Source organism: Miscanthus floridulus, chromosome 18, assembly GCF_019320115.1.
Source record: "Miscanthus floridulus cultivar M001 chromosome 18, ASM1932011v1, whole genome shotgun sequence".
Lineage (NCBI taxonomy): Eukaryota > Viridiplantae > Streptophyta > Magnoliopsida > Poales > Poaceae > Miscanthus > Miscanthus floridulus.
The window spans coordinates 14,570,675-14,641,946 of record NC_089597.1 but is presented as its reverse complement, the minus strand read 5'-3'; the positions used below and the strand labels follow the sequence as shown (position 1 = coordinate 14,641,946).

The 71,272-nt window shown below is 43.9% G+C and overlaps 5 protein-coding genes and 1 long non-coding RNA gene across 7 annotated transcripts; 2 read left to right on the top strand and 4 right to left on the bottom strand.

The window, feature by feature from the left end:
- Nucleotides 1-6,315: 6,315 nt before the first annotated feature.
- LOC136519771 (uncharacterized) lies at nt 6,316-8,082 on the bottom strand. The gene is made up of 4 exons (XR_010775047.1): nt 7,976-8,082; nt 7,680-7,739; nt 7,546-7,597; nt 6,316-6,410 (listed from the first exon to the last, which is right to left on the bottom strand). It is a non-coding gene; the product is annotated as an uncharacterized lncRNA (long non-coding RNA).
- An 11,930-nt stretch (nt 8,083-20,012) lies between these two features.
- LOC136523332 (uncharacterized) lies at nt 20,013-25,527 on the bottom strand. The gene is made up of 2 exons (XM_066517050.1): nt 25,288-25,527; nt 20,013-20,975 (listed from the first exon to the last, which is right to left on the bottom strand). The coding sequence occupies exons 1-2, from the start codon at nt 25,525-25,527 to the stop codon at nt 20,013-20,015; spliced, it is 1,203 nt and encodes a 400-aa protein (XP_066373147.1).
- Nucleotides 25,528-32,904: 7,377 nt separating this feature from the next.
- LOC136520383 (uncharacterized) lies at nt 32,905-37,398 on the bottom strand. The gene is made up of 8 exons (XM_066513886.1): nt 36,908-37,398; nt 35,945-36,806; nt 35,794-35,858; nt 35,638-35,693; nt 35,024-35,127; nt 34,839-34,911; nt 34,550-34,730; nt 32,905-33,277 (listed from the first exon to the last, which is right to left on the bottom strand). Exons 1-8 carry the CDS (start codon nt 37,143-37,145, stop codon nt 33,192-33,194), a joined length of 1,665 nt encoding a protein of 554 aa, XP_066369983.1. The 5' UTR covers nt 37,146-37,398; the 3' UTR covers nt 32,905-33,191.
- A 1,765-nt stretch (nt 37,399-39,163) lies between these two features.
- On the top strand, nt 39,164-41,199 carry LOC136521427 (uncharacterized protein At4g22758-like). Its single transcript, XM_066515165.1, has 2 exons — nt 39,164-40,096; nt 40,208-41,199. The coding sequence occupies exons 1-2, from the start codon at nt 39,742-39,744 to the stop codon at nt 40,288-40,290; spliced, it is 438 nt and encodes a 145-aa protein (XP_066371262.1). The 5' UTR covers nt 39,164-39,741; the 3' UTR covers nt 40,291-41,199.
- Nucleotides 41,200-42,426: 1,227 nt separating this feature from the next.
- On the bottom strand, nt 42,427-45,321 carry LOC136523331 (uncharacterized). Its single transcript, XM_066517049.1, has one exon. It carries the CDS (start codon nt 45,319-45,321, stop codon nt 42,427-42,429), a length of 2,895 nt encoding a protein of 964 aa, XP_066373146.1.
- A 3,258-nt stretch (nt 45,322-48,579) lies between these two features.
- On the top strand, nt 48,580-53,456 carry LOC136522516 (uncharacterized). Of its 2 annotated transcripts, none has more exons than XM_066516330.1 (5): nt 48,580-48,875; nt 50,548-50,652; nt 50,785-50,851; nt 52,232-52,380; nt 52,470-53,456. In XM_066516330.1, the coding sequence occupies exons 2-5, from the start codon at nt 50,629-50,631 to the stop codon at nt 52,881-52,883; spliced, it is 654 nt and encodes a 217-aa protein (XP_066372427.1). In that variant the 5' UTR covers nt 48,580-48,875; nt 50,548-50,628; the 3' UTR covers nt 52,884-53,456. The 2 variants fall into 2 exon arrangements, with proteins under 2 accessions (XP_066372427.1, XP_066372428.1); XM_066516331.1 differs by having other exon boundaries at nt 50,545-50,652.
- Nucleotides 53,457-71,272: the final 17,816 nt, after the last annotated feature.

Below are 71,272 nucleotides of genomic sequence, written 5' to 3'. Positions count from 1 at the left end.
CCGCTAGGTAGCCGGCCACCCACCCAACCCCACCGCGCTGCTGGTACCACTGCACAGTGCCTCAATTCCAAATCGCCGCTCTGCCGGGTCCTTAAGACCGGACGGGTGCACGCCAAGGGCAAGCCACCTATTCATAGCACCCCATGGTGATTCATTGCACCACCGGCCTAGTCTTCCCCTCCTGAGCACCCTGCGCACCTCGGCCATAGCTTTACCGTAGCCTACCATTCCCTAACACGGCCGGGCCATCGCCGTGCGCCGCCGCACCACCTCGCGCACATGCGGTCAGCTCGGCTCGGGCCATCTCCAGCTGAATCGACACCTCGACGGTCTCCGTGGGTAGTTCCTTGAGCTCGCTAGCTAACTTGTTTGCTCCGTTTTCGCTGTCGCTCACGGGAACACATCTGCCGTCGTAGGGAAAGGACCATTGCCGGGGACGAAGCTCGGGACAGCACCCCTATTCGCCGTATCGCCTCTAGTCGCTGCGCATTGTTGTCAAGGTGACCATCGGCCCCTTAGATAGGAAATGGAGAGTCGGGTGGGGCCAGCGTAGCCGCTCGGTGCCCGCGCCGTCGCGCCGGTGCGCGCACGGGTGCCGAGGGATGTCACCGCGGCAAAGAAGAGAAAGTAGAGGGTGGTAGGTGTAAAAACTATGACTCGGTGTAATAGTGCTCAGGTTAGTTGTGCAAATAGGGGAAATAGCTGGGGCTTCTTCGCGATTGCGCCAGATGCGCGCGGCTCTGCTGTGGGCCGCCTGCGTTGGGCCGCGTCGTGTGATACTGTGTGGGCCGCGCCGGTGGCTGCATGTGCGCGCAGGCGGGAAACCGGATTGGGCCGAGCCGATGTCCCCGTGGGCCGCGAAATAGAAAGCGGTTTCATCCTTCTAGTGAATTTATTAATACTTATTCAATTTAGTTTTCAAGCTGAACTTTGATAATTTGTAGTAAATTGTGTAGTGATCCAAAAATAGTGAGACTAATTTTGTTAGGTTCACAAAAATACCATCTACTTATTAGTACAGTTAGATTGTAGTTAGCTGTGGCAAGTATTGGGTCATAAATTCAAAACTAGAGAGCTAATATTATGTAGATTAATATTTGTAGGAATATTGGTGGACAATTGGTGATAGCTATCGACATAAAAAATTTATAGTAGGTTCCCTAGGTCATTATGTACTTGCTGTAAGTTTTGGAGCCTTGGAATGAGTTGCTAGATAGAGTAGCTATTACCCTTACTTTATCGTATATAGCATAAAATTAGCATTAAGGGTAAGAACACCTGTAGTTGCTATAGTAATAACGAATGTCATATTTCAAACTTATCGGTAACAATAGATAGCTTAGCACCATGGTCGGTATCACTGGCTTAGTAGTTAAATCGATGTACTTTTATTTTAAGAGTTGCTGTTGTCATATTATTAAACTTTGCATCGTCATTTCATGTCGATCGCGAGCTGGTAGAATTCGTGCCCGTCGACGAACAGGAGTACAACAAGGTGATTGAGGACTACGAGGAGGAGGTCCTCGTGTAGGAGGGAGCTCCGGAGCCTGTTGGTGCTGACCTTACTGACCCATCGCCTGCCCAAGGCAAGCCCCGGTGCATAACCCCTATTTTAATGATCACTGAATATATATATGTGATGTGCATTTATGTTATAGGAATTTTGTGGAAACTACATGCATAAATATATCCACCCATGAGTCCTACTAGTACAGGGCGAGTAGCTGCTATGCTCAGGATATCGGTAGCGTGAGTAACCTGCCGTTACTCGCAAGTAGGTGATAAACATGATCACTCGTGATAAAATGATAAAGGTAAATGGTGACTGGGCAGGGATATGGTTTGGGTATTGGTGGGTGTAAGGGGTTGTCATGCGGCCAATAGAGCATAGCTTGGTTACACTTTTTCCATGTCTGTGTCGATTAAGGACCGGTCGTTGCATATGACTCTAGGCAAGTCATAGATTTATTGTCCTGAGCGCATACTTGGGTATGGGCGTAGGGAAGACTTGTTGCTTACTTGTCGCGGATCTGGTTCTTTCCGGACTGACTGATTGGAGGCGGAGATGGTATAGGTCCTTGCACCACACTAAGTCCGGGACTCAGGAGTGGGGGCTTGGTGTCCAAGTTTGGACGGGGACCTAGACACCCGAGACAGAAGAGTAATGGGTTAGTCCTGCTTGTGCCTGGTATACAAGCGGGGCGTGTGTTTTTGGGGCACCCAGCTAGGCACATTGATTCATGAATCGTCGGGTGATCCGGTACGACTTGTCTGTGGTTTAGCACCGTAGTAAGAATTGAAAGTTAAAAGGAGAAGAAATGGAACTGATTGCTCAACTCTTGCTTGAAAATAGAACAGGTGCTTATCTAGACTGGCTAGATGATAACTTAATACGGCTAATAATAAAACATGAATAAGGACTCACTATTAGTGTTGCTTTCTGCTAAAGAAAAACCAGCAAACCATAAAGCCTATCATATTCCTTGAAGTCGGGAAATTATTCCCACTAGTCGGATAAGTCTTGCGAGTACATAGTGTACTCAGGGTTTATTTACCCCTGTTGCATGTGATGCTTGAGGAGTACCTTTGTGTGGAGGATTCTTCTGGTGGGCTCAGACAGATCCTCGTCCCTTATCGCTAGATGTTACTTTTAAATTCCGTTGTTTATCATTCCGCACTCTAGTATTTGGTATTGTAATAATGTACTTTTTAAGAAACTCTGGTGTATGAAATGGACTGGTATTGTAACTCGTTCTCATTATTGAATCCTTGGGAAAAATGTGGATCTTTCGAGTTCTCCCTTGGGGTGTGCCCGACGGATACCACCGATGTAGCTTGCTTTCGAGGTGCTTAGTGTCTGGTGGAAGACGAGCGTCTTCGTAAGTGTGCTATTTCGGGCGGTTCTGCCACATGTAACATCATGAACGGCGAGCGATGGAGGACGGGCGACGTTAATCGGTCTACATATGCGAAGACGATGGCTCGGGTGCACGACTCAGGTGGCGTCAAGGTATCGGTGCGGTAGCCGAGGACAACGGCTCGGGTGCATGGCACGGGCGAACGGCGAGGACTACGGCGCGAACGTCGTGGATGCGGCGGTGTTTCCAGGTGCACGATGCGGGTGAACGGCGAGGACGACGGCGCGACATCGTGGAGGCGGCAGTGTACGTGGCGCATGGGGAGGATGACGGCGTGGGCGCACAGACCAGACGATGGAGCAGGTCGTGGAGGGGAGATCGCACGGGGAAGGGAGATCGCACGGGGAGGTGATCTTGCGGCGACCTTGCGGCGATCGATGATGTAGCCATAGGTGCATCCACTGGTAGGCAGACGGTGAATGATCCATTGCTATTGCTTCTCCACTACACGACGAGAAAGAAGTAGGGGCGGCTCGATCGTGCAGGGGCTTGAGGAATGGGGCGCGCGACGATCGTCTCCGTGCAGCGACTAGTGACGCGCTTGAGTCCTACCAAGAAGACGCGTTCGATCGTGCAGCGACGAGCGACGATGGTCTTCCGTGTTTGTAGCGCATGCAAATCAGGGTCATAAATTTAATATTTGTGACACGAGGGCGGTATGATCGAGCATGAGGCGTGGGTGATCGCTTTCATTGTTTGAGGCAATTAGGGTCAAGAGTTTCCGTGTTTGTAGCGCATGCAAATCAGGGTCAAGACTTTCCATATTTGTAGCGCATGCAAATCAGGGTCAAGACTTTTCGTGTTTTCTTCGCACCAAAGGACGCAGCATGCGGGAGATGTCGCGGGATCGTAGGCGTGGGCAGACGGACGAACCAAAATAAATGTCACACCAAAAAATGTCTACACTTTATTCTTTTTAGTTATAGAAGATTTGAGCATCTCCAAAAGTTCCCTAAATCTTCTCCTAATCTTAATTTTTTAGAAAGATTCGTAAAAAAATTCATCTCCAACAACTCCTAATACAATCTCTTATGAGTTGGAAAAAATCCCCAAAATCCGCGTAACTTTACGCGCGCGCGCCAGGCGACTCCCATTTGCTACCCTACATGCAGGACCGATCCATGGCCAGGGGCGGTGCCTGTGGCTCGCGCGTAGAATGGGCTCTCGGAGGCGGAGCTGATGAGCCTCGGCGGGGTCGCCGTGCTGGAGTCCACGGATAGAGGGGAGGAGGTAGAGGAGGAGGCGGAGGCTCTCTGCCCGATCTGCCTCGACCCCATGATGCCCGGGCGCGCTATGCGCGTGCTCCCCCGGCTGCAACCGCGCCTTCCACAAGGACTGCGTCGACCAGTGGCTCGCCATCTCGCCCCGCTGCCCTGTCTGCAATGTCTGGGCTACGCCGCCGTCTTCACCTGCGACCTTGCCGCTGGCGCCCAAGACCGGTTGGGATTCTTGACGTCGGGGCACGGCGCGTCATCTCTGGCGCCTGGCAGGTCAGTTCTTGGTCCTTTACGAGTTCTTTGGTTGGGTTCTGATCATCGATCAAGAAGCCTTCTCGATTGAATCTCGTCGGCTTCGTACTTCTGGAGAGCGACTATTGATGAATTCTTCGCGGCTACTTGATTCTGTGAAGGATTCTTGGACGGGATTGCGTGTACATCGACTCAATCCTCGAATTCTTACTCAAAATCAGTAGGTTTTGCAGGTTTTAGTCATTGTTCTCAGGGTTCAAAATTTCGGCAAAATTTCGCGAAATACGGTAATTTCGGTGGTGGCCGAAAGAAAATTCCGAAATTTTGTAATACACTAATACATGTGTTATATAACTTTAGACTCAATTTTTTATTGTTTATATTGCATATTTTTGTATTCAATAGATGTGTAGCCATAAATCATACTAATATTTGTTTAGATTTAAATGTTTTTTTTAGAAAAAGCATACTTCATGTGCTAGTCTCTAAAAAAAATTCGCCGAAATTTTGGCCAAATTTTGCAAAATTCGGTAGTTTCGGTGGTGGCCGAAATTTTTGCAATACCGAAATTGAAAACCTATTGTTCTTGTAACAGACACGCCCATTCGAGGAGCATCAGGCAGCTGCCGGGAACCAGCTGGGCCGGGAAGCGCAGGAGCAGACGATGTCGATGGCGACAAGCCGACCGTATCGGAGTCGGAGCATACAAGGGGCGCGCCCTGTAGTTTTCCGTGATGGAAAAGAAAAAAAGCCACAACATAATTCACGTTGCCCCAAATTTGATTTTTTAGATGTTATTTATTAGAAATTTTTGGAGATAACCTTCTTTTTTTTCTCTCCAAATCTTTTTAGGAGTTGCCAAACTATAAGTTTTTAGGAGAAAAAAATAGGAAACTTTAGAGATGCTCTAAGAGAGCACCGGCAAATCTCCATCGCTCTCCGGTGCATGAGAAATGAACCTGCGTGGTTAAAACAGGGTAGAACTACAACTACATAGGGCTCAGGTTGAGGGAATTGCAAAGTTGCAACGTGCAATGCAATTCTCTCTCAAAACGGAACGGAAGTCTGCGTTGTATGTGTAATTTCAACCTTAAAAAAACAGTGCATGCCTTGTTTAGAATGGTGGAACCATATACTACTAGGTCGTCAGTGGATTTGGTTGTTCCTGGTACCTTTTGGATTACGAGAGGAACACCTACGCTACAGTTCCACTTTTGACAGGTAATAATAACTTAGAATTTCTTCCTATCAAAGCAGGGAGGTTTGGCCGTTCCTCAGGCCGTCCACGTCACTTCCAAATGCCTCAGCCGTCCGATTCGGAGATCAACGGTTCAGCCTCCCTCCACTGAAATAGCTTCTCTCCCTCACGCTCCACATATAAAACTTAGAATGGTGTAATGAACTTTAAATCGAACGCTCTACGTAATAAATAGGTAGGTAAATAGTCTGAACGCAATCGTAGAGTCAAGTCAAGGACAGCATACAACACTAGTGCCTCTGAAGTTTGGTCAAACTTCTCTAGTTCTCCAGATTATACCACATATTATGTCATATATGGCATTAGCGGCACCAAGAAAAAAACAAAAACAAATGTTCATAATATTCCTAAACAAATTTGGATCTTCACCGCGACCCGTCGGTGCGTGCCAGTACGAGCCTGCTACCTGCGGCTGACATATAAGGCAGACACGGCACAGCGAAGGACATCTAGGCGGACACGGCACAGCGAAGCGCTCGATGTGCCGGGGCCATGTGGATAAGCAAGAGATGATAAGCACAACGGTATGAAAACACCGAAAATAGTCGGAAACAGGAAAAGCAACAGCAGCGATAATGCAGCAGCAAGAAGCAAGCAAACAAGAAACACCTCAGTTTTCACATACCGAAGCACCAAACGACCTTAGAGCCTGCCAGAGGGCCCGGGGGCAAGCATAAAACACGGCAACCAGGATTTTTGCGACTACCAATCCATTATTATCCAGCACAAGCATCGAAGACGATGGATAGCCTTACAGTAACCTTACTGTAATACAAACTTTTTCAGAACACAATTGGAAAGTTCACTCAAAACATGTTCTTAGACTCAAAAGGGACATGCAGATTCCTTATCACGCAGCTCCATTCTGCTACTCTGCTTTACTTGTGCTTTGGATCAAATACTTCAACTGCATTATTACAAAACAAATGTGTCAGTCCTTCAATACATGGTCAAAAAAGAAAATTTTAACATCACAACAAGTCTACACCACAAATTATGGGCTTATGGCACAGGAACTATTCATTCACTGCAATAAGGCTGTATCAACTTAACCACAAGCGCAGTGAAATATAAAAACATTTTTAGGAGTTCTCTAATACTCCCTCTGTACCGAAGATGTTTTGGTTTTATTAGATTCAACTTAGATATACACTATGTTTAGATGCATAGTAAAAGCAATGTATCTAGAAAAGCCAAAACGTCTTATAATTTAGAACGAGATATTTAAATCAATTTTCAATGGAGATATACACTCCCAAGGTTAGTTCTTCTAATATTCAGGGTACTGTGAAACCAATTTTCATCAAGACAAGGGGATAAATGAGGGGAAACAGCACTTCAAACTTAAAACAGCTTTTGTTAAATTATCCATGACAACAATAGTGCTGTAGTTAACTAATACAGCAATAAGTGTGAACAACACAAACAATACTTGCAAAGCAATAATTCAATGTCACTAAAGTACAAACAACTTATGTGAACAGTGAACTGGACAAAAGCTGATTTAACTACCAGGGGCGTGTTACTGAACATTTGCCCATACATTTCAAGAAAAAAGGGAGGTTAGAAAACAAGTCAAACAGACTGTGTTACCACTTAGTAGGACAATAAAATGTGGGTATTAGTGATACTAGAGATATTTGGGATTTAATCAAATCTCAGAACACTGTCGTCCACTAATATTGACAAAGCGGACCACCTACACACAAGCAAATTGAACTCACAAACCACATCACCACATTGTCATTACAAATATATACTCTTTCACATATTCCACCACATCAAAATTTCAAGCAACGAGCACAAGGCCCTGTTGCATGTTAACAGGGTACCCTTTTCTAGTTTAGCTCAACTTATAAAAGAACTACAAAATTCATGTTAAGTTTGGTAACAAATGTACCTTGGGATATCAGTACATCCAGCAAAGTCTAATCATCAAGGGAAGAATCCACCTATATGCATGAAAAGAATGATTGTAATCTATTGCAAACAGAAGAGTTGTATCAAAGTAAGGACAACACATGAAACACATACCATATCAGTACAGGGCAAGCGATTCAATGAAATCAGAAACTGGGGAATTTATCTCAATTTCTGCAAAGAAATAACAAAATTAAATACATTCTTATTTTAAGGTACAATTACATAATAAACTCGTTATAAACAATGACAAAAACAATTTATAGCCCATTGTGTAACAAATCAATGGAGCTCAGCCTCTAGCTGCCTTGCAGGCAACCAAGAATCGAACGCATAGTATTTTACAGAAAGATAAAAACATGTGAACCATCATTCAAGAGGGAACCAGTGATACATATCAGCATAAATACCTGTACTGTTGTCATTGAGATATTTTGAGAAACAACTTGGATAGTAGGCTGTCATGAAACCAAGGGTGCTCACTGCAGAAAACCTGGCAACAGATTCCAACTTCTTCGATTTTGTGTCAACAGCAAGCACCCAACCCTTGCTGTGCCAAAACATGAGCTTGCGCATCAAGTACATAACGCTGTTAAACTCACACAAAGTTGGGAGGCCCACCGGCATTTTCTTCAAGTTTGGTTTGCCATTGACACATAGCTTATCAGGCAACAGATCAGACCACCCATGAAAATCTTCAGAGGCTGTTACTGTTAGATTGATCTCTAATCCTAAACTGGGTCCAACGGCCCAGTTGAGCCTTTGATCCGCGCCCTGATCGGGGACGCCCAGCCCACTATGGCTGGAGGGCCCCTGTCACACTGTGCAATAAATAGAGGTGGGGGCCGGCGGCTCTGAGCACGAGGTTTGCCTGAGCTACAGTTTCCTGCCGAAATCCCTAATCCGATCTAGAGGGGCGCAGCCAGTAACGGGAAGCCACCAGCATCTGCATCTACACCGAGGGGTTGCTACGTCGCTGGGCTGCCCTGCAACCGCTACTGCACCGCCGCCCTTCGACTCGACACCGCCACTGGGTTATCGCCAAGCACTGCGATGGCGAGCCCATCTTCATCCAAGGCGGTTGAAGGTTTGCACCCTTCACCCCTCTCTTTCTCTTGTTCTATCTACTGCTACTGCACTAGTAGATGTTCTATGACTCATGGTTTTTTTCAATAGCAAATAGACATGCTAGTTCTATGCCTAGAGATCCTGCTTAAGGTCTAACAATTGTACCAGAGCCTAACTAGGTGTAGATCTAGCCTATCAGAACCCTCTGTCTAGATGTAGATCATGTCAGAGGTAAGGAAGAGATAAGATCCGTCCAGATCTGGGAAGACAAGAGGGTCACCGAACCCTAACCCTAATCGGGTGAAGAACAAAGAAAAGAAAGGGTCTCGGCACGCGAAGCCGAACCCTAACCCACGAATTCATCTCGGGGAAGAAGAACAGTGAACGAAACCCTAACCCTAACCAAACCCTAATCTCAATCCTAACCCCATCCCGAACCCTAAATCGGATAGACCCGAGAAGAGAAGAAAGAAAAATCAAAGAAAGAAAAGGGGAAGGGAAAGAGCCCTACCTCGCCGTGCACCGTGTTGCCGCCTCGTCGACGCGCGAGAAGAAGCCGCCGCTGCCTCTAGGGCACGGCACCCACCGACACGCCTGCTGCGAGGCCTCTGGCATAGGGTGCCGTGGCCAGGCCACTCGACGGCGGCGCACTCACCCGCTGGGGAGCACGCACACCGGCGAGGGGGCCGACGATGGTGCCATGGCTCGGCCATTATCGCTCGCTCTCGCTCGGTGTCGACGCGGTGCTGAGAGAGCGAAGAGAGAGAGGCAAAGAGTGAAGAATGAGATTAGGGTTTGGGGGAGCGGCGTCGACCGGTGTTTTGTTCCGCCGAAACGGCCGGACAACCGTTCGATGCAGATGAGCAGCCGAGATCGACCGGACTGAAGGTCGACCCAGGCGGGCACGCGTGGCCACGTAGCTTTGCCGGCCTAGGCCTAGGTTGTGGCCTGGGTGAGGGCAGCGTGCGTGCAAGGGAGCTGGGTTGGGCCGATTTTTTGGTCGGGTCGAAGGAATAGTAAAGAAATGAGTCAGTTTTTCTTTTTTTTCTAGTAAATGTTTATTTCCTAGAAAATGGATAAATGGCTTAAAGTAAATAGAAAAGAGAATTATCCTATGGGTAAAATTGATTAAATTAAATTATTTTCTCTGCTGCAATGTTAAAGTTAATGATCTTCTAATTAAATTCGAACCAACGGGAAAATTTAATTTGAAGAGTAGTCAATTTTAATCAGTAAATTATAATATTGTTATTTTTCTGATCAACGTTGATAATAGCAATATTATAAGGTTTAATCATAAGTTTTCCATGCATTAATTCCATTTCTACCCAACGATGATGTAGAATTAGTGTATAAGAACAGTTGTATGTTTTAATTTTGACCAACGTTGGAATCAAGGCATCAATTGTTGTAATTATTTATGTTCTCACTCTATATAAATTGTGTTTTTAGGCGGATACAACTTGATGGGTTGTATCAAAGAGATCCCCACTCTCAAAGGTGACAACTACATGGAGTGGAAGAAAAAGATTGACCTGGCCTTCATCTTGGCTGAGGTGGATTGGCTAGTCACCTCGCCATGTCCCACTGAGCCTGTGGCACCGATGAGGGAGACAAACGAGGCTGATGCCGCTTGGGCAACTAGAGAGGGATTTTGCATCTCAAAAGATGTCCTATGACCTTGAGCATAGGAAGTGGGTCACTGCTAACAAGAAATGTTTGTCTGTGATAAAGAACACGATTGAACCTGCAATTGTGGGCTCAATCCCAGAGTGTGACACGACCACCGAGTATCTCGATAGAATAAAGAGTTAGTTCACTGGCTCTTCAAAGACATATGCTACCCAGCTGATAAAGCAGCCGGTGACATAGAGGTACTCTAGAAATGGTGGCATAAGAGAGCACATACTAAGGATGAGCAATTTGGCATCAAAGCTAAAACCAATAGATTTGGCTCTTAAGGAAGAGTTCCTTATCCATCTGATTTTTGCTTCCTTGCCAAAGAAATTTGACACTTTTATTGTCAACTACAACATACAACCCGAGGAGTGGGACTTAGAGAGGCTCATGGCTATGTGTGTGCAAGGGGAGGAGAGAATGAAAGCTGCCAATGGTGGCACTATCAATTATGTGAAAGACAACAAGAAAAAGAATAATAATGCTAACTCCTCCTCAAAGTCAAAGGGAAAGGGTCACATGCTGCATCAGTCTCAGCAAAACAAGTTTACAGTAGAGAAAGACTAGTGTCTCTATTGAAAAAAGACAGGACATTATAAGAAAGATTGTCCCAATTACTTAAAGATGATCATGGCAAAGAAAGGTGAAAACATTATTACGTTCATAAATAAATCCCTGTATGTACAATATTTGAAATCTACTTGGTGGATTGACTCAGGTGCAACTGTTCATATTACTAATTCCTTACAGGGATTCCATTCGACGAGGACTACGCAAAGAAGAGAAAGACACATTAAAATTGCAAATGGAGTCCGAGCAGATGTTGAAGCCGTTGGCGATCTTTCTCTAGAGCTTGCTGATGGCTTCACACTTTTACTTAGAGATGTACTTTATGTTCCCTCTTTATAGAGAAACTTGATTAGTGTTTCATGCTTGGACAATGATGGATATGATTGCCATTTTAGAAATGGCAAATGTAAGATAACATTTAATAATACATGTGTTGGACTTGCTATCTTATAAAATGAGCTTTATTTGTTATCACTGCATGATGATGTGAATGTTGTATGCGATGATGGAAACGTTGCGTGCGACAATGAGAATGTGTCATCGTCTGTGGATATAAACAAAAAACGAAAGAGAGCTCACGATGCCTCGTCAAAATTATGGCACTGTCGTTTAGGCCATATTTCTAGGGGAGAATAGAAAGACTAGTTAAGAATGATATTCTTCTTCCATTAGAGTTCTCATATTTAGAACAATGTAGAGAATGCATAAAAGGAAAGTATGTAAAGAAAATTAAGAAAGATGTCAAACGAAGCGTAGGAATTTTACAGATTATTCACGCAGACATCTGTGGTCTGTTTCTTATAAAGAGTGGATGGTTATGATTCGTTCATAACATTCATAGATGATTACTCCCGTTATGGCTTCATTTATCCAATCAAATAAAGAACAGAAGCATCGGATAAATTTAAGATATTTAAGGCAGAAGTTGAAAACCAACACAACTTAAAGATTAAGATAGTCAGATCCGACCATGGGGGGAGTACTACGGTCGACATACCCCATATGGCCAAGTTCCTGGACCTTTTGCAAGGTTCATACAGGAAAATGGCATAGTAGTCTAGTATTCTACACCGAGCGAACCTTAGCAGAATGGAGTAGCTGTAAGACACAATCGTACCCTGATGGATATGGTGCACGGTATGATAAGTTACTCCACCTTACCGTTGAGCATGTGGATAGAGGCGTTAAAAACCGCCATTCATATTCTCAATAGACTACCAAGTAAGTCGGTGCCCAAAACACCGTATGAGTTGTGGACTGGAAGAGTAACCTTACTAAACCACTTACGTATGTGGGGGAGTCCTGGTGAGGCTAAAGTATTTAACCCAAATATTGGGAAGCTAGATCCCAAAATAGTAAGTTGTCATTTCATTGGCTACCCAAAAAAGTCAAAAGGTTTTCATTGCTACTGTTTAGACAGACATACAAAGTTTGTGGAAACGAGACACGTTGTCTTCCTAGAGGATAAAATGATGAGGGGGAGCATGGTAGCTCGAGAAATTAACCTTGAAGAGAAGTGGGTGTATGCGCCCACTCCGATGACTCATGAGCCATTTTTCTCACTACCTGCTGTCGCTGCACAGACAGTGCAAGATACTGTCACTACACCACAGCCCCAGAATGGCGACGTACCGTTGGTCGCTATAGGTGGATACAGCGACGCACCATCGGTCGGTATAGATCTATGCCGACACTTAACTGCTGCTGCTGAAAGTGGCGTCGGGATAGGGTTATTGCGACCGACATACTTTTAGCGACCGATAGTCTGACGAAATACTAAAGCAATACCGACCAACAGGCTGATGACATATAGTAGTTTTACCGTCCAACAGTTCAAGGTTAATGGGATTTATTACAACCAACAATCCAACGCATAAATCACATGACACATAAATACATTATTAATCTCACATTAACCAAATTATAGTATTCTTTTAGACATGAAACATACAAGGTCACATTCAACATGAGACACAAAATCGAGTCACAATGACATAGCTTAGATTTCATTCATGCCAATTGGTACATGTAACAGTCATGATGGGTACAATGTTCTTCACAACACACAAGTCTGGTTTGCACACCTCATAGCTAACATGCCCAAGGAGTTCTTTACAAAATGTTACTTCATTCAAAGCAACTAGCATCCATCCCCAAGCAGTTTGCAAAATGCTATATCATCCAAAGCAACTAGCACCCATCGATGTTTCATCTCCATCTCACAAAATGTTTAATTTGCTTGCTGACACAATAATCACGTTACATCTAGCGCCTTCCATCTGAAAAATCAAAACATATTTTCAACTCCAACTACTAGTGTGTGCTGCCTTATTTTCAGCTCATGTATTATCTGAAATGCAACACAAAGCTGCCCATGCACCACATATACTTATATGCACATATGCAATTGAACAAGCAACTTAACATCTCAAAGATGTGTACACTAACCCCAGTTCCAGCCCCTTCAATGAGTTTTTGGTGCACACCTCTCCTCCCCAGCTGTAAGACCAACATAGCACATATTAGTAAGGTCAAAAGAGTATGTAAGTTTGTGACCATAACTAGTATAAAAAAAGACAAGTCCAGTAACTGAGAACACAAATCTATTCTAGATTAAATTTATAGTTTCCTTTCAGTACATCATCAAGATAATATTTTCCTAACTATTTATTTTCTGTTATGAACAGCAGATTTGCACAGATTTTCTAATCTATCTACTGCTATTATGAATTAGGCAACATCCATCATCTAACTCCTATCCCCAAGTAAGCAACAGCTACAACAGCAAATCCCACCCCCACCCGCAGTGGATCAGATCAGGTAAAGAAGGTTTTGTACCTAGATTTCATCTCAGTTTGATCTTAACAAGACAACCAGTCCAGAGGGAAACAATTCTTATCAGCTAGTAACCATTTCCCAGATTCACCAAAAAAAGGGTTAAGTTAGGCTAACTGGGCTGGGACACAGGTTTTTTTATCCATAAATACAGCAGGGGAAGCCCCCACTGTCCACTGTTAGTATATAAATTTAAATAAAGTGAACTCTACAAAGAGAAAGAGAGAACTACATGGCTGTACACTCAGCAAGGGGGAGTCAGCCTTCGAGACAGGGTTGGGACACAGGTAACGTTTATGGTTACTGAAGCATCACAAATAGCAGTTTGATGAATGTAAAGTTCAGGAAAAAAACAGCCCAACAGATACATTTAGATGGTAATGAATAAGAACTAGCAGTACCAAATTCTTTTGATAGTGTGTTGTATGCATAGCAGGGTGTGTTCAGCATCACAAATTGCAGCTTGGTAAAAGTAAAATTCAGAAAAAATACATACCTATAGTAGACTTGGATGAATGTGATGCCTTGCTGACGTTCAACTATTACAAATATCATTAATTAGAAACTTTATTCACTTATCACATATATGAATAAAAGAAACAAAGGCAAGTCTAGTTTATTACTATTTGTCTGAAGAAATTTCAAATGTTAGGTTATGATAGTATTAGAGAAATCCGTCGAAATTATCATGAAAAGAGAGGGCATCTTTCTTCTGCTAGCCTGCTACCTTACTCTGATTCACATGCCACCGGTCTTCAAAAAATTGCAACACAATGGATGCAGATATTTTATACTAATCCATTTGTTGCTTTTATAATGTGTTCTGTTAATTCACAAGAGTACATGATGTCATGATCCAAAAGAATAGCAAATGCAGTTGTCGATCATCAGTCAGAGAGTAGTGAAAGCTCCTACAAATATTGCCTCAAAGGGAGAAGGTCCCAAACACTGAGTATTAACTGTACTATCACTGTACCATGGATCAGTGTTTAGTGCCACAAATGTACATGCTGATGCAGTGAGAATAGAACCCAACTTTAGATCCAAATCTCCACATACCACACACCATAGTTTCAAGAAGAAATGGTGTAAAAACTCACATCAGTCCTTAGCTTGAATGGCCTGGTAATGGTGTTTTTTCTGCACTTTCCTGGTTGTCCTGTTTCAGCATTTCAGCTACCTGCATTCGATCAATAGGTGAGATTTCAGTATTTCTTCAAGTACCTTCAGTATCTGTGAGCTACAGATAACAACGGTGCTTTCATTACCTTTCAAGTACTGAACTAGAAAACCAGGCGCGGCTTTGCCGCGCCCTTCTTGGAGTGACCAGACAATGAGGACAATGAAATGGTTTAAGTTTGAGTTCTCCTTTGATGTGTCTTTGCGATCGATCTGGACTAAGAGACATGAGCTCCAAAATTTTTGACATATAGGAGCTACAAAGTAACCATATATGTGGCTGCTGATGTAGAAATGTGCTAAAATATGTAATGTAATTCCTACTTAGTTGACATGTTTTTATCAAGCGCAAGATCGGCTACTAACAAGCTGAGATGAGTCATATCGCATATATGATCGAATTTAACTGAAGATTGTCCGATAGTGTTTTATCTGTGAACCATGCTTCAGAAATAATCTTGGTGAAATAAAATAGATGTCACTTAGATCTCTTATACAGCTAAATATATTGTAAAGCAAAGGATGCTACAAAGGGCTTCCATAATTGGAGGTTAGAATTAAATCAGGAGTATAGTTAAATCCATAATTACAGTTCAAGTTGCCTGTCAGTGTACGAAGATAACACCAGGACACAATGCAACGATCATTGTCATGGCGTGGCACATCGGCAGGACGCAGATGAAATGTCATTGAAGGTTTACCAAGTCAGATTCTAAACAACACATATAAAGTAGTTCTGTACAAGTTATTTTCAATCGCACGGACAAAAATGCATTTATTCAACAAATGAGATTTGAATCATCTATACATCTTACTGATATAAATGGAGAAAGCTATGATCTGTCCAAAGCTATGTTTAAAAGCAAGCTCAGAGACAAGGGGACCAGCAAGGAGATATCGTAAATTTTATGCCTTAAACATGGATAGGTTCTCGAATAAACTTATTAGCCTGCAACTCCAATAAAATCTAAGATTATGAAAGCACTTTAGAAGTTAAAGGATGAGGAATGTGAAACATGATATAAGTGATGAAAAAATATGCAGACAAATAGATATGTAGAATGCTGCAATATATGTCTCTGTGTGCTTGAATCTTTTTGCACTCAAAATTCACTCAAAGTATACCATATTCGGCAAAGAAAACTTGATCAAGGAATCTCATAGTTTGTGTAGTATTATGTGATAAATTTCTGAATACGCTACCAATGTAAATTGGGCGGTCACATGGCAACATTACATTTTAGATTAAGTATGTCCATATTCAAAATGAGGAGAAACTTTACCGGCAGATCATGGTATTAGTAAAATTCAGGCATGGAGGTTAAGATCACAGAATTGCGCCAAAATTTCTATATCATAAATCATAAAATTGCTAAAATGCAGAAATGAAAGTTTAGGATTTCAGATCATGCAATGCCAAATTTCAGAAATAGAACTTTTATGACATTTACCTAGAATGAAAAATGTTAAGTGCTTGCAAAATAGATGCAGAGAACAAAAGATTAATATAACAAAACAGGGAACAGATAAATATGCAAAAACAACATGAGACAATCCCCTAACATTTTTCGTCCATGCACTCTTTCTTCCTACCTATTTGGTTTTTCTATGACTGATCCTGGTTGTATCATGCGGTAGCATTGTGCCTCTTTGGAAATTATAAAAATGCTCTGGAAAGAAATATGAAGGTTAAACTCCTACCTGAACACGAGCATGCAGGGGCATGATCTCAAGGACGCATCACGCCATAGATCCCAGCTGTTGGAGCCGTACTCGAGCCGGCCGCCGCTGTATGACACCGGTGCCATCGTCGCAGGCCAAATCGTCGATAGAGCGCAGTGGAGCACGACGGGCTCGATGCCCCCATCCAGCAGGCTGGACCCCACGCTGCCTTTGGCCGGCCCTCGCCGTCCTAGGTCCGGATCGAAGCCGAGCACGTAGCTCTCCTCCGGTCGCTCTAGGCCTGGATCGAAGCTGAACAGCTCTCCTCCGGCCACCCTAGGCCTGGAACGAGGCCGAGCAGCTGCCACCGGCCACCCTTAGCCGGATCTGGGCCACGTGCGGGGATGCCATTGTCGGGGCTGCGCGCCGGAGCCAATGAGGACGGAAGAGGGGCGGAGGGGAGCCAGCGAAGAGGGAGGCGAGGCGGCGGTGGGTGGTGTCTGAGTGCGCGGGGCAGTGGCGGCGGTCTTGGGCGGCGGCGGCAGGGTTGGGCGCCGAAGGAGGAGGAGGAGGGTGGTGGAGGTAGTGGAGGTGGGCTGGCGGGCGCCACAACGGAGATGGGGCGGGCGGGCGCAGAGAGAGGAGGCGGCGGGGATAAGAGCTGAGGGAGACCGACGAAAATGTTAGGATTTGCAGTATTTGGGCCATTTTTTCTCGTTTTCAGTTTCCCGCGATGGACCTTTTGATTATTTTCGGTTCCCGCGGACGACCCTTAAGCGTGCGCAAAAGGCAGGCCCTATATACCGACTAATAGTTCGTCCTTTATTGAATCTGTCGCGACCAATTATTTGATTGCACAGCTAGATATCTATACCGACCGACAGTCCAACACAAAAGGTACATTTACCGACACTTGATCTGTGGGCAAGCTATACCGACCGATGGTTCAACGGTATTAGTATATTTATAACGACACACATGTGACGCTATATTAGTGTTGTGGTGTAGTGTGTGGTGCCAGCACCTATTGTTATTCCGCCTGTGGCAACAATGAATGATGATGAAGAACATATTCTTTAGGATCCTATAGAACCTATTGCCACACAAGAGGGGGAGCAACAACAGCCTCAAACAGATGATGTGCCAAATGTGGAGGCCCCTAAAAGGTCTCAAAGAGTTAGAAAATCAGCTATTCCTACTGACTATGAAATATACAACACTGAGGAATTTTAAATGGAGAATGATCCCACCTCATTTGAAGAAGCCATGAGAATTGATCATTCATCAAAGTGGCTTGAGGCCATGGAAGATGAAATAAAATCTATGAATGCCAATAAAGTTTGGAACTTGGAAATAATTTCTAAAGGAGCCAAAATAGTAGGCTGTAAATGGTCTACAAAACAAAACTTGACTCTCAAGGGAATATAGAGAGATATAATACGTGACTTGCGGCAAAAAGCTTTACGCAAAGAGAAGGGATTGATTACAATGAGACCTTTTCTCCAGTCTCATGTAATGATTCCTTTAAAATCATAATGGCATTAGTGGCATATTACGATTTAGAATTACATTAGATGGATGTAAAGACGACATTTCTCAATGGGGACTTAGAGGAAAATGTTTACATGGCACAACCGAAAGGTTTTGTCATGGAAGGAAAAGAACGAATGGGATGTCGTCTAAAGGAATCCATTTATGGATTAAAATAAGCTTCAATACAGTGGTACTTGAAGTTTGATCAGACAATAAGGAATTTTGGGTTTAAAGAGAATGTAGAGGATAATTGTGTCTATGCAAAGTTTAAGAATGGAAAGTTTATCTTACTTGTCCTGTATGTGGATGATATCTTACTTGCTAGTAGTGATGTCAGTCTGCTATTGGAGACAAAGAAGTTTTAGTCCTCAAAATTTGATATGAAAGATCTTGGTGAAGCTTCGTTCGTTCTAGGAATCGAGATTCACCGAGATAGAAATAAAGGGGTATTAGGACTGTCACAAAAGGCATACATAGAAAAGATCTTAAAGAAATTCAATATGTACAAATGTAGTCCCTCACCTGCTCCTATAGTCAAGGGTGACAGATATGGAGATTTTCAATGCCCCAGGAATCAGTATGAGATCGATCAAATGAAAACGGTTCCATATGCTTCAGCTGTCGGAAGCTTGCAATATGCTCAAGTATGTACGTGTCCTAACTTGGCATTTGTTACCAGGTTACTTGGTAGATTCTAGAGCAATCCTGGAACATAATACTGGAAATTAGTAAAGAAAGTCTTGTGCTATTTGCAAGGAACGAAAAGCCTCATGATGACGTATAGAAGATCAGATTCACTCCATATAGTGGGATATTCAGATTCTGATTATGCGGGAGATGATAGAAAATCCACGTCTAGATATATATTCACTCTCGCAGGGGGGGCTATTTTATGGAAAAAGCTCAAAGCAAACCGTCACTACATCGTCCACAATGTATGCCAAGTTTGTAGCGTGTTATGAGGAAACATGGTAGATGAACTGGCTAAAGAAGTTCATACCCGGTTTGAAGGTGGTTGATGACATCTATAAACCACTTAAGTTATACTACGATAATAATTCGGCAGTACAGTATGCTCACAACAATAAGTCAAGTGGTGCTGCCAAACACATTGACATAAAGTATTAGGTTGTGAAAGATAAAGTTCGGGATCATGTCATAAGTCTTGAGCATATAAGTACCGAAAAGATGCTCGCGGATCCGCTTATAAAAGGCTTACCACCCAACGTGTTTAGAGAACATGTAGCTGGCGTGGGTTTAAGGGAGAGCCTATAATTCCTGGACAAAAGAAGGTCCAAAGTTAAGTATCTATTTCAGAATAGAGTAGTATGTTGTAGTTGTTAAATCTATCGGCAATTGACCGTGACGATGAAACATGCTCTATGTGCTAATCTGTAATGGAATGAACAAAAGTAAATGATATGAAATTAAAAGATGGTAGGAGATCAAGGGGGAGATTGTTAGATTGATCTCTAATCCCAAACTGGGCCCAACAGCTCAGTTGGGCCTTTGATCAACGCCCTGATCGGGGGCGCCCAGCCCACTATAACTGGAGGGCCCCTGTCACATTGCACAATAAATAGAGGTGGGGGCCGGCGGCTCTGAGTACGAGGTTCGCCTGAGCTACAGTTCTCCATCGAAATCCCTAATCCGATCTAGAGGGGCGCAACTAGTGACGGGAAGCCACCAGTCGCGCGCGCCACCGCATCTGCATCTACACCGAGAGGCTGCTACGTCGTCGGGCTGCCCTGCAACCGCTACTGCACCGCCGCCCTTTGACTCGACACCGCCGCTGGGTTATCGCCGAGCACTGCGATGGCGAGCCCATCTTCATCCAAGGCAGCCGAAGGTTTGCACCCTTCACCTCTCTCTTTCTATCTACTGCTACTACACTAGTAGATGTTTTACCACTCATGGTTTTATTCAATAGCAAATAGACATGCTAGTTTTATGCATAGAGATCCTGCTTAAGTTCTTAACAGTTACATCCTCACTGCTGACCTCGTGTGCCCTTCCCCACTCCGCCGAATCAAGCTTCCTGCTCCTTGTCACAGCAATCCATTTGTAGACAAGTTCATCCTCATCGTCGTCATCATCGGCATCATACTCCACCTCAACAAATTTGATCACCTCACCACAGCCAATGACATCCCTGAAGAATGCTGAGTCACCTTTATGTTGAAGATTGCCCGGCATCGGTTCAGGCATTGGGATATAGTGAAGCCTGGGGTCATCAGAAAGGATATCGCAGAACATGATGCCTCCCCACAAATCGGCCCAGCCCAAGAGTGAACCTTTCAGCGGGATCACCTTGGTTGGTTTGAAGCCTAGAACGTTGAGGTGGTTCTTAGTAACCCATTCAGATGGCTCCACCGGCGCCACCCTCGTTGTCCACGCCCCAGTCCTGGAGGAGAAGACAGTCAAATTGAACATCCCGGAGTCCCAGTAGAGAGCAACCACGGCGAAGTGGTCGGCGCCGCAGCGCACTATCCCGGTGTTGCAGAGGCCCGAGCTGCAGGGCTCGTCGGGATCCGGGATCAGGAGGAGCGAAGGGTGCCTCGGGTGGGCGCGGTAGATGAAGTAGTCGCTGACGCGGCCGCGGTCCAAGCAGACCTCGAAGAGGATGAGGTCGTCCCGGGAGAAGATGACCGCGGGGTTGTGGCTGCTGAACTGGTCGTTCCTGCCGGGGCAGTACACTCGGAGGTGGGAGGCGGCCGGCGGGTCGGCCGCGAAGAGGAACACCTCGATGGGGTTTCCGTCGCTGGTGCACCCCGCGACCGCGACGGCCGCGTTCTGGCGGTCGGAGATGAAGGCGCGCCTCGCGAGGATGATCCAGTCCGGGTAGCTCCGGAAGCTCGGGGGCAAGGTCGCCTTCTCTCTTGGCTTCTTTCATGGCGGCGATCCAGTCGACGTCTCTCATGGCGATCGGTGATAGACGGAGTTGCAACTGGACGGATCAGCTCGTACACACACAATGTTTGGAGCCCATCTGATATGGAATTGTTCGGCTTGTTCGGCGGTTGTACTCTTTTCTCGGAAAACGTTTCTCTGTTGATCTCTGTTGTTAGTTAGTTATTGTCGTTATAGGATAGGATTTATGCGGGCCAATTTTAAGTTTAACTAGGTCTATAAAAAATATAAGTAACATTTGTATCTTTAAATAACTTTGAATTATAAAAATATATTTAGCAATTTATCTGATGATAATAACTATACACCACTAATATTAGTATTTTTTTTATATACTAGCAAACATGCCTATACGTTGCGACGGGAGAAAAAGTAGTATGCAATATTTTGATGTGAAACGAGGACATGAATATGCTATGGGTCCGTTTGGCATAGCTCTAGCTCCGAGATTTGTGCTGGATCTGTAGTTTGTAGGCTAATTAAAGTGATTTCAATATTTTTATTTAATATATTTAATATAAAATATAAATAAAAATAAGTCATGTAACTACACTTAATGTGTCTGCAGCTCTACATCTAGAATTTTGTACGTCTATAGATGACCATCTCTGCCAAACAAGACATATATATCTATTTATGTTTTACTATATCTAAAAAAAATTTTAAAGCTATAATTTATTTTATGGTGACCATAACATGATCATATAAGTTAATATTGACAACAATACCACAAACGTCCTATTAAGTCCGTATTGAATTAGAATACAATTTTGATAGATTTTTTTCTCCCATTGTAAGGCACAAAAGTATTACATGTAAATATATATAGCTTTAATTTTCATACTATTTATGTATTGATAGAATTAAATATCGAGATACGTGACTTTCTTTGAGGATCCATTAAAATATGTAATTTTAATATTTGATTAGATTTGTCGAGATGGTGAGGAGTTAGTTACTGTGTAATTCACTAAAAAAGATTGATCTATCTATTAATGATTATGAATGGAGACCTCTCCTAACTTTCCCTACGACAACCTCATCGAGGATTGCACTGGTATATGTATATTAGATAACAAACTACTCAAGATTTTAGTTTACGGTTTTCTTATTTGGACAATCGGTTAATTCAAGTTCTAACCAGAATAATTTTTTTTGGCATTGAAAATTACATAAAGAACTTAGTGTGGGAATATTTATTTATTATAGAAGGGTTGAGAGTTTAAATACGTATAGTATTGCATTTTTTTATGTTATATATGGAAAAAAGAAGAAGATACTCATCATCAGGAAAAACGGAAAAGATATAAACGAAGAAACGGAAAAGATATAAACGAAGAGAACTTTAAGACCCGTCTCAAATAGGGCGAGCGGCCAAGCGGTAAAAAAACTGAAAAGAAAAAAAAATGGACACCGTCCAAAACACGGTGAGCGTTAAAAAAACAAATAAATTGTCCATCGTGGGTCAGGGCAAGTAGAACCAGGTGATGATTGGGTTGATGCTGGAGACGGACGTGGGGAAAAGCAGTATCCGTTTCGGTTTCGTACTGATCCCGGAGGAGTGTCAGTTGTGCCCAACGGAAAGACTTGAAAATAAGATTTAGGCCCCGTTCGGTTAGCTGATTCCAGGGCCAAGAATCATTCCAGCTTTACGTGCTTATACATATTAAAGTAGCGGTTCCAACTGGATTTTTTCCACGTTATCATTCCCTGATAACCGAACAGGGCCTTAGTGAAAAGTGTTCTTGGTAGCACTAACCCTGCTGTTTCCTGCTTTTAGAAAGGGACTTTCAAATCTATATCTATATCTATCTATCTATATCTATCTATCTATCTATCTATCTATCTATCTATCTATCTATCTATATACATACATATCTATCTATCTACACCTAAAAAATCTCTAGACTAAAAAAAATTGTACCAAATACGTATACTATCTGACCGACCAAATACATACATTATCTGGCCACCGTTCCTCCGCACCACAAATCCAAAGTCGTATCAAATACGTATACTATCCAGCCAAATACGTACACTATCTGGCCGCGCCGAGTCTGAAATCTAAAATCGCGCCCAGTTCTACGGAGTACACGTCGGAGCCAATTCTGCACAGTTAGCGACTTCGCATCCGAAACTATCAGCACTTAGCAGCCTCGTCGGGACGGTCGACAGCCTCACATTATTTATAATTCCAAAGGCACGTACGGGATGGGCTCGTCAGTTTAATCTCTTCTTCTATCTTCTATCTATCTCTACGCCTAAAAAATATGTAAGGTTATCGTCTGCGCCCTGCCCCGCTCCGTTGATCCCGAGCATGAAATACGAAACTGAACTGTGCATGTCCACATACAATACGAAGCAAGACGGAACCATACAAATTAAATATGCAACACCTCACGCATATTGGAAGACTTGTACAACGTACTTGTACATGCTAACATGCAGTACGAAGCGGAGACCGTACCGTGCATGCCCACATGCAAACATCATCAAACGTTGGGATCGACATATATCGGCGCAAACTCGTCGGCAGAAAGCGACAAGAACAAGCGGGCATGGAGGCCGGCGTCCAACCCCGCCAGCAGCTTCATCAAGCCGCCGCTCATCATCTAGCTAACATGCAGTGCCAGCGCGTGCTCCGCAGACAAATAGGCCCTTCGGGCACTTGCCCGGGCGCTTGAGCAGGAGGAGCGCGTGTTCGGTCGGAAATCTTCCGGTCCGGCCGACCGGACTGTAACCACGCGCCGAACAGCTTTCTTCCGCCTAGATGTTTCGGTAATTCTTCCCGTCCGAGCGGCGTTCCCGCGCGTCGACATGCGGCTGGCCCACCAATTCCCGCGCGTTCAACCCAGGTAGGAGTACATTTCTTTCTTTTCTTTTCTTTATTTTTCTTTTTCTCATATTTCTTTTTTGTTTTCTTACGTTGCCTTTTTTATCTTCATTTTATTTTCTATTTCTTTTTTCTTTTACTCTAATTTTTTATTCTATTTTTTGGTGTACACCCATAGGTTGGTATGTTTATATTTCTTTCTTTTCTTTCTTACATTTCTTTTTCCTTTCTTTCTCGTGTGGTTTTTTCCTCTTTTCATTTTTCTTAATCTTTTTGCCTTTTCTATTTCTTTTTTTCTTTTCTTTTCTATTTTTCTGTTGTTTCTTTTTTAATTACTATATGAACTATTTTTGTTTTTAATTTCAAATTTTCATTTCATGTGTTACATAAGATATATAAATCATATAATTTTATTTTCTTTTATATTTTTTACTTTTTTGTACTTCTTTCTTTTTCCTTTTCTCTTTTGTCTTTATATTTTCTATATATTTTTTTATTTTCTATTTTTGATTTTTTATCTTACTTAATTATTTTTTTCTTTCCGTCCGAACGCTTGGACGCGAACCTTCCACCAATGACTTTTCCCGCGCGATGGTTTTTCCCGCGTGATGGTTGTGCGAACGGGAGCCCGCGCGGCCCACATGCACACGATGGTTTTGATTTCCCAACGTAGGTAAGTACGTATGTTTTTTTATTTATTTTTATTTATTCTTTTCTTTTCTTTTCTCTTTTTCTTTTTGTGCTTTATGTTTCATTTATATTTATTTTTTTGTTTTATGTGATTTTTTATTTTTCTTCTTATTTTTCATTTTTATGTTTCTTTTTTTATTTTATTTTCTTTTATTTACTTTTCTTATTATTTTTATTTCCTTTCATCAATTCATTTTTATTTTTTATTTCATGTGATTTTCATTATTCTGTTCATTTTTATAGTATTACTACTTTACTATAATTAATTATTTTATTTGTTTTATTTTATTTTATTTTTATATTGTATTATTTTTGTATTTCTTTCTTCTTTTTCTTTTCTCTTTTGTCTTTATGATTTCTATAGATTTTTTATTTTCTATTTTTCTATTCTACATTGCTTAATTATTTTTATGTTTTTTTATTTTCTATATTCCATGAGATGCTATGTTCATATAATATAGATGTGATGTTCTAAGATGTTTTTTTCATGTTCACTAGATATATAACGTCATGTTCTGTGATATTTTTTGTAAGGGAAAATTGTCTGTTGGACATCCAAAGTGATGGTCATTTGCTGGCGGACATCCACTTTGGAGTATTTTGTCAGAAGACACTCTGATTTGTTGAAATTAGGCTATAGGACACCACGGGCCGGTTTCAACTAGTTAAGGAGAGAGAATAACGGTGAAATGATATTCTTGTCCCTGCCGCTTTCTTCTTTCTCTCTCCATTTCTCTTTTTTCTGTTTCCTGTTCCCGGGCTGACTTTGCTTTGCGCCTCCTGGGTCTGCCTCTGAACCTGCTCCCCCATGCTCCGCCGCACCACCGACGGCCTCGGTCTGTAGCCGCACGCGTCCGCCCGCAGGTCGTGCGCCCGTCTGCAGCCGCCCCACCGGTCAGCAGGTCGCCCGTGTCTGCAGCGGCTGGTCGCGTCCGTCCACGCGTAGGTCGCATGCCCGCTCGCACGCTCGTAGGACATCGTCGTACTCTGGCCAAGCCCTGCCATAGCCGCGAGCTTGGAGCTCGCCGGTGCCTGGCCTGTGAGTAGCAGCAGCGCACGCAGCAATGGAGACGCAGCGCTGAAGGTAGGCCCGAGCTCGTCCTAGATGCAGAGGTAGTCGACCTCATCTAGCGCGTCATCGACGCTGTAGGCCAGGCCTCGGAGCTCCTACAGCAGCTCCGCTAGGGCCGGGTTCTGGATGTCCTCCCGACCACGGGCGTTGTTGAGCATGCCCTGCGCGTACAACAGCTCCATCCTGAGGGCGCGGATGTTGGTGCCGAGCTCGGAGCTGGCTACTCATGCCTCCAGCACCTCGCCGGCGGCAGGGCCTAGTGCCTTGCCGACCACCCAGCGCGCCGCCTCGATGCTGACCTCCATCCTCTCATCCACGCCGAACACGATGGATCTTTAAGGTCGCTGGATGGTGTAGGAACATGAAACATTCGAGTCTAAGCATCAGCGGTCATTGAGATCGACATTGAGTTTAAGCGCCGGCCGCTGTCTCCGCTACCTGCTACGCGCCGCCACTACTCAGGCCCAGTTGCTCACGCCACCACTGCTACCCATGTCTGCTTGCCTGCCTGCTTGTCCTACGTGGCTATGACGCGACCGAGCACTAGCACGCGTGCCCACACGTGCCTAGCCACGAACACCGCAGTGCTCCTATCGCCGGCAGTAGTAGCGAGAGCGGCTGCTCGCACGTGGTGCTCATGGTCACGGCAGAGGCTCACCAGCTCGCCCTCAAGCCCGCATGGCCACGGCTGCGGTAGCTCGCCAGCTCATCCATGCGCCTACGTGGCCAGGGCTGGTCGACGACGGTGGCTGCTGCTCAGTAATGGAAGAAGAGAAGAGGAGAAAAGAAGATGGCAGGTGGGGCTCGCGCGTCAGTGAGAGGGAGAGGGACAGACCCAACTGTGGCTCAAGGGCACCGGATGTCCAGAACGAAATTTTCTCTCTCCTCAACCGGCTGCAACCGGTCTACGGTGTCCTACGGCCTAATTTCACCAAAACCAGAGTGTCTTCTGGCAAAATACTCCAAAGTGGATGTCCGCTAGCAAAGGATCATCACTTTGGATGTCCAACAGATAATTGTCCCTTTTTGTAATGTTTATATTGTATACATACGATGTTCTATGATTCTTTTTATGTTCATGTGTTATACATGTGATGTTCTATGAATGTTTTCTGTGATGTTATATTATGTATTTTGTAATGTTCACGTAGTATATATTGATTGCTCTATGGTGTATTTTGTGATGTTCATATAATATACATATGATGTTCTATGATGTATTTTGTGATGTTCACGTCGTAAACATATGGTGTTCTTGCTTTAGTTTTTTTATTTTCTTTTCTTATTTAAGTTATTTATTTACTTTTTTTACATATTTAGCATTTGTTATTTATGTTTACATTTCTATTTCTATTATTTTAATATATTTAATTACTCTAATAATTTTATCTTTTGTTTTTTTCTAGACACACGTGATATTCGCGTAGTATACATGTGATGTTCTATGATATATTTTGTGATGTTCTACGATTTATTTTGTCATGTTCACATATTATATATGTGATGTTTTATGATGTATTTTGTGAGGTCTATGCAGTATGCATGTGATGTTCATGTAGTATATATGTGATTTTCTATGATATAATTTTGTGATGTTCACGTAGTATACACGTGATGTTCTATAATGCATTCTATGTGTTCATGTAGTATATATGTGATGTTCATATATTATACATGTGATGTCTACTATGTATTTTGTGATGTCCGTGCAATATACATTTGATGTTCACGTAGTATATATGTGATGTTCTATGATTTATTTGTGATGTATGATATTCACGTAGTAACGTGTCAGGTTATATATGTGATGTTCACTTACTAGTATACATGTGATGTTCTATGACGTGTATATATATATAGTATATTGTGGATTATTTAAATGTAGTGTTCTATTTAGTATTCATGAGATGTTCTGTGATATATTTTAAGTTGTTCAATAGTATCTATGTGATGTTATCTTTTATTTTTTTATTTAGTGGGCTTGTTTTCCTTTATTTTTGTTCAACTTTTTTATCAATTTTATTTTCTACTTAAGTAGTCTATTATATTTCTATATTATTCATAGCATTTTTAATTTATTTTTTATTACAAATTTTTATTCTTCTTTATTTTACTCCAATTCATTCTTTTTCTTTTTTATGTTTTTATTTTCTATATTCGATGATATACATGTGATATTTATATTTTATATTTAGTATATACGTGATGACTTTTGATTATTATATTTTTTCATTCTTTCCTTTATATTTTTATTTTGTTTCCTTTTATTACATAGTGTTCTTCATATTCCATGGGCTATATTTGATTACTAGAACAAAACATCTAAGTGATCTAGTGGTGGGTAATGATTTTCACATGGCAAGGTCTTAGGTTTGACCCCTCCTACGTATAATTTTTCCTACGTATATTCCTTCTGCTTATATTTTTTTGTTGGGCCAGAGCGTGCAAACGTGGAAGTGCAAAGATGAGCTAGGCTAGAGCGAACGGGATGGCCTAGATCGTCGCAAGCCTTGCTGGACCAGAAGCGCGCTAGCGGCCGTAAGTGCGCGCGTCGTGAAAAAAACTAAAGGTGGTCGGCAGATGGTTTCCTTCCACTAGGTCGAACGCTAGGCCCCCCTAAACTGGCACCTCAGTTTTGCTCTAGATTTTATTATTTTTTTATTTATGTTGTGGTATTTATTTATAACTCCACCTATGTTGTCTCAATATAGCAGGTCCCAAGCTCTGATAAAGGAGGAGGGTTGTGATAGGCGTGGCGAGCCAATATTAAATCTAGCCATTCTAATAGAGATGAAACCCGAAAGAAAACCGTTGGGGCGTAACCCTCTTAGCGACGTGCCATATCGGAACCCAGGTATGGTGTTAAATAGGCAAGGGCCAGATCGGCACCCCCTTGGTGATGCGTCGCGTCGCGATCTAGGCATGGTGTCAAGTGAGCAAGGATCGGGTCGTCGCTTCCTTAGTGGCACGCTACATCGGTGCCCGGATATAGTGAAAAATAAGCAAGGGTCTTCATATCTGAGTCAACGGGTGCGAAGGGTAAGAAAGCTAGTCGAACCAATTAGAATCCGTTTAGTTAGTTGGAATATAGGGTCGCTTACAGATAAGTTAAGAGAATTAGTTGATACCGCGACTAGGAGGCGTGTAAATATATTATGCGTTCAAGAGACTAAATGAAAGAGTCAAAAAGCGAAGGAGGTGGACAATACAGGTTTTAAACTTTGGTACACAGGGACAGTCGTGAATAGAAATGAAGTAAGAGTTTTGATTGATAAGAGCCTCAAGAATGGTGTGGTGGGAGTGAGAAGGCAAGGAGATAGGATTATCTTAGTCAAGCTTGTCGTTGATGATATGGTCTTGAACATAATTAGTGCGTATACCCCCCAAGTAGGCATCGACGAGAGTGCTAAGAGATAGTTCTGAGAAGACTTAGATGGCCTAATTAGAGCTGTACCTAGTAGTGAGAAGCTTTTTATAGGAGGAGATCTTAATAGGTATGTAGGTACTACAAGCGCAGATTTCGATGCAGTTTATGAAGGTTTTGGGTATGGTAGTAGGAATCAGGAAGGGGAGAAAGTTCTGGATTTCGTAGTAGCTTTTGACCTGATGATAGCCAACACTTTCTTTAGAAAGAGATAATCTCATCTAGTGATCTTCAGTAGCGGACAACACTCTAGCCAGATTGACTTTGTCCTCGCAAGAAGAAAGGACAAATGAGCTTGCTTGGGTTACAAGGTGATACCAGGAGAGTGTGATGTTTCTCAACATAAGCTTTTGGTGGTAGACTTTCATTTTTAGGTATGTGCCCGTAGGGATAAATAAGCTAAGATTGAAAGAACAAAATGGTGGAAACTAAAAGGGGAGACATCAGAGGTATTTAGGGAAAGAGTTATCAAATAGGGATCTTGGAAGGAAGAAGAGGACATAAACAACATATAGGAGAAGATGGCAACCAATATTTAGAAGGTACCCTCAGAGGTGTGTGGAGTAACCAAAGGAAGTGGAGGCGAGGCTAAAGATACTTGGTGGTGGAACGAGGAAGTCCAAAGGGCTATTAAGGAGAAGAAAGAATGCTATAGACACTTGTACCATGATAGGAGTGTGGACAACATAGAGAAGTACAAGGTGGCAAAGAAGACTGCAAAGCGAGCTATAAGTGTGGCAAAGAGTAGAGTGTATGAGAATCTTTACCAACATTTGAGTACGAAGGAAGGAGAGAAGGACATTTATAAGATGGCTAGGGTTCGTGAGAGAAAGACAAGGGACTTCAACCAAGTTAAGTGCATTAAGGATGAAAGGGAGCATCTCTTGGTGAAGGAGGATGAGATCGGACATCGATGGCAAGAGTATTTTGACAAATTGTTCAATGGTGAGAATACGGATATAACCTTTCAGTTGGATGACACTTCTGATGACACCAAAAGGCACTTTGTGCGGAGAATCCAAGAATCTGAGGTTAGAGAGGCGTTGAAAAGGATGAAAGGAGGTAAGGCGATAGAACCGGATGGTATCCCAATCGAGGTGTGGAGATGCCTCGGGGACATAGATATAGTATGGCTAACTAAGCTGTTCAACCATATTTTTTGATCGAACAAGATGTCTGACGAGTGGAGGAGAAGTATATTGGTACCAATCTACAAGAATAAAGGAGATATTCAAAGGTGTACTATTACCGGAGAATTAAGTTGATGAGCCATACTATGAAGCTATGGGAGAGAGTTATCGAGCATCGCTTGAGAGCAATAACGCGGATCTCTATGAACCAATTTGGTTTCATGCCCGGAAGGTGAACCATGGAAGCCATTTTCTTAATAAGACAAGTTATAGAACGATATAGGGAGAAGAAGAAGGATCTACAAATGGTTTTTATTGACTTGAAGAAGGCTTATGATAAAATATCAAGGAATATTATGTCGTGGGCTTTGGACAAACATAAAGTCCCAATGAAGTACGTCGGGCTCATTAAGGACATGTACAACAATGTTGTGACTAGTGTTCGAACAAGTGATGAAGACATGGATGACTTTCTGATTAGGATATGACTATATCAAGGGTCAGCTTTGAGCCCTTATCTATTTGCCTTAGTGATGGATGAGGTCACAAAGGATATACAAAGGGACATCTCTTGGTGTATGCTTTTCACAGACGATGTAGTGCTAGTTGATGAAAGCCAGACAGGAGTGAATCAGAAACTGAAGTTATGGTGGGAGACTTTAGAGTCCAAAGGTTTTAGACTCAGTAGAACTAAAACTGAGTATATGAGATGCGACTTCGGCACTACTACTCGGGAGGAGGAAGATATTAGTTTGGAAGGTCAAGTAGTGCCTAGAAATGATACCTTTCAATATTTAGGATTAATGCTACAAAGAGACAGGGATATTGATAAAGATGTTAGCCATAGAAACAAAGTAGGGTGGATGAAGTGGAGAATGTTAGCCTATGAAAAGACGACATGTTCAACAGATAAGTGTCGCGGAAATGCGTATGTTGCGTTGGATTTGTGGTCATACAAAAAGGGATTGAGTTCAGAACGATGATATACGTGATAGATTAGGGGTAGCACCAATTGAAGAAAAGCTTGTCCAACACCGGTTGAGATGGTTTGGACATATCCAACGGAGACCTCCAGAGGCACCGGTGCATAGTAGAATTCTAAGCCAGGATAGTAACATGATGAGAGACAGAGGAAGACCAAAGTTGACTTAGGTAGAGGCAATAAAAGGAGACTTGAAAGAATAAAATATATCCAAAGACTTAGCCTTAGATAAGAGTGCTTGGAAAATAGCTATTCACGTGCCTGAACCTTGATGGCTGCTGGATTTTCAACTCTAGCCTACCCCAACTTGTTTGAGACTTAAATGCTTTGTTATTGTTGTTATTGTTGTGTTATTTATTTATCTACTGTTTATATATGTTTCATAGTTTTTGTTATTATTTTTATTTTTACGGATGTTGTAATACCAATTGCATGAACCTGTAACTAAAATACAACATTTTTTTATGAAGACGGAGCATTGTTTTCTGAACCTAGAATATTGCCTATAATCAGTAAATAAAAGAAAACGTTCTATCTTCATAAGATAAATATTCGGTCCTAAAATTTCATCTAAATATATCCATATGAGATCTCGTTTTGAAAGATTTATTGCAAGAAACACCATGGTGTGATTGGAATTTAATTTAGATGCTTGGTTTAACAACTATAGCTTTTTTAAGTATCAAAAGTCTTGGTATTAACGCTGATGTCAGCAGCATGTGATGTGCATGTATCAAAATATCAGAAGAAACAGTCCATTTAGGTCAGCTTGTGATCCAAGCGTGCAGCCTTCGAGTGCTGGGCCTTGAAAAATATTATTGCCTGTCGATTGCTCCAGTCTGGCCGAACGATGCAGCCTTGTTTCCGTCCCGCACTCCGCGCGCGCCAAAAATCATCGGCGGGAGGTTTCGGTCCGGCAGATCGGACCTTAACAGTCCCCGTGTTCGGTGGCGCAGCGGTCATCGTCGCGATGAGCTCCACGAGCACTCGAAGGAGGGACTTGAATCATCTGCTCCCGTGCGTCGTCGCCCTGCGCCATCCATCAGAAACCTTCCTTTGCGCGATTTTAGGTCGCCTCGCTACTGGCATCCGGCTACGGAACGGGCCACCATACGGTACGCGCTTCTTTTTTTTTATGATAACAGTAAAAAATACGTTCATAATTACATTATCTTGGCACTGTTTTTTCCGTGCAATGGACGAGCATTTATCTAGTACACCTAAAAAGGACAGTAAAATCATCATCTACCCCGGTGATACCAAATCTCAAACCCTCCTCACGCGTACATGTCTGATATGAATTTTTCTTCACTCAGAGCTCGCGTATCCGCGTCCTACCTGGTTCTGAATCCATGTGGCCATATCTGACACAAAGTCCTAGGAGCTCAGTGTCCACATCCTACGTGGTTTTAATACGAAGACCGGATCCACGTGTCCATATCATCCTACGTGGTTTTAATACAAAGACCGGATCCAGTGTCCATATCTAATACAAAGTCCTCGGTGCTCACGTGTCTTTAATAAAAAAAAATCTAGCCCCTGTACATCGTATAGGCATATATCTAGTATTCCATAATTTAAACAGAGTCAGCTACGGCTACTCAGACAAGCTATACACATGGAAATCAGGAAAGTGACGGTACGCTTGAACTTATCAGCCCTATTCGCTCAAACTTATCGGCCCTGCTTATTAGTCATGATACAATATTTTTCTCTTACAATAAAACAACATCAGCCAGCTTATCAGCCGAGTCGAACAGGGCTGAGTAAAATCTCATCTTTTGAACTACTCCAAAACCTGCGCTTTTTGCAGTACGTTCGTCTATATTACAAAATTACAAAATGTGAAGGATGACAAAGGGTACAAGCAGTAACAGATTTGAGATTTCCAACAAATACGTAATGCAGCTTTATCGAGCTTTCCAGGGGAAAAAATATTCAAGCTACCTGCACGTTAACTAATGATGTCATTTGGTGTAAGAAAAAAAAATCGTGTGAAAAGTCTCCATTGGTTCTTCCTTTAGACCACAGTAGTCCTCTCGTAAGGAACAGCAGTTGGGCTCACATATCTGAGACAGACCAAAGATAGGCTTCTTGCTCCATTGCTTGCTTCTCGTTCTTCAGCTTGAACATGTCCTTCTCAAATCCTGGAGACAAAAAATGGAGGTGAAATTATAACCAGCTACCAGATTTACAAACTGTCCAGAAGGATAAAAATTTTGAAAGCACACAACAAGCAAGATATGCCCTGCAAACTGATAGCAAGTATTTTCAGAGTTTATCTTATGCTTCCCAACCATGTTCATCCAGACATTTCTTGCTTGAAATTTAATATTCTGCCAACAATTGTAAACGGGCTCTCAGGTTACTCTACCCAATGAAATTCGCACTAATGAGAATGCACAGTGTTAAGCTCGAAACCACATTTCTTATATGGACACATGGCTAGATGGCATATTCTGCCAAGCTCAGAAAAACCCAGTGGATATACAATTATACAAGCTAGTTGATATGAAAATGAACAAACTGATTAATTGCGTGAGGAAACAGAAACCAGGCACATGACTATTAGTTGTTGGGCAGGTTAAAACGATGAGCTTTCTCCTTTTGTCACAGACAAGTGACTAATCCATATTAGCCCTGTTCGCAGTTTGGTGCGAAACTGCTCAACCTGCAGAACCAGTCCAGAGTCCAGACCAAACCATATGTACAGTTTCGTAAGGGTTTGCCTGGTTTGCAAGTGAACCAACGAAACCATGCCCTCCATCTCTGAACACACAATGATCGCCGAAGCACAAACTGGGAGGAATTAATGAAGGCCTATAGAGGATCAAAACAACGTGGGAAGGAGTTTGCTAACTACTTGCGATGCCATAGTGAGGAAAGGGGCATCGCAGCAAAGTGCAGGAACAAGAAGCGAAGCCTTTTGAACTCATTAATTGCAGCTGATTTTCTGCGGTGTCGACCAGAAATTGGTGATGACCAGTGTTCAAGCCCAGCCAGAGCGCGAAGCCACCACACGCACAGAGAAGCCAACAGTGACCTCTGGGACAGTCAGCATCGTGTGACAGCCCGTGCATGTGCTCGAGGAAGGAGACGACTGGGCTTAAACTGTTAAACCCGCAAAACCAACCGTCTAACCCGGCAACAAACGGTTTGATCGGCGCTGGTCCCCAAAACCAGCTTAAACCATGGTTGAACAGGCCTAATCTATATATGCAACCAAATACACTACAATCTCTTAAAAGAAACATCATGCAAAATCTCCACAGAAGCACAACGTGAATCCTAAACTACTGTGATACAAGCCTGCATATACACATGGTAGTGATATTCAAACCCCAGTAATCTTCTTTTACCACTCACATGCTGCATGAGGCTATAAGATAAAGTTGATAGTGACATTGCAAGGAACGTACCATTACTGCGATCCACGCCGTCCCAATGACGACCAGGTTTTATGCCATAGCGGTTTGGAGGAGCATCCACTCCACGTTTCAGCCAGCTGTGAGGAGGTACATTTTGGGGTACTATGAAGCCAGATTCTTTCATCTTTTCATCATCTCCCAAGTCTTCCAAAATAAATTCTGGATCTTTCCGCTGCAATGCATTAGCACACATATCAGCCATTATCCACAAACAAATAGACGAAGTGTTGACAGATTGAACCAAGCCACTCAAAATCAAATACTGCAGCAGTGCAGTTACCTTGACTAGATGAGCCATAGGATCACCCCATCGGATTCTTTCTTTTAGCATATTGTCAAGCTCAGGGTCATCCCTGCAAGCAGAAAAAGTTCAACATCAAATACACGCAAGAGAAGGTTAGACAGATTCACATTCAATTGGACAAAGAGTAGAGGAAAGAAAAATAGGCACCATATCCTAAGTACCTTGTTCGAGCAAAAGGTTTTTTCTTCTCAGCTTCAATCTCTTTTAATCTAGCCTCAGCTTCTCGTTTCTGAACCAACCCTTTACCCCATTCTATATGTATTTCCTGCCAATAAGTACAACATGGGCCATTAGCTAAAAGGAGCTTTTGGACAGATAGTTACAATACAAGTACCAGAGAGGGTAAATTTGCAGTTATAAGCCTTCAATCTGTTTTGACTGTTAACACTAATAGGTACTATAAGTGTGGGTAGCTGTTGACAATAAGCTAATTGGTCAGTAATTTGGTGTCCTGTTGATTGTTGTACATCCTACTCATATGAAAGTTGACCATTTGGTGCTTAGAGAAAATTCCACTTCACGACACAGGCAGAAAGAAAGAAGTTTCATGACATACTTATTAATTGATTTTCAGGAAAAAAAAACAAGAACTATGTCCTAATTTACACAATGTCAGGGTTCAAGATAAATAAATTGCAGAAGAAGTTGTTTCCAATCTATAAACTGAGCCATATTTGCGAATTGCAATTCAACTAACTACAGAATATTTCAGAGGAGAGAGGACAAGAAACATAAGACTAGAAAATAGAAAATCAAGAAGAATATCTCTATCTACCTTTGGCTTCTCAGGTTCCTTTGCCTTGCGCATTTCTTCTTCACTTATCCGTCTTCCTGGAAAACAACAAAACAATGGTAGCATAAGAAACTAGAATGATTATATGGGTAAACAGCCAATACAAGCTGTACAATGTGCATAATGCATTCATCCTACCTTCCTTATCTCTGAATACTGCTTTTGCCCCTTTCCCAACCAGCGAAGGATCCTGTGACGCAAACCTAATAACAAAATGACAAATAAATATATTACAAATCTAAATCAATGGGCAAGCATCTCTGTTCCAAGATGTGAAGTTGTCACTCACTTAACCATCTCAGCCTCCTTAATCTTTCTTATGTCCTCTTTAACTTCCTCTGCTGTCATCAGTCCAGCTTTCCTCACCTGTTTTAAGGCTCCTTCCTTTTTACTCTTCCTTGAGGGAGAAATGTCTCTCTTCTTACGTGGAGATAACTCATCTGATGCAGATTTGCGACTTTGCCCCAAATTATTTCTTCTTGGGGGTGACAAATCATCATCAGGGTCCTGGTGCTGGTCCTGGTGCTTCCTCCTCCGTGGTGGTGAGATGTCTTCGGGCTCCTCTGAGTCATGCCGTGTCCGTCGCCGAGGTGGAGAAATGTCTTCAGACTCCATCGAATCATGTCTCACACGCCTCCTTGGTGGCGAGATGTCCTGGGGCTCCTCTGAATCATGTCTCGTGCGCCTCCTGGGTGGCGAGGTATCCTGGGGTTCCTCAGAGATATGACGAGCACCCTTCCTTGGCGGCGAAGGGTCTTTTTTCCACCTAGACTTCCGTGGTGGTGACATATCATCCTGGTCCCCTGCACCACTGCCCTTTGGTGATGGCGTGTCCTGGCGCCTCCGCCTCTGCCTCGGTGGTGAAAAATCCTTGCCAGCAGCATCACCCTGCACAGGCGAGGGCGTGTCACGCCGCTGCCTCCGCCGCACAGGAGAAAGGTCCTCCCTCGTAGCACCTCTCCGCTCTGGCGACGGCGTGTCGTTCCTGCGCTGGCAGGTGGACCCACCGCCCTGCTCCTCCGGGGCGGCCACGGTAACCCACCCGCTGCCGTCCTCGGCAATAGCATTGTATGGCCTCGCCGTGCGTATTGCCTCCAGGCGACGCATCCGCTTGACCTCGATATCCTCGTCAACCAGAGGCTTCTCGTCACCTGCAACCACGAGAGCGACCGCAATTCAGAAATCTCACCACCAATCCATCCAGAACTCGCGCTACGATTTAGGGTTTCGGGGGTTCAAGAGGGCAACGCACCTGACGACGCGGGCTCCTCGTCCACCTGCACGGGCTTCTGCCACACGGGGTCCTCGTCGACGATGAGCACCCCGCCTCCGCCGGCGGCTGGCTTGGGCTTCTTCTTCGTCTTCTTCTTCGCCTTCTTCTGGTCGCCGTCAGCGCCCGGGCCCAACTGGTACCTCTTGAGGTACTCCTTCATGGAGAGCCCCGCCGCGGGCGCGGAGGCGGACGAAGGCGGCGGCTGCCTCGCTGCCATGGCTGACTGTCCCCTCCTGGCGATGCGGTGCCGGATCCCCAATCAGCTGAGACCTGACCCCCCGTCGGAAGAGGTTCCAACTTAGAAGAGCAGCCGGCGGTAGCCTGCCGCCTGCTCCGCCGAGTTGCCCAAGCAGCCGGGCGTGTCGCACCACGCAAGTTCCTCGCGGCCGCAGCGCCGGCGGCGACCGACCGGTGCCCCTCGGGGTCGGTCGGAGAGATTCGAGAGGCAGAGCGCGTGTTGCCTCTTCGACCTGGGCTGGGCTGGGCCGGCTTTGTAAAGTTGGAGAAGGTAAGGAGGTAAGGTCGGTTGGAATGGAGGGAAAGGAAGAAAAAATATGGGCCCGACCGGTGAGGGATTGTAGACTTTTCATGTTTTCGGCCCATAACTAACCCCGGTATACACAAACATTTGGGCCGGCACAAGATCAGATCAAACCGAGCCGTGGAGTTTTCTTATTTCTTTATTTGTTAATACACTTTCGTTTCATACAAATCTTTTTTTTAAGGTGAATCCACAAATATTTTTTCAAAAAAAATAACGCTCTATTGTACCATTTGACGAGTTGGCACAAAATATGTCTAACCCAAAGTAAACGAGACTTGTCTTTAGTCACTATTTACAATGATATATTTCATGATATATCTAATGGGATTAATTTGTTTTATAGCTACCGATGTTTTTTCAATAAATTTGGCTAAACTTAAAAATTTGACTTAGAAAATTCAGAAGTTGATTTTTTTGGAAAGAGTAAAATTATGTACTTCAAACGGTATTTAGCTTCAGCTATGTACAAGTCAAACTTAGTTAGCGATTTTTTTTAAAAAAATATTAATATTTACGAGATCAAATAATTCTATTATGAGCACATGTCCCATAGAGAATTCATGCACTAATTGGTATTGTACTTTAAACAAAGTTAAAACAAGTTGTAATTCATAACTAAGGAAGTGTAGTACCGAGAAGGCGATTTCTCGATAGAATCGTGCGATGAAAACGCAAAAAACTTGTAAACCCAAGGCATTTGTTTATATATGGCACCGCTATGAAAATTGTATTTAATAAGTATACTAAAAAATTAAAAATTTCTATAATTTCAGCGTGCTCCGGAACAACTTTGTTGTGGCTTGCGCTGCAGCAGCGGGTTGCGGAGCCGAATATAGCAATTTAACGTAGGGCCTGTTCGGCTGGTATTAAAGTCGGCTGAAGCTATTTTATTGTGAAAAAAAAATACTGTAGATTCTAGCTGATAAGTTAAGCGAATAGGCCCGTAGCATATAGCAGGTAGCATACTAGCTTGCAGCCGGAACACCGGTAGAAAATCACTGCCGAGCAGGCCGTTTCGGTCCCGTGCCCCCGTGGAGTTTGGGCCATGTTTAGTTCCATCGAAATCCAAACTTTGACACTATGCAAAAAGAAGATTCTCCATCACATCAAACTTGTGGTACATGTATGGAGTACTAAATATTGACGAAATCAAAAACTAATTGCACAGTTTGGTTGTACTTTGTGAGACGAACGTTTTAAACCTAATTAATCAACGATTGGACAATTATTACTAAATATAAACGAAATACTACATTGTGCTACAGTGCTATCTGCTTTCCGGCGACGTCGATTCCGCAGGCAACTGAACGCGGCCTTGGCCAGAGCAGATGCCGTGCACGACTCGCCCCTGCGCGGCCAACACCAAGGAGTACACTACACGAGCACACGTGGACTGTGGACTGTGGTGCCCCGGTGCAGAACCGGGATTCCATCCAATCCCATCTCCGCTGCTCGGCGAAAGCAGCCCTGGCGTCATACCAGATTCGGACGGCGGCCGGCCGGCCCGTCCAAACCTTGAATCCACGGCAGATCCGAAAAATCCGCCGGAGCCCGGACGGGACTCGGATCGGTCATCGCGCCGCGCCGAGGATGAGGCGGCGAACGGCCGGACTCGGAACGGGACAGACCAAACGACAAGACCCGTTCGGCGTCTCGTCCGCGCGAGCGCGACTCGCCGACGTAGGCAGAAGGCAGGGCAGCGCTAACCGCCTCCCCCGGTTAGCACTCGACGAAAGCAGCGGACACGCGGATCGGAACGTGGCGTGCAGCAGGCCCAGCGCCGCGCCGTGCCGAGCCGCGTCGCGTCGCGTCCACCCGCGAAGCGACACCTCTGCACTCCTCCACTCCCGTCTCGCCTCTTCGCCTTCGCGCGGCCCTCGATCGAGCACCACCACAGCACCTATCTGCCTGCACTCTGTGGCCGTCAACTTGTTTCCCATCAGCGCATGCAGCAGCAGTGGTGGTCGTAGGAATCCATTACTCGTTTGGCCACGAACACACAGCTAGGCTATACGTGATGCCCTGCAACCAGCCACACGTGGTCCAGATACACTAGCCGTGTCAGTGTCACCCGGTGCAGGCGTGGCCTGCCCTGCCTAACAATCACGCTCGCCGCGGCGACCAAGTACTCGGTGTATCTCCTATATCTTCCCGCCCGCTCGCCGTCTCCATCCACCACCCCCCACACCGCCGCCGCACATGCACGCACGAACTCACCTCCATCGACCGCGCGTTCTCAACACCGCCTACAAGAGCGAGCCAGCCCGCCATGCCGACCGGCAGCAGCGGCTCCACCCAGACGCTGGTGGCGCCGATGCACCGAGGCGGCGGCGAGCCAGAGACACAGCCCCACCGCCTGCTGCTGCAGCGCATGGCGCCGCTGTTTCGCCCGGCGCCGATGGACAGGGACAGGCGGCTGACGCGGCTGCTGGTGAACGTGACGGTGGACCGCAGCCTGTGGCCCGTCCACCTCGTGCTGGGCGCCGACGCCACCGTCGCCGACCTCGTGCGCGCCGCCGTCGCCGCCTACGTCCGCGAGGGCCGCCGCCCGCCGCTCCAGACCGGGACGGCCGCCGACGCGGCGGACGGCTTCGAGCTGCATCTCGACAAGTACTCGCTCGAGAGTACGTGCACCAACCTACATTCTGTCAGGTTTCTTTGGAATGGAGTTTCATTGCATCGTATCGTATCGTATGGCAACTGACGATCGGTCGATTTCTTTGGAATTCTGTCAGGTTTGAGGCCGGAGGAGATGGTGCTGGACCTGGGCTCTCGCAACTTCTTCCTCTGCGCGCGGAGATCTGCGGCTGCGGCTTGAGCTGATCGAGCTTGCTTCGTTGGATCATCGTCCGTCGGACGCTCACCCTGTCGTGCACATGCATCGTCGTAGGAAGAGCAGAGCAGTAGTATGTATAGTACGCATCCAAAAGGCTACGCCTCCATCAGGTTTTCAGGTTGACGACGCAACGCATCTTGATCTGCTTCTGTAAACCTGTATACTCGTGTAGAGAAATGGATGTGGATATGTCACGCTCTCAGGATACAAGGAAGGGTTGCCGGCGTACGCGCACGGCGAGGAGCACGGCAAGCCGCCTCAGAGACCGGTCAGCACCGGGAGGAGAAAGAAGGATCGAAGATTAGGTTTTCCTTATTGCTGTCCGCCCAACCGCCCACACAGCAAGTTCTTGAACTGGGTACCAAAACGCTACTGGGCCAAGCCCAAGAAATACACCCCTGTGACATACAAGTCGTCTTACGGGCCCATTAGCTAGTGCAGCCCAACACTACGCATGGCCTAAGGCCCACTTCGTGACAATCCCGCCTCCTTAAGCTGCAGCGCGTCCTCGCGATGCCGTAGTCACCGATGCCAGAGCCCTGGGAATGAGGTCGGAGATGGTAGCCGCTGGTTCCCAGGTTGCCCAATGCATCGGACAGGACTCCCGCTGCACAAGCAAAGAAGGAATAACATGACGCCCAACCAGACTAAGACGTTCAGCCAATACCTGAGATGGTGGAAGAGTGTCCATGGTAAGCAGCAACGGCAATTCATCATCTGTAGACAGAGACACATCCTGAGGCAAGGCCTTCTTCAGTTGGGAGACATGTAAGACCGGATGAATCTGACTGGTGGCTGGAAGTTGGAGCTTATAGGCAACCTTGCCAACAGTTTGTAAAATGAGATAAGGACCAAAATACTTATAACTGAGTTTGTGATTGGATCTGCGCTGAACTGATTGTTGAATGTGCGGTTGCAGTTTAATATAAACCCAGTCACCCACAGCAAAAGTTCGTTCTTGGCGATGCTTATCTGCCTGGTGTTGCATGCGCTGCTGTGCCCGAGCTAAATTCTGCTGGATGTGCTGCATCATAGTAGTTCTGGACTGAAGCCAGTCATCAAGATCAGAAACTGTGCAAGTGTCTGTGGCTGTGATGCCGAAGTGTTTGGGAGGGTGGCCATACAAAGCTTCAAAGGGTGTGTGTCCATGGGCCGAATGATAGGTTGTGTTATACCAAAACTCAGCCAATGGGATCCATTGGGCCCACTTCTGGGGACAGGAATGCACCATGCATCTGAGATAGGTTTCAAGGCATTGATTCAATCGTTCAGTTTGGCCGTCGGTTTGTGGATGGTAGGCCGAACTCATATTGAGCGTTGTGTCGGTGAGTCTGAAGAGTTCTTGCCAAAGGGTACTAGTGAAAATCTTATCTCTATCAGAGATGATGATGGAAGGCAAGCCATGCAGTTTATACACATTGGCCAAGAATGCTTGAGCTACAGATAAGGCAGTATAGGGGTGGCCTAAACAAATAAAGTGAGCATATTTGGTGAGTTTGTCAATGACAACTAGGATAGTGTTAAAGCTTTTGGATTTAGGCAAGCCCTCAATGAAATCCAAACTAATGGTGTGCCAAGCATGTGTAGGAACTGGGAGTGGTTGCAGTAAACCAAGTAATTTACAGTGCTCAGGTTTAGCTTGGGCACATACCTCACAAGCATTAATGTAATCTGTGATAGACTGCTTCATATGTGGCCAGGCAAACAGTGATTTTACCTTGTGATAGGTGGCAGTAATGCCACTGTGGCCTCCCAAGCCGCTAGAGTGAAGAGCCAATAAGACAGCGTGCTGTGCTTCCTTATGATTTCCCAACCAGATTCTATTTTTGTACTTGATCAGCCCCTCACTAAGAGTAAAGCCCTTGTCATTGGAGCCAGTAATACTGAGCTCAGTGAGCAACTGCTTGGTGTGGTCATCTTGCTGATACCCCTCCAAAATGATCTCCAACCACTTTGGAGTGCTTGCAGTGATAGCAGTCAACGATACAGGCTCAACTTGTCTTGACAGAGCATCGGCAGCCTTGTTTTCCAGACCCTTCTTATAAAGAATTTTGTACTGCAAGCCCAACAGCTTGATGAAAGCTTTTTGTTGCATACCCTCTTGTAGCTTCTGCTCCCCTAGGTGAATGAGGCTCTTGTGATCAGTGACAATGGTGAATTCGTTGTGCTGGAGGTAAGGCTTCCACTTGGTGATTGCCAGAATGAGTGCCATTGAGCTTTGGGCCCCAGGGCCTTGCTGAGATAAGCCACTGGGTGTGAGTCTTGAGATAACACTGCACCAATACCCACAGATGAAGCATCGGTCTCAACTGTGAAGGCCTTGGTGAAATTTGGTAAGGCTAACACAGGTGCTGAAATTAGAGCTTGTTTCAAGGTGTCAAAACATGTTTGCAGTTGTGGTGTCCAATGAAATAGAACATCCTTTTTCAATAGGTCAGTAAGAGGTCGACTAAGGATGCCATAATTCTTGATGAACTTCCTATAATAACCAGATAGACCGAGAAATCCTCTCAATTGCCTGGTGTCTGATGGTTGGGGCCAGTTAGCCACAGCCTCAATCTTCTCAGGATCTGTAGCCACACCCTGCCCACTAATGATATGCCCCAGATATTCTAACTGTTGCTGAGCAAAAGAACATTTAGACCTCTTAAGCAAAAGCTGATGATCATTTAGAATTTTGAAGACTTGCTGCAGATGATCCAAGTGAGCCTCTAAAGTTGGACTGTAAATAAGTATGTCATCAACAAAGACCAGGACACATTTCCTCAACAGTGGCTGGAAGATATTGTTCATCAAAGCTTGAAAGGTAGCTGGGGCATTTGTGAGGCCAAATGGCATGACTCTAAATTCCCAATGTCCACTGTGAGTACGGAATGCTGTTTTGGCCTCATCCTCAGGGGCCAACCTAATTTGATGATAGCCTGATCTCATATCCAACTTGGTGAACCAAGCTGCTCCATGCAATTCATCCAAAAGTTCATCGACCACGGGTAATGGATACTTGTTTTTGACAGTGATGTTGTTGAGTTGCCGATAATCAACACAAAAACACCAACTGCCATCTTTCTTTTTGACCAAGATTACTGGGGAAGCAAAAGGACTGTGGCTGGGCCTAATGATGCCATTGGAGAGCATTTCTTTGATCTGACGCTCAATCTCATCTTTTTGTGTTGGAGAGTATCTGTATGGCTTGACATTTACAGGTTTCACTCTAGGGACCAGCGGAATTTGATGATCAAACGCCCTAGGAGGCGGCAAGGAATCTGGATCCTGGAAAAGGTGAGCCTGACTGTCAACTAACTGCTGTACTTGCACAGGAATCATGTCTGGAGGCAAAGGTGGTGTTACTTGACACAAATGAATCAGCTGAGCTATACCACCTTTCCTGAGAAGGCCCTGTAACTTCCTAACTTTGACCTTTGGACAACTGGACAAGGTATCTGTAATGCCCTTTAAGCTGATTCTGCTGCCCTGATAAGAGAACCGCAACAACTTCCTTTTCCAGTGGATCCACATGGGACTGTGTTGCTCCAACCAGTCCATGCCTAGCACCATGTCATAGTATTGCAAGGGCAACACACGAGCATCAGTTGTGAATGTGTGTCCCTGAGACCACCAGCTGAAGTTGAGGACCTGATGGTTGCTCTGAAGTTTATCACCATTGGCCACAACTACTTGAATGGGAGGAGCAGGCCTCAAGGCACAGTTGAGGGCATTGGCCATGTTGGAGCTAATGAACGTGCAGGTGCTGCCCGAATCAATGAGGATGAGCAGTTGTTGATCTTTGACGATGCCATGAAGCTTGATTGTTTTCTTGCCGGAAACACCAACTGCTGCGGACTGAGACAGGGCAAACACCGCTTCCTCTTCATCACTAGAATCTGAATCATTGTGATCAGGCACAATGTCATCTGAGAGCAGCTCCATGAACTCTTCCAAAACATGCAAGGCTACTTTATCTGGACACTTATGGTTGCGACCCCATTTCTCGCCACACTTCATGCATAGACCTTGTGCACGCCGCTGAGCTCGCAATGTGGCTAGCTTGTCCTCCCACTTGGGCTTTGTGTCGGCGGCTGGTGGTGCTCCCAGAACACCAGGAGCTGCAGCAGGCGGTGGTTTGCCAGGAAACTTGTTGAAGTCACGATAATTGCGCTTGACAAAATACTTTGGTTGAGATTCCAACACATCCGCCTGCATAAGAGCCAATGACAAGGCCACATCAACTGTTCTCGGCTTATGTAAAACGATAGCAGCGCGGATGTCAGGATGCAAGCCTTGAAGAAATTTAGTAACAAAAAACACATCATCTAAATGGGTGTTATGCACCAACACTTTATGCATGACAGTTTGAAACCTATCATAATAATCCTGAACATCATTGATTTGCTTAATGCTCAGTAATTCTTGCATGGAGTTATGATATAGGTCTTTCCCAAATTTAGATTCAATAGCAATGCATAGATCAACCCAGTTATCCACCCCATGCTGGGCCTCATAGGTTTGCAACCATAAGGCAGCATGCCCTTTGAAATGGAGGGTACCATACTGAGCCCAGCGATGGACCGGTACATTGAACATATCAAAGTATTTTTCTGCTTTTTCCTTCCAGACCTTTGGATGAGACCCATCAAATTTGGGAAACTGGGCCTTTGGTAAACGGGGTTCATTGTGGGAAGACGCAGCAGGGTAATGAACTGGGGAGGTGGAGGAGGATAACTGACCATTGGCCAGGGGATGAGTGAGGATCAGAGTCCCCCCTTCATTCCCCTGTGGTGATGTGACGACGCCGTGGCCCATGGCCCGCCCCTCTTCCTCGCGCTTCGGGGCCGATGGCGGAGCGTTGTTCGCTTCCAACGCTGCCACACGCGACGTGAGAGTCTTGATCTCCATGGTCAGCTCGGTGGAGGCGTGATCTACCTCAGGACGCCAACGATTGAAGGACTCCATGAGCAGGAGCATGGACTTCATCTGCGCACTGAGCGCATCGAGCTTCTCTTCGGCGGTCGCCATGCGGGAGGTGAGGGTTGGGGGTTTGGGTTTGCGCGCCAGCGAGTGGGGTGACGGAAATGGATTTGGTGGTGGATCGAGGAAAAGCTGGGAACCAATCGAATATGGTGGTGGGGTAGGAATGGGGGAAGAAGAGAAAAACTGGCGGCACAGGAGAATCGGTGACGGTGGAGGTAGGGGAAGGAGGTGGTGGACGAACTGAACGGCGACGAGAACGAATCGGGCGGCGGCGGCGATGGAAGAATCCGGTGTACGACCCCGCGATAACTCCGGATCCAACCGTTAGCGACGGGATTTTACAGATCCGGCATCGGCGAAGGATCGGGAGGCTCTGGTACCAAATGTCACGCTCTCAGGATACAAGGAAGGGTTGCCGGCATACGCGCACGGCGAGGAGCACGGCAAGCCGCCTCAGAGACCGGTCAGCACCGGGAGGAGAAAGAAGGATCGAAGATTAGGTTTTCCTTATTGCTGTCCGCCCAACCGCCCACACAGCAAGTTCTTGAACTGGGTACCAAAACGCTACTGGGCCAAGCCCAAGAAATACACCCCTGCGACATACAAGTCGTCTTACGGGCCCATTAGCTAGTGCAGCCCAACACTACGCATGGCCTAAGGCCCACTTCGTGACAGGATATTTCGTCATGCGAATTCTGCTGCTTGGCTCGCGCTGGTCATGAAACGCGTCTGTCTTGGCATCAGTGGCATGGCCAATTGGCCATGGCTCTCACATTTGCCCTGTTCGTTTGACTTATAAGTCACGGCTAAAAGTATTGTTGGCTAATTTATTGTGAGAGAAAAATACTGTTGGTCGGCTGATTTGTTTCGCATGGACCTGCAAGCGGTGGGACTTTGTGGGCATGGCAGCAGCCTGCCTGCCCGCGCGCGTGCGTACGTGTACCAAACGACGATGGCCGCGTGTGGTGTGGCGGAACCCTGTCAGTAGACATATCGAAGCTGGGCGAATACGCCGCCAGGCACCGGCAGGCGGCAGCACCGACGAGTGGGACTTTGGGAGGACCTCCGTCACTCCGTCGTGCAGCAGCGGGCGTGTCTGGTTGTTTGTTCTGATCCCAAACCTCTTCTGATGACAAGTGTGTGGGTGGTCTCGCTCGGCGGTGCCTGGATCGCGTGAGCCGTGACGACGGCGTGACAGGCTTTTTTGTATTCCCGGTTGTTAGGCGGCCGCACACTAGGTTCGATTTAGATCGATTTTAAATGGATTCATTTCCACTCAAAACAGGCCTAGTGTTCGAACAGGCCTCAGATCGGTTTTGAATGGAAATCGAACCTAGTTTTTGAATACTGGAAATTTTAAATAGAACGTCAAATCACGTGCATAATTTTGGACCAAAACCCAACGTCGGCCCATCTCACTTTCTTGGCCCAACTCGGCCATCTCTTGGACCCTCTTCTCCGCTGCTGGCATAGTTGAAAAGGTCCATCAATCATTTTTTTACGATCGTTTGATTTCTCTTCTCATCTACAAAATCTATTTTCCTAAACAAAAAATCTATACATTTTTTTTACCTAAAATCGCGAGCGCTCGTCCCTGTTCGGCTGCTGTTCGTTTGCTCCGCTTCCTCTCCCAACTCAGTCGCGACTCGCGAGCGCCGAGTGCTAACCCTATCCAGCCGAGAAAATTGGAATTTTGCTGATAGGTGGGCTTCGCCCAAATATTATTAAGTTTGTGAGCTTCGTTAAAATGCCCTTATAAAATGAGTCCAACATGTTATAATATCATTTTAAGATTTAAATCCACTTTTAATATTTTTCACCCAAAATTTTAGCCTGAACTGACCATTTTGCCCCTGAGCTCATTGACCCCTGCCCCCCTCTCGGTCACACGGTCACGGCAAAGAACGGTCGTCTTGGAAACCTGACCGACGCTACGAACAGAAAGGAGAAGGGAGCTCGAACGCAAGAACAGAAAACCGGCGGCCACAAAATCGATGAAAAAGTGGACCAAATCAAAACAAATCATGACCAAACTTTTCACAGGCCATCACAAAGGAGTTGGTGAGCATACTCTAAGAGATCATCGCCCAATTTCAACCAAACGCCGGAAAAATTAGATCACGGCCAAGAATACGAAAAACTCCCAAAAACGAAATTCGTTCAATTTCTTCGTGCTCGACTCGATTCAATCAAATTCACTTAAGGGGTAGCATCAATTCATGTCATAGCACGAATCTAAGCAAAAAAGAACGAACTAAATCGATCTCAAAATGAAGAATCGAAGCAAGAACAGGGGAGGAAAAAACTGAGAAAAAAAGCTACAAAAATAAAATCACAAACACAATCCCTTGAATCCCACACAGAGGTGTTAATTTGACCTCATCAATGGAGACTTGTTCATCTTTGAGGTAAGTAGTGTCATTGCCAATTGGTGCCGTCCTTTCACAGATAAACACCGAGAAGGCAAACATTGGAACAACAGGCATTCTAGGCCAAACCCTAGAACACGAATCGAAGTCATCGAAGGGAAGACTCAGAGAGGCAAAAGCAAAATCCCAAAATACAAGAGGAAACGGGAGCACCTAAGACTGCTCTGTGCCAATCGCGGCACCGTCAAGACCCACCGGCACCGAGCACGAACACCATGAGCGGCCACAGCAGGAGAGAGGGGAGAGGGGGAAAGATGAGGACGACTGGCCTGCAAGGCCATGCTCTGCCCTGCCCTGCGTCGGCCACGCGCACGGCCCAGTGGTAGATCGAGACGGAGGGAGAGGGAGAGGAGAGGGGGCGCCCGCGCTGAGTCACCGCCGCCACGGCGCGCCACCTCGCCGGAGGACGGCCAGCGCGGCGGGCCCTTACGGTGCGCCTGCACACTGGGAGAGGGGGGAGAGAGAGTCGGCGCGACAGCGGCGCGCCACGCCGAGCCAGGCTCGCCCGCCGCCGGGGCTCACGGCCACGCGCAGCGCAGGGAGGCCACTGCTTTCGGGGCCCGCCGCAGCGCCGCCACCTTGGGAGAGAGAGGGAGAGGGGGAGAGGAAGGGGAGGCGACGGGAGCGAGAGAACGAGGAGAAAGAAGGAGAGATGAGAGGGCAGAGTCAATGAGCTCAGGGGCAAAATAGTCAGTTCAGGCTAAAATTTTAGATAAAAAATATTAAAAATAGATTTAAATCTCAAAATAACATTATAACGGGTTGAACTTATTTTATAAAAGTATTTGTACGCAGTCTAAAAATTTAATGGCATTTGAACGAAGCACACCTCGCCTTGCGCAAAATTCCAATTTTCTCTATCCAGCCACCGGTTCCCCCTGGCGCCCTCCCGCTGACCGCCACGGTCCTCTACCACGCGTGGCCGCGCCCCTGGCTCAGCGGCTCCCCGCGTCCCCGCCGGCCGCCATCCTGCTCGTCTGCTCCTGTCGTCCGGCGCCTGGCCGCGGCCGGCGACCTGCATTGGCTGGGCGAGCGCGAGCTGCGACCGCCGGCCGGCGACCTGGTGTCCGCGGCTCCGCGCCGGGCAGGCGTGGCCGTGTGTTCGCGTGGGGGTCTCGTCTGCTCTCCCTCTCCTGGTCTCCTACCAACTGTTGTGATTTCTGAGTCTTGGTAATTTTTCCCATTCTCAGTTCTTGAATCTAAGTTCTATGTTAATGTTGAACTCTTCCCGATATAAGAATTGTTGAATGATTATTTGATTAGATCGATTTTTTATAGAGTTGCACAATGAAGAGGACTAAAATCCTTTTTTCTCTCTCTCCTGCTCCTATGTCAATTATACAACCAGTTCTCTGCTATTTATAAGCTAGTTTTGTTATCTTTCGGTATTAGACTCAGTTTAGACTCTGTGTGAGCGATTCTCAAAAAAACTCTGTGAGCGGTACCTTAACCTAGTGCAGGCAGTATATATGTTGTGATAGTGGCCCGGCGTAAAAATCGACAAGCTCCGCCAGTAGCAGTTCAATCCCCTGCAAAGAATCTTCGTTGGGAACCCTTGCAAGCTTCAGGGAACAATGGCGTGCTCTCTCCCTCTCTCTAAACTCTAGCAGCCCTCCCCAGTCTGGATCTGGTCAAGGGGTACAGCACTGAGCATTTTCACCAGTACCGGAGGGCCAGATAGTGGCCAAAGGATTGTGGAATAGCCATGGAGGACAGCATGCCAAAAAGTGGCCAAAAGATTGGGTAACAGTCACGGAGACCAGCATGCTGTGAGGGCTGCACAGGGCAACCCAAGTCGCCACTCTGGTGCACTGCTGGTCTGCCACTGTCTGGTGCGAATGTAATTCTGAGTTGAGGGGTGTGTGTGGCGTGTGTTGTAGGGCTCTAGCCCCTTTCTTTCTTCTTAATATAATGATGGGCAGCTCTCCTGAGTTTTCGAGAAAAGAAAACTTGTGTGCCAAAATTTTTTTTTCTTGCAATAGGCGATATCGAATGCCGAGGATTGTGTGCTTAAATGTTGCAATAGCCTTGCAATAGGTGATATCGAATGCCGAGGATTGTGTGCTTAAATGTTGCAATAGCAAGATTTTGGATTTTCTTTCCAGGGAGACTTTGGTGCAGTAGGTCACTCAAAATGTTAGGCTATACCTTAGAGTGTTATGATGGAAATCTTGGAATTGGTTTCTTTCTTTGAGTCGGTTTGTTGCATTAGGTGATTCAGAATGTTGGGGACTGTATCTTTTAATATTCCAATGGGAGCATCTTGATGTTGCTACAGACCTACAGTTCTGAAATTGATTTCTTTTCTTGATTTGATTTGTTAGAACAGGTGATTCAAATTGTTGGTGGGTTTTGTAGCAGGCTTCTAAATAGGGTTCTGGGGTGATGTTGTTGTTGCTAATTGGTAGTTCTTGTGTATCAAATTGAACGCCTTGTTCTCCCAGTTGATTGGTTTGATTCATCATTCCAAAGGAGATTAAAATATTGTTGCTGAGCTTCCAATGTTGCAGTCTTATTTTCTTCTATGCCTTTTCTTGTTGTAAGCGTGACTGTCCACGTTGCTGTGGGCATTATCTATTCGTGACTAGTTTGTAGACCACCTTGCGGTTGAGCTGGGCTGCACTTATGAACTTGGAAGATTGCTTGACCGTCCAAACCTAAGTACCCGGAATCCCTTTTTGTCTTCATTGCACGTTTATGTCACACTCTAGAATAACTCTTACTCTCTAGGGATGCTCTGTTACTGTGAAATATAAGAACCTTGGTTACGAGTTGCTCTCTTTAGGTTTAATGTTTGCTCCATTTTTTAATTAACTTTATGTATGTATTCATGGAGAAGTAGGGGGCGGTTGGGCTTCAGGAGCAGAAGAAGCCATACCTGCAGCTGTGCCAATCCTAGACCTGAGTATCGCTGACTGGGATTATGAACCTGAGAAAAATTACCGAGGTGCTTATCCCATTTCTGGACTTTGTGTTTCTGATGGGTGCAGCCAGTACTTCTCTACATTCCTGTCAATAAAAAGATTTGTATTGTAGCCTCTTATGGAAGCCTTTGCTCTTGATAAAATTTGTGGGTCAGGGAGATCAGCGGACACCACCGAAAGGAAGAGTGATGGAAGCCCAAAGTAGTACTGGCTTTGCACAAGGTCAGTGATAATTAGTGGATCAGTTTTTGTTATTAAGTCCTTTCTGCCTGATTAGTTCAATGCTTTAGTTAAAGGATGACTTATTGTAGATTCCAATGGTAAGTAGTCTGAGCCAATGAGGTGACCTAGGGTGTAGAATAGACTTAGGGTGTGTTTGGTTTGACTAATGGGGTGATCCATCACCTTCTCACTCACCCTTTTGTTTGGTTTTTGTGGACTAGAATGGGTTGACTCCCCCCCCCCCCCCCCCCCCCCCCCTCCCCCGCTTATCCCTCACAAACTAATAATTAGTATAACTATGACAAATGGAGGTCATTCAACCAAAGCCATGGGATGAAGTCATGATGCACCATGCACCACCTCATATAGGATGAGGTGATTCCTCAACCAAACACCCCCTTAGTGTCTTGACTCACAACTGGATTATTTGAACTCCATGATAATTTAGAATGCAATATGTAACGGAGAAATAAGTAAGAGAAAGTGACCACTGATCAGTTTTACTGCAGTCAACAAAATTGAATGCCTTTGTGAGATGGTTTGAGTCGAAATGGTGAATGATTATGGTGATTGAGTAAAGCGCAAATGCACTTGAACAATTGTAGTTCAAAAATTTGCTAAGCCTAGTAGGCCATTAGAGCTCGATTCTGAATGAAGGTGTCAACAAACAGAACATAATTAATTGTTTGCTTAGAGAGTGACAGTGAATTTCTTGATGTTGAAGAATTTAATTCAGCTTCATCATATAGTTTAGAAGGAAAATATAAAAAGGAATTACGCCTCACAGGAAAGTTGTCCGGATAACCCCTAAACTGATTTTGTGTTCTTTTTACCTCTCCGGATGTTTCAGTTGGTGCAACCTACCCAATTCTCTTTCTTTTTTCTCCATGTATAAGTTTGAGTTTCGAGCTCAAATTTTGTAGGCTGATAGAATATCATAATTTATGTTAGAAAATGCATTATGAAATTTTCATCATTGTTTTGGATAGCTTAGTAATAAATTTACTCTACTGATACAAAACTATACGAAAACATTATGATGAAAAATTTATAATGTATTTTGTAACATAAGTTATGATATTTGCTATCACCCTATAAAATTTTTGAACTAAAAGATCAACTTTTATGGGAGAAACAAAAAAGACAAATCTTATTAAGGTATAGATTGGATCAAGTAAAAGATTTGTAGGGGTAAATTGAACACAAAATTGTGTAGGGGTTATCCAGACAACTTCCCTATGCAGGGGAGTAATTTAGACTTTTTCCAAAAAAAAAAAACGACCTAGGTTTGGTTTTAATATTTATTCCATATCTATATAAAGAAACAAGAGGACAGTAGACTATGCACATGCAGAACTGATCTCACCTTTGACTTTGTAGTTGTGGAACCCAAGCTATGGTATGGTGACCGCACAAGACTTACGCCGAAGCAAGAAGAAGCTGCACTTGGTTTGTCAAGTACCTGTGGCTCTGGCATTCCAGCATACATTTGCACCATGAAGAAGTCTAATGTTGTGAAGAGACAGATGGTACGTTGTGTCATTGTGTGCGACACCTAAGCATGCCAAAACATGACCTGGTGCTGATTGTCTATGCCTCCTCTGGTATTGTTTTGTAGGCATTCTTAAGACAGTTTAGTAAGCGATACATATTCGCTCGTCTGGGTACCTATGGGTCTGAGACCAAAGTTTTTGCAGGCAGAGACCTGTTTGGTAGTAAGCTCAACTTCTCAATGGTCCATGGAGAACTAAGGCTTCTTGGTGGATGGCCCCTCTTCGTCAAGAACCACCGTATCGAAGCAGGACACATGTGTGCTTTCATGTTCGAGGAAGAGGAAGAGGGTGACCTGTCACTTAGGGTGCATGTGCTAGGTACTGTGCCACTGCCAACAATCAAGCTTTTGCTTGTTTCGTTGACAAGGCACGGGATGAAGGTGGCTATCGAGTTATTGCATGAGACAACGGTATTGGAAACAGCAACATGTGTCTATCTACTCTGGAAGGTGACAAGGGTACCTGGTGATAGAACTTAGGGATCACCTAAGTGTAGATCAGAGGGTATACTCTTAGGAAAATGAGTAGTTCGTCCTAGAACTTAACTGGAGAGAGAGAGGGAGGGGAATAGAAGGACTGACCATCGGGCTTGGAGGAGTTGGAAGCCATGGCGAAGGTGATGCAGCCCTGGTCGACTTTTGCGCTGTGTCGGTGAAGACGGCGAAGGCGGTGGCGCTTTCCGTCGCTCACAGCGCTCCTTTGATCGGTTAGGGTTAGGGTGCCGGTGGGGTTTGTGGTGGCTGCGGTGAACCTCGTACCCTGAGCCCTGGCCCCCACCTCCTTAATATAGCGCTGCGCGATGGGGGCCCACCAGCCATGTATGAGGCTAGGCACCCCCGATTAGGGCGTTGGATCAATGCACAAGTTGGTAGTTGGGCCAACTCGGTGGAGATCAACCTAACATTCTCTTCCTTGATCTCACATTTTGACTTAAACTTAAAATACTTCTCTTTTTCGATTCCATCACAGATTAGTGCATAAAGCGTGTCTTGTCACAACAGTTAGTACTATTGGATTAACAGCTACAACACAACTATGTGTTTTGAAACATATTCTTATCTAGGCCCTTATTGTTCAGGAATCATAGGCTTTCCCTTAAACCCATATCGGCTAAGTGTTCTCTGAATACATTGGGTGGTAAGCCTTTTGTAAGCAGATCCGCAAGCATCTTCTTTGTGCTTACATGCTCAAGACTAATAGCATGATCCTGAACTTTGTCTTTTATAACATAGAACTTTATGTCAATGTGTTTGGCAGCATTACTTGACCTATTGTTGTGAGTATAAGTTACTGTTGGTTCATTATCGCAGTATAATTTGAGAGGTCTATGGATGTCGTCAACCACTTTCAACCTGGGCATAAATTTCTTTAGCTAGTTCACCTGCCCCGTGGTCTCATAACAAGCTACAAACTCGACATACATCGTGGATGATGCAGTGATGGTTTGCTTGGAGTTTTTCCACGATATTACTCCTCCTGCGAGAGTAAATACATACCATGATGTGGATTTTCTATCATCTACATCTCCTGCAAAGTCTAAATTGAATACCCCTCTAAATATAGGGAATCGGATCTTCTGTACGTTAGCATGAGGCTTTTTGTGGCTTGCACATAACACAAAGCTTTCTTCACCATTCTCCAGTGTTCTATTCCTGGATTACTCTGATATCTGCAAGTATCCCGGTAACAAAAGTTAAGTCAGGACGTGTACATATACTTGAGTATACTGTAAGCTTCCGACAACCGAAGCATATGGAACCGTTTTCATTTGATCGATATCAAATTAGTTCCTAGGGCATTGGAATTCTCCAAAACTATCGCCCTTGACTATAGGAGCAGGTGAAGGCTTACACGTATGCATACTGTATTTCTTTAGAACCTTTTCTAAGTATGTCTTTTGCGATAATCCTAAAACCCCCTTTCTTCTATCTCGGTGAATCTCTATTCCTAAAATGAACGAAGCTTCATCGAGATCCTTCATGTCAAAATTTGAGGACAGAAACTTTTTCGTCCCCAGTAGTAGATTAACATCACTACTAGCGAGTAAGATGTCATCTACATACAGGATTAGGAAAATGAATTTTCCATTCTTGAATTTTGTATAAACGCAATTGTCCTCTATATTATCTTTAAACCCAAACTTTCTTATCGTTCCATTAAACTTTAAATACCACTGTCTAGAGGCTTATTTTAATCCATAAATGGATTTCTTCAGGCGGCATCCATATATTCTTTTTCTTTCACGGCAAAACCTTTTGGTTCTGCTATGTAGACATTTTCATCTAAATCCCCGTTAAGGAAAGCCATCTTTACATTCATCTGATGTAATTCTAAATCGTAATGCGCCACTAACCCCATTATGATTCTAAAAGAATCCTTGCATGAGACTGGAGAAAATGTCTCATTATAATATATTCCTTCTCTTTGGGTAAAATCTTTCGCCACAAGTCGTGCTTTAAATCTTTCAACATTTTCTTTAGAGTCATATTTAGTTTTGTAGACCCATTTACAGCCTATTGTCTTGGCTCCTTTAAGAATTCTTTCTAAGTCCCAAACATTATTGGTACTCATTGATCTCATTTCATCTTGCATGGCTTTAAGCCACTTCGATGAGTGAGTGCTTCTCATGGCTTCTTCAAATGAGATGGGATCACCCTCCATTTGAAATTCTTCACATTCATAGACTTCGTAGTCATCATAAATGACTGATTTTCTAGCTCTTTGAGACCTCCTGGGGGCCTCGTTAGTTGACGCTTGTTCCATTGAGGCTGTTGTTGCTCTTCCTCATGTGTGACAACGGGTTCTATAGGATCCTGAATGACATGTTTCTCATGATCATTCATTGTTGCCACGGGAGAACTAACAATAGGTGCTCACTACAGTATCCTGTACTTTCGATGCAACAGCAACAGGTATGAGAAAAATGGCTCCTGAACCATCGGAGTGGGCACGTATACCCGCTTCTCCTCAAAGTTAATTTCTCGCGCTACCATGCTCTCTCTGACCATATCATCCTCTAAGAACACAGCGTGTCTTATTTCTACAAACTTCGTATGTCTGTCAGGACAGTAGAAACGATAACCTTTTGACTTATCTAGATAGCCAATGAAATGGCAACTAACCGTCTTAGAGTCTAGCTTCCCAATGTTTGTGTTAAATACTTTAGCCTCAGCTGGATAACCCCACACACGTAAGTGGTTAAGTGAGGGTTCCCTTCCTATCCACAACTCATATGGTGTTTTGGGCACCAACTTGTTTGGAACTCGATTGAGAATATGAATGGCGGTTTTTAACGCCTTCATCCATAAACTTATCGGTAAAGTGGAGTAACTTATCATACTTCTCATCATATCCATTAAGGTATGGTTGCGTCTTTCAGCTACTCTATTCTGCTGAGGCTCACCCGGTGTAGAGTACTAGGTAACTATGCCATTTTCCTATATGAACTTTGCAAAAGGCCCAGAAACTTGGCCATATGTGGTGTGTTGACCGTAGTACTCCCCCCACGGTCAGATCCTACTATCTTAATTTTTGAATTGTGCTGATTTTATACTTCAGCCTTAAATATCTTAAATTTATCCAATGCTTATGATCTTTCCTTAATTGCATAAATATAGCCATAACGAGAATAATCATCTATGAATGTTATGAATGAATCATAACCGTTCATACTTTTCACAGAAAAAGGACCACAGATGTCTGTGTGAATTATTTCTAAAATTCTTGCGCTTCGTTTGACATCTTTCTTTATTTTTTTAACATACTTTTCTTTTATGCAATCAATGCATTGTTCTAAATCTAAAAATTCTAATGGCGAAAGAATTGATTTCTTAATCAATCGTTCTATTCTCCCCCTCGAAATATGGCCTAAACGACAGTGCCATAATTTTGATGATACATCATGAACTCTCTTTCGCTTATTTCTTGTATTCATAGACAAGGAGACATTCTCAGTGCTCACAGCATTCATATTCTCAGAAAGTGATAACAAATAAAGCTTGTCTTGTCTGAAGGCAAGACCAACACACTTATTATTAAACACAATCTTACATTGACCATTATCAAAATGGCAATCATATCCATTATTGTCTAAACGTGAGACACTTATTAAGTTTTTACTCAAAGAGGGTATATAAAGGACATCTGTAAGCTTAAGTACAAATCCATTATTTAATTCTAATGGGAGTTCTCTAATGGCTTCAACTTCAGCTTGGACTCCATTTGCCACCTTAATGTGTCTTTCTACTCTTTGCAGGGTCCTTCTCGTATGGAATCACTGTAATAAATTCGCAACATAAATAGTTGTACCTGAATTAGTCCACCAAGTATATTTTGCATAACTTAAATACAAGGACTCATCTACGAATGTAATAATGTCCTCATGTTTTCTCATCAGGTGCTTCAGGAAATCTGGACAATCCTTCTGATAGTGTCCAGTCTTTTTGCACCATTTACAGGTGTCCTTGTCCACTTGAACATAGTTAGATTTCTGATGGTGATCTTTCTGAGTGGCTTTTCCTTGTGATTTGTCCCACTAAGGTTTCCCTTGTGGTTTGTCTTTCTTGTTATAGAAATTCTTCCTTTTATTTTCCTTCACATCGTTAACAGAGTCACCATGTGAGTTCTTAAGCCTCTCCTCTTCTTACACACACATTGCAATGAGCTTCTCAATGTTCCACTTATTGGGCTATAAGTTGTAGTTCACATCAAGTCTCATACTCTTGTCAAAGAATCAAAAATCAAATGAATTAAGAACTCATCCTTGAGTCCCAAGTCCATTGGCTTGAGCTTTGATGCCGTGTTGCTCATTTTTAATATTTGCTCTCTAATCCCTCCACCAGAGTATTTCTCATTAACTAACTTTTTAATGAGAGTGCTTGCATAAGCCTTTGAAGAGCCAATAAACTGACTCTCTACTTTCTTGAGATACTCAGTGGCGGTGGTGCATTCTGGGATTGATCCCCTTATCAGATCCTCAATGGAGCCCTTAATCACCATCAAACACTTGTGGTTTGAACTATCCCACTTCGCACGTTCAAGATCGTACTTCATTCTCACTTCAGCGTGGTCACGCTGTCGAGTAGCGAAAGCTGCATCAGTTTCATTTTCTACCCTAACCGGGTCCACGGGTTCAGTGGGACACGAAGAGATAAGTGTTTGATCATTGTCTGAGAGCGCAAGTACTATCTCAAGCTTCCCTCGCCATGTGTTATAATTGCTCCCATTGAGAGATGGAATGGACGAGATGAATGTCATTGGGTTATAGCCTAAAAACAACATCAAAGAAAATGAGAAACATTTAATATAATAATTGCATGCCTTAATTTAACGTTGGTCAAAATTAAAACATACAACATTCTTCTACATTAATTCTACATCACCGTTGGGCAGAAATAGAACTAATGCATAAAACTCATAAATAAGATTTATAATATTGCTATCATCAACTTTAGTCAGAAAATAGCAATATCGTAAATATAATATTCTTCTACATTAATTCTATAACACCGGTGGGTAGAAATGGAATTAATGCATTGAAAAACAACTCATGATAAAATTTATAATATTGTTATCATCAACGTTGGTCAGAAAATAACAATACTATAATTTAACTTAAATGAAAAATGCCTACTCCTCCAATTAGAATTTTTTCTTTGTCCAATTTAATTAGAGGATGAACACAACATAGCAACGGAAACATGATAAACTACTTTCTCAGGAGCAGTATTTACTGATCTACTCTCTAAATAATATACACGTTGGTATAAAATTGAATAGAGATTTAAACATGCAAAAATTGAGTAAAACATCAAATAAATGCTTCTAAAAATATAAACAAAAATCATAAAGCATACTGTGCATTTGGGGTAGCGGAGCTGCAGCCCACGGCCTAGCAGCGAAAAACGGCCTACGGCCCACTGCGCAGCAGCAGTGCGCGGCCCAGCGAAACGGTGCGCGCCACGCTCCCACGTCCTAGGCCGCAACCTGGGCTTGGGCTAGGAAATGCCCTTCCCGCCTGGGGCGAAAGGCTGTCCGGTCGATCTCATTCGTCGAATCTGATCGGACGGTCGTCTGGTCGTCTCGGCGGAACAAAAACACACACAACCGCGCCTCCCCCGAACCCTAACTTCATTTCACTCCCTCCCCTTCTCTCTCATCACCGCAGCGAGTGATGTAGCGGTGGCCGTCCGAGGCAACGAAGGAAGAAGAGCGGCGCCGCCGCCGTAGGCCCCCTCGCCAGCGCGCGCGTTCGCTCGAGGGTGAGCGCGCCGCAGTTGAGTGGTCCTGTGGCGGTGCCCTTGGCCGGGCTCAAAAGCACGGCGACTCGGCTTTCTTCCTCCACGCCGATGAGGCGATGGTGGGTCCTTCTTCCCACGCGACGGCGGTGTCGACGGTGGTGAAGAAACTAGGTAGGTTCCATCCCCTCTCCGTCTGTTCCCCTTCTAGGGTTAGGGTTAGGGTTTTATCTAGATCAAAAAATCGAATCATCTCCTTCTAAATTATACCCTAAAACCTAGATCTACACGCTAGATTAGGCCCAACTGATACCATTGATAGAACTTAGGGATCACCTAGGTGTAGATCAGAGGGTATAATCTTAGGAAAACGAGTAGTTCATCGTAGAACTTAACTAGAGAGAGAGAGAGAGGGAGGGGAATAGAAGGGCTGACGTTCGGGCTTAGAGGAGCTGGAAGCCATGGCGAAGGTGATGCAACCCTGGTCGACTTCTGCGCTGTGTCGGTGAAGATGGGTGCAGTGCAGTGGAGGCGCGATCTAGTGACGACGGCGATGGCGGTGGCATTTTCCGTCGCTCACAGCGCTCCCTTGATCGGTTAAGGTTAGGATGTCGGTGGGGTTTATGGCGGCTGCAGTGAACCTCATACCCTAAGCCCCGGCCCCCACCTCCTTAATATAGCGCTACGCGACGGGGGGCCACCAGCCATGTATGAGGCTGGGCGCCCCCAATCAGGGCGTTGGATCAAGTCCCAAGTTGACCGTTGGGCCAACTCGGTGGAGATAAACCTAACAACCAGTACTCCCTTCGTTCTAGATTAATTTTGTTCTAGATAACTATGTATGGACATATAGTTTGCGACAGAAGTGCTAATGTGTTAGACTCACAGAATTTGTTGTTTTTGGATTGACAGCTCCAGTTGTGCAAAACTGCAAATAGAAACTGAATTAGTGATAGTGTTAGCATGTACTTGATAATGTGATTGCTACAGTGCTAGGATTAGCTTGGAATGTTGACATGTTGTCCAATGATGGATTTATATTGTTTCCTCGCAGTTTGTGGTTGGATTTTTCTATGACAAATGTCCTGGCTTCACGGTACATTTGGCATGTTTGTAATTCTTCTAGGAAGATATTTGAAATGTGTAAATTATAGTTATGTACTGTATATGATTCCTTTCATTTGTATAGATATCTTTTTCAGATTTGAAATTGTAAACCCTTTCGACCTTAGAAACTCAGGTAGTGTTTGGTTTGGTAACAGAACATGGGTGAAATGAGATCTCATTTTGTCTCGCTGTTTGGTTTTGAGAAATAGGGATGGAGTTGTTCCCTAGATTCGGGATAAAATCTTGTCTCCAAAAATCGGAGGGGCGCCCCCGTTCTCTCATGGCACCAATTTTTTTAGATGACACAGGGTTCAAGCGAGTCGTTCTATTCAAACCAATTGGAATTTTTTATCTAAAAAAGAGTATGTTTGGTTTCATGCCTGGGCAGAGTTGTGTGGTCCGGTAGCTATCTCAGGCCGTCAATTTTGATCGTCTAACGGCCAAGATTGTTGCATGAGAGGTGGGCTGCCTGGCGGGGGCTGCTAGAGTCCGCCCAATCGGACGGTACCCTGCGTCGGTGGAAGGGCACCAAAATTTCCCGCACGCAGGTGGCCTGGGTGGTACCGCGCTGGTGGAAGGGGGCGCTAAAATTTCCCATGTGCAGGTGGATGCTGGCCTGGGCGCATGCTGGACCCGGAGCATGGCCCACCTCACTAGTCAGCTCCGCTCACGCATGCCCATAACTTTCAACGTACTAATAAAAATAATGTCCGTTAAACAAAGATCCAAATTAAATTCTAATTATACCATCAGGTTTTTTACAATAAATCCTTCAAAACAAGATCTCACATAAATACATTTAAATAAAATTTTAATAAGAACATTTATCTTATAAAGATAGAACATTTTTGTATTGAACAGATACGATGTTCTAGGTTTAGAAAATAATGTTCCATCTTCGTAAAAAAATATTCTCGGTTTAGAAGAATAATATTCTAGTTTTAGATTCATGAAACTGGTATTATAATATACAATAAAATAGATAAATACATAACATAAATAAAATAATAAAATCTAGAGCAATGCCTAAGGAAAAAAATAAAAACACGTAATAGAGAAAATTTAAAAAAAAACATCACATGGATACTTTTGAGACATCCTAAAATACACTATAGAACATCAGATGTATACTAAGTGAACATCACTAAATACATCATAGAACACCACTAAAAACATTATTGAACATCATATATATATATATTACATTACATCACTAAATACACCATAGAACATCAAATGTACACTGCGTGAACATCACCAAAAAAACATTATAGAACATCACCTATATACTACGAGAACATCACATGTATATTACGCAAACATCACAAAAAAATTAATAGAACATCACTTGTATACCACATGAACATAAAGAAATCATAGAACATCACATGTATTTACGTGAACATCACAAAAACCATCATAGAACATCATCTGTATATTACGAGAACATCACAAAAAATATCATACAACACCACCTGTATACTACAAGAACATCACATGTATATTACGCGAAGATCATAAAAACATCATAAAACATCACATGTATGCCACGTGAACATAAAAAAATCATAGAACATCACATATATAACACGTGAACATAAAAAAATCGTAGAACATCACATGTATACTATATGAACATCACAAAAAAACAATAGAACATGACATTATATTCCATGCGAACATCGCAAAATACATCATATAACATCACATCTATATTGTATGAACATAGCATCTCATGGAATATAGAAAATAAAAAAATAAACATGAAAAAGTAATTAACTAGGTAAAAAAAATAGAAAAAACACACATAAAACATGAATAATAAATGACAAAATATATAGGAAAATAAGAAATAAATATGTACATAAAAAATAAAATAAATAATTAATGAAAAATAACACAGAATAGAAAATAAGAAAATAAAAAGGAAAAGGGAAAAAATATAAGAAATAAAAAAGAAAAACTAAGAAGAAAATAAGCAGTTAAAAAGAAACATACGTGTGGGGGAACATACAAAATAAAAAAATAAAAATAATAATGAAAAATATCATGAAACAAAAATAAAAGATAAATTGAAGAAAGGAAATAAAACATAATAAGATAAGAAAAGACAAGAAAAAAGAAATTAAAAAACATACAAAATAAAAAATGAAAAGAATAATAAAAAATCACATAAAACATAAAAGAAAATAAAAATAAAAAGGGAAAATTGTCCATAGAACACCTAAAATGACATCTCTTTGCTGGCGAACACTGAAAGTAATTAGATTTGCTGAAAGATACTATGTTTTTTTGAAAAATATGCTGGCGGACACTGCGCCTATTAAAATATTCATTTCTAACTTTGAAGGAGAGAGAAGAGTAACGAAATGTCATTTTTGCCCCTGCCTTCTTTTTCTTCCCCCTCCCTTTTCTTCTCTCCCCTGCTCAATGACGCCCCTCCCTTTTCTTCTTTCTAAATTCAGAGTGGCAGCCGCCGACGAATAAACAACGCGAGCTCCTCTCCTAAATACAAGTACGACTAGCAATAGTAGTAGTCTACATAGTGCTGCTACACAGGACGGGACGGGATCTCCTTAATTAACACAATGCTTCGCATTGATTTGATCTGATTTGGTATGGCTTGGGGATTTTCTTCTACGACCGTGTGACGACGCCGACGTGCTCCGCGGCAGCGCGCATGACACCGTCCACCAGCTGCGGCATGCACGCTTCGCCGACGGCGCTGGGGCCACACCCGGCGCGGAGAGGGACATGTACTTGCGTACCTCAGTGCGGATCATCTCCTGCATCGCGGCCACCAGCTCGCCGCTGAACGGGTACGACGATGACTGAGATGGAGCCATCGCCGCCTGCAGCGAAGGAAGGGCGGCGGGTGGAGGAGACTGCGGCGATGGGGAGCGCGACGGGAGAGAGACCTCCTGGAAGTGGCTCCACGCGCTGTCATAGTGGAACCCCGACGACGCCTGGTGGTCCAGCCCCGACAGCGAGAGGGAGAGCGAGGTGAGCGGGTCCTCGTAGTCTGCTGCTGATGCTGGCGGGGGAGGCGGAAGAAGGCGCAGAAAGAAGAAAAGGGAGCTTCGGCTGCGCGCGTCAATGATGGCCGGACTCAGCGAGCGCAGAGAGCGGATCGAGGCTGGACCGAGGAGGAGCAGACAAGGGTGGGTAGGCGTGGGCTGGTCTTCGGATTGCTCGGTTGCCACCCGGTGCTGCGACTGCGTAGCGCCAAACTCCGTGGTGCCTTTGGATGGAGCGCGAGGAGTCCGCCGCCACGTGGGGCTCATGCTCTCTTCGTGAGCAGGGGAGAGAAGAAAAGGGAGAGGGAAGAAGAAGGCAGGGGCAAAAATGATATTTCGTCGCTCTTCTCCCTCCTCCAAAGTTAGAAATGAATATCTTAATAGGCGCAGTGTCCGCCAACATATTTTGAAAAAAATAGAGTATCTTTCAGCAAATCTGATTATTTTCAGTGTCCGCAAGCAAGGAGAGGTAATTTTGGGTGTCCTATGGACCATTTTCCCAATAAAAAATGAAGCATGAAAAGAAAAAAAGAGAAAGAAAAAAGAAAAGAAAACCAACGTAACTTACCTAGGTCGCTCCTAGTCGCCGATTCCCGCGCTTGGGTGCCGCGCCCTCGTTCCCGCACGCCGTCGCTTCGTTGATCCTTGTTTCCTGCGCGCAGGAAAGTCTGTTCGGCGGAGGGTCGGGTCCGAACGTTCGGACCCGATGAATCCCGCTGTCTGACCGGCCTTGAACCAAACATACTCTAAATCTTCTGTATCATTATTCATCTTTTCTTTAAAAAAACAAAAGCCTGTTTAATTTTTTATAGAATTTTTCAAGGACATCGTGTCAAAAAAAATCAAGGACACATGACCAGAGGTGCTGAAGAAACCAAAGCATGTACGCAAGACGCATCGTTACAACTTACGGCCTATATTCATGCAAATCCCGTTATCCTAAAGTGATTCGAAATAGCTAATATATACTCCGTTCCAAAATAAGTTAATTAGAAAAAGGTCCAAAATACTATGTTTGGTTCAGTTTAGTCCCCTCAATTACTTCAATTGCTCCAATTTACACATCAACAAAGATTTGTCTTTTCTCTCCACATTCGAGTTAATTTTTTTTATTTTTAATTTATTTTTTGAGGGGATATCTAGCACCATAATTTATATGTTTAAAAAATGTCATAATTTTTATCATCATTATGTTGATAGGTCAGACATATAATAATAAATTAATATTTGAAATATAAAATTATATTAAATATACTATATAAAATTGGTAATGTATTTTTAAAAATGGTTTATGGTGTCCACTATAACCTCACAAAATTTAAATTAAAATTCAACTTGTACTTGTACGTAGAGAAATGAAAAGGATAAATCTTGATAAGACGTAAATTGGACCGACTAATAAAATAGTTAAAGGGAGTAAACCGAAGTAAATGTTCGATGAAAGGTTATCTGAACATAAGGGATATTTGGAGTAGTAATTTGAACTTTTCCAAATCAATTTAAGTTAAAGTATCCTATTTTAGAAAAAAAGTTAACAATATCTATGACATAAAACAAATACATTATAAACATACATTTCATGATATATAATTTAATTATTATTAATATTGATGTTCTTTCTATAAATTTGGTTTCATTTAAACCAGTTTGACTTAACACAAATGTTACTCTAGAAATTGATTTAATTTGGAGCTGAGGTCGGGACTCGAGAGTCCGACCACCGCCCTCCCACCGATCTTCGCCACCCGCATTGCTGCAAATCCCGCTCACATGTTTGGTGGTGCCGCGGTGGAGACATGCCACCGCTGGAGGCGACGCAGGACGGAGACAGACCTAGTCCTCGAAGAGCCTGGCGAGCCCCGTCGCCGACTCACCGTGGTAATAGAAACCCAGGACCCACAGCTGCCGCCTCCACCATAAGACTACCATCACCTCTCTTGTGTTTTCATCATTTTCTGTTTACGATCTAGTTCTTCGGTGGTAAACATCGGGCTTCCTAGCCAGTCAGCCACCAAATCCTAGCTCCCCGATCCGCGCCCCCAACTCCCTGTCTTCCTCAGCCCTCAGCCGATGATGCTATAATGCTCCTTTCAGTTCAGCCAGAGGCACCGACCGCTGCCCCCAACTCCCTGTCTTCCTCTCCAGCGATGCCGTAATCCTCCTTCTAGTTTAGCCAGAGGCGCCGACCGCCGAGACACTAGTAGAACCACGTGAGGGCCATACTGACTCTGGCGCACCCTACCTGGACAAAATTTTGAGCAGCATCAATACTAATCCTTCATGTCTGCATTACCAAAAATCTGAGTGGCGGCTGCATGTCTGCATGCATGCATGCTGGATGCTGCAGTCACCGGTTAACCACTTGCTCTCTCCTATAATGTCGATTCTTTATGGCGCTTTTATACAGTACATCTGTTGCTAAAATTCTCAGTGAATTGGGAAACAATTTTGTAGCTCATAAACAGTTTTGCTCATTCGACTGTTTCTATGAGTTCTTTGCATCTCCTAAGCCCTATATGGATTATGATTCGTGGGAAACAATCCTGTGAAGGCCGCATAAAGTGGTGCTTTCAAAAAAAGACCCAGGGCGTGTCGTCATACAGGATTATATATCCTTTAAGTGTCTACCTTGTTTTCAGTTTTTTCAGCAAAGATTGTGACAGCAAAAATTAGATTGTGGTTAATGCAGACTTTATATTTATCCATGTGTGGAGTCTCAAACTCCAACTTTTACTCTTGATGCACATGCAAAATCAGTTAATTCGGTTGATTTCTTCACTGAGTGTGAAGTTTTAACAAGCAATATATGATCACAGGATCTGGTGACAATACTACTAAGGTTTATTTTTTTTTGTCTTGCTATATATTTTTTGTAGTTTTTTTCAAAAACGCAGGAGAGCTGCCCTTCTTTCTATTATAGAGAGAAAAAACAATTCCCATACATCAACCCCACTCATATGGGGATCAGATACGAGGAGGGTTTACATCACACTAGCCCTGCTATATAATTTTCATTGTTGTAACAATGAAATTTGATAGAGTTCAAATATGTGCATTAGGTCTAGGACTATCAAACAAAGAGTTGTATTCAGATACTAAGCCATGCAAGCATTGTTTTAACTGTTTGCTTTTATCCTGACCCTTTTAATCATCACTCAGTGAGAAGATGGAGAAATTCGTATATGGAACCTCATGACTTTCAGGTTGGCTAATTTTCTCTTGCAAATATGCACAATGTTCTAATAAATTGGACTTTTGTTGGGTTAGACAAGTTTTATCGGGTTTGGTCACGCGATAGACGAGTGCAGAAGAAGGTGTGGATGGTCGTGTGAGGGGCATGCGTACGCGACGATGAACCTGGTGCCGCTTAGCACAGGAACATGGTGAACTACTTCTCTATCTTATGGTCCTAACTTATCACAGCTTGGTAAGTATGGAATGGACATTTGAACCTATAGGTATTTATAGGCTTTATGGTGTTACTATTTAGCAACCCTCATAACATTCTATATTTATAGAATCTCTCTCATTCTTATTCATTTCCTAGATATTTACCATTAGTACGAAATATCTAAATATATAATATTCCACATTTCATCCTAAAGCATGACAACCACATCTCATGTTTTTATGCCACTTACGCAAACCGGTCACACCCTTGGACATTTTTTTTCTTCTATGAGGATATTTGTAACAGAACCGACCAATTATACGAAATTAAGTAAGAAAATCATCCGCCAGAGCAGACGATTTAGCAAACTTAAGCCCGTATAACCCGGTAGTCCGTGAAATCGCGAAGGATTTCAAACCAACTTCCATTCCAGCCAAGATCGTAATAAGTTTAGCGGTCACCATCACATATTACATAAAAGTTCACAATCTCAGATACATCAGAGTTTCAACATAGTTATTATAAACCAGTTCGAATAAAAGTAGCGGAAGTCATTTGTTCAAACCACACACGCACTCACGCGGAGTTTAAATATAGTGCCAGCGAATGATCATCTCCAACAAAAGCATCAGACGAGACGTAAGGAATGACCATGCCCATGGTCCTAAGCATCACTCATCGCAGGATACAGGCAGTTGATACAGTAGCCGTAATACATCTGCCCATCTACAACAAGTGGGAATAAAACCCTGAGTACGAGAAGATACTCAGCTAGACTTACCCGACATAACCAAAAATAAATGACACCAAGGATTATGAAGGGCTTTATAGTAGGGTAGCTGACTCATTTGCAAAAAGAAGCATTTTTAGCATTTCGAGAACCTTTAGAAAATCATTTTTGCCCAGTTAATTATTATTAACCTGTCGACTAGATTTGCACCTATACTAGAGTAACCATGTGATTAAGCAGATAATGATAACCAATGATCATTAAACAACTTCCATACTGTCATATTCATTATAACTGTCCAAGTGTTCCATAACATTTACTACGATAAAGTCACTCAAGTCAAGTGCTCACTGTCCAGGAGCGATGGCGATTCGAATCGATTCCTAACCAGCTGGTGATTTATTCCTTACACAAACCTCACTCACCCGCTAAAGTGAGATATTGATCACCGAGTCAACTTTCCAGGAATCTCGAGTTTGCCAGGAACCACATGTACCCGGGGGCCGACCGACTGCACTTTGGTCTTATCATCCCGCCCCCGTGTCCTACCACACCTGCTCCGGCACAGTGCGCTGCGGGCAATCTACTCGGCCCGAAAAATCTCCCAGCTTCGCGGTCGGAAGGTACTTTATCCGGCCAGCTAAATGTAAGGCATGCGTTCAACATGACTCGAGGCCCAACAATGATCGGTCCTTAATCGACACAGACGGAAACACTACAGTCCAAAACTCTGCAAGTCTCCGTCCGGTCTCAACTTCATTTAACACTTAGTTATACCATGACTTCATAGTCATCCAAGCAGATCCAGGTAACCACCTATAGCTCGCAGGTGACAGGAAATCACCCAACTTCTACCGGTCTAAGCCAGCTAAGCATTGACTCGACTGCGGATACCAGGGTAACAAGGATATAGTATAACAAAGGTAAACAAGGTATAATGCAGCAACGGTTGCAAACAATTCCTGAACGTAATGCATTAATTTAAGGTAAAGTATTTAATTAAATAATTGCAAACCAGGAGAAAAATGCTCCGGGGCTTGCCTCTCTCGAAGGAGCTCGGACGGTGATCGGGGCACTCCGGAAGTTCCTCAACGTCCTCCTCGTCGGCTTCTGGCACTTCCTGCTGCTGCACCTCGAGCTGCTCCTCGGGCTCCTCGGGTATGACGACTGGGTTCTCGGTTTGCGATCCTGTATGATGCAATGCGCGTAAGTGATTATGCAAACGGTGCATCGAAGGAGATGAATGCAATGGATATGTTTAAATGCAAGGTAGTCAACATCATCCAAGAAACTATACTACAAGCACATGTCATCTACTGCATTCTCTTCTACTACTAATATGTTAAAGTCAACACCCTTATCAAATGCTTCAAAGATACACCAAAGATATTATTATTAACTAATCTTGTATTAAAGATGATTATTTTATTTCCTTTTAAATTAGGGCTACAACAGCAATCTATATTTTTGGTGCTTATAAAATTCTGAGAAAATTACAGTAGTATAGTACTACTCTAAGTAGACTACCATAAAATTTTCATGGCATTTGGATAAGTAAAATAGTCTACACAAAAATGACAAGGCATAAGTGCTTAAAAAGGCATAAATAGGAAACCTTAGTTAAAAGTGTCAAGCAACAGATTTCTTATTTTTCCTAGCATCACTCTATCATAAGAATAGCACTCACCAAATTTTACCTTTACTGGATCCATAGAAAAATTATGAAAATTCACACAAGTATTAATCAATGATAAAAGGAAAAATCTATAATTCAAAGACTACACATGCACTAGCTCTGAAATTTTAGCCAGAGCTTCTACTAAGCAAGACCAGCATACCCACAAAATTTTATAATTTTTGGACCGCAGAAACTCAAGATAAAATTCAAACAAGTTTGCATGTGTCTAAAAACGCATTTCAAGTTCCTATTTAATTCATACAAAAATTATACTATAAGTGCTAATGTTATATTTTTCTTAGATGCTAGACTTCACTCAGATCCTAATAAAATTGGACTCACTCAAATTGGATCTACCAAACTTGAGATACAATTTTTACAAAATACATTCAAAAACTGAACAAATGAGCTATCCTACTGGGTCTGAGTCACTGACGGTCGGGACCCACATGTCAGCGACAGAAAAACAGGGGATGGCTCACTCGACAGTGCGGCAACGGCGAAACTCGCCGGCGACCACATCTCCGGCGAGGCCGAAGGCACAGGCGTGTTCCTAGCGACGATACGTACCTACCCATACCCTTTTCCCGACCGCTACCACTCTCTAGCTATGACTGCGTCGGCAATGGCGGACGGCGGCGAGGTCGCTGCGGAACTCCGGCGACGGCGAGTCCCCATTGCCCAGACCAAGCTCGGTATGAGCTTCACGGGGTCATGGTGACGCTATCCAAGAAGAGAAAAGAGAAAGGAGACGCCCCCAATGCTCCGGCCACGGTGAGCCCAACTCCGATGAGGTCGAAGCATGGCAGCTGCGGTCTCGGCGTAAGCGCCAACGACATAGCACGATAGGCTCGACCAGAGGGAGGAATAGGTACAGGAGATGGTGGGAAAACTGTGGGCAAGATGTAGCGAGGTGAAACGCAGTAGCAAGCGCACGGGAGCTCGACGGAGTTCACGGCGGCAATGGCGTTTCGCCGCGGGGAAGAAAAATGCGAGCTCAACTAAGACTCACCGGCTCAACCGTGAGGTGGACGCGCTAAAGGCAACTACGGCAGCGCTGTGGGCTAGCTGAAGGCGGCAAGGATGCAGTGGCGAGGGAGATGGCGGCCGCAACGCTCTCGGCGGCAATCAGAAGGCGCTGCGCTCGGCTTCCATGGGTTCTGACGAGGCGAGACACGGCGTAGGCGAGGCAAATAGACGAGCCAACAGCCGCGTGGCGATGTCGTGGCAGCGACGGTCTAACCTACGGGGGCTGCGACGGTGTACGGACTCCACTTGGCGCACTTGGCCTGACGGCGGTCGGCCACTCGGCCTGACGAAGACGACCATCAGACCCGTGATCAGAGCCTGACGACGCAATTTGACAACGTTCTTTCTACTAAACCGTGAAGTATTAGCTCATACCATCTACACAAGAGTTGTAGCTCTAAGTACCATCTGTAATTCGTCTTAAATGATCAAGACCTAATTCGCAAAGGACAGAGAGTAAAATCATGCCAAAGTCGGGTTCAAGAAACTGAAAACTGGAGTTTATACTTAGAAATTTCTAAGTGTTGAACCCAACCCAATTTCTGACTTGTGGGACCATTTAGAGCATGTTGTGCACATATTCATGACTTGGTCACAAAATAACTTTTGTTCCTTATGTAATTTGCTACAACTTTGTTTTAGGTTGCTCCGACATGCAAACATTCTAAGTGGTACTTTTTTGAATAGTCAAACCAAAAAGTCCTAGGGTCAAAACAAGTCAAACCATGATTTGAAATCTTAATTAGGCAAAATGATCAACATGAACATTGTTCCTAATGACTTTCTAAGCATAGCTAAGATGTTTAACAATATATTTAGCTATACCACACATTGGTCATATAATAACCAAGCACTAAAGGTACTGAAATGATGAAAAACAATTGAAATGATACTCTTGTTTCATAATCATGTTTCACATGTTTCAAATGATATATGCTCATGAATGGATGAATGATGCTCATGATCATGAAATGCAAGTGCAATTAGGCAAGACTAACACTAGGGGTGTTACAATATTCTTTTCTCTTTGTAGAATTTTTTTTCTTCTTTGAGAACAATTAGTTATGCCCAACCAAGATAAATGTTCCACAATGAAGGGTAAATAAAAATATTCTATCTATAGAAAAAAATTGTTTGATAAGGGACATGTAGTGGCATGTGAGACGGGTAACATCCCTAGTTCCTCAATTACACATTATTATTATTTGGATCAAGCCCATTTGTTTCTCCTTAACTCTTGTTTGTTTTTCTATTTTTTAGCCTAGACTATAAAACCTTGTAAATTTTACACTCAATTATTCATACCATTCAATTTTGGCCTCTCAACCTGATTTTGATGGTTTTCAGGTAATTTGGGCCCACGCATTAAAAAAGCTCACATATAATAGGCTCAACCTCTCTTTTCCTTACTTCCTTTCTCAACACCATCACCTCCACCTCCCTCTCTCCCTCTCTCCCCCCTCTCTAGCCGGTGCTGCCTCCCTCCATCCCTATTTGTTGCCCATGGCATGTAGGTCCATTGCCCTCCCCGTCTTATTCCTTCATGCTCCCACAATGGCTACTCGCCTTGCAGCAACATGCCACTGCCCGAAATCCACCACAAGCTAGCTAATGGTAGTGTTGAAAGCCCTAGTTTGGTTTTGGATAATTGATAAAACCTATGCACTAACCTTTGTCATG

Excerpts from the sequence above, each read along its gene's own strand:
- LOC136522516 (XM_066516330.1), top strand. The coding sequence starts at position 50,629 with ATGAACCTGAGAAAAATTACCGAG. Across the intron at positions 50,653-50,784 it reads ACCTGAGAAAAATTACCGAG|GGAGATCAGCGGACACCACC; the intron begins GTGCTTATCCCA and ends TTTGTGGGTCAG. Across the intron at positions 50,852-52,231 it reads TAGTACTGGCTTTGCACAAG|TTGTGGAACCCAAGCTATGG; the intron begins GTCAGTGATAAT and ends TTGACTTTGTAG.
- LOC136521427 (XM_066515165.1), top strand. The coding sequence starts at position 39,742 with ATGCCGACCGGCAGCAGCGGCTCCACCCAGACGCTGGTGGCGCCGATG. Across the intron at positions 40,097-40,207 it reads CGACAAGTACTCGCTCGAGA|GTTTGAGGCCGGAGGAGATG; the intron begins GTACGTGCACCA and ends GAATTCTGTCAG.
- LOC136523332 (XM_066517050.1), bottom strand. The coding sequence starts at position 25,527 with ATGGCAGGGCTTGGCCAGAGTACGACGATGTCCTACGAGCGTGCGAGC. Across the intron at positions 20,976-25,287 it reads CCCAGGAGGCGCAAAGCAAA|AAGCCAAGAGAGAAGGCGAC; the intron begins GTCAGCCCGGGA and ends CCGCCATGAAAG.
- LOC136520383 (XM_066513886.1), bottom strand. The coding sequence starts at position 37,145 with ATGGCAGCGAGGCAGCCGCCGCCTTCGTCCGCCTCCGCGCCCGCGGCG. Across the intron at positions 35,694-35,793 it reads AGTATTCAGAGATAAGGAAG|GAAGACGGATAAGTGAAGAA; the intron begins GTAGGATGAATG and ends GTTGTTTTCCAG. Across the intron at positions 34,912-35,023 it reads AAACCTTTTGCTCGAACAAG|GGATGACCCTGAGCTTGACA; the intron begins GTACTTAGGATA and ends TTCTGCTTGCAG.
- LOC136523331 (XM_066517049.1), bottom strand. The coding sequence starts at position 45,321 with ATGGCGACCGCCGAAGAGAAGCTCGATGCGCTCAGTGCGCAGATGAAG.